The following is a 72,089-nucleotide window of genomic DNA, read 5'->3' on the forward strand; positions in this document are numbered from 1 at the left end:
GCTTCTTCACAACTGGTGGCTAGCAGTGTTCAAGTGGCTCACCATTTCATTGTTAAGTCAAATCAATGGTCCTCATATCGGATAACAGCCTCCTCTTCCTGTCTTAAGATCATGAAAGAGGCCATGATCAGATGGTCTCGACGTTTTCCTCTCTCAAGTCTGTTGTCGCTGCCTCACCACAACATTCCCCTGCTTGGATACCTCATCCTCAGTTGGCGACTTCAACACACAGTGTGGAAAAAGTTTGTGCACTCGCCTGCTGTGAGTACCCACAGCTGTCATCTGCTCATCCCCTCTTCTCCCCAGCCACATTAATAGTTGGGTTTTCCATCAAGAACATCCGTTTCTTGCAACACAGCCACACTGCTTCCCTGGAGCCATAGTCCCTGACATCATGGACAAGCTCCCATGGCTCCTGCACTCACTCCTGCCCTCTACCAAATAATGATAATAATAATATAATACTAAAATATATTTATATCGTACCTTTCTAAACAACTTTGCCTTACACAACAGGATAGAATAATTCATATAGTCACGATAAAACAACAAAATACAATAAAGGATATAGGACATAATGCCAGAGCCGTTCCACAGAACAAGATAAAACACGATCAGCATAAGGTCACGAGAACATAATAAAATCAAAGTGAGTAATAGTTCATAAGGGGACAAAGATGCAGCTCATCAGCAGTCTGAGCCAACCGAAAACGATTTTAATGACCTTTTTAACTTTTTAAGTAGTTGTGGAAAGTGTGTTTTAAGTTCCGGTCCTATTCCCACACTGGCCCGCGGAGCAGGGCATTTCAGCAGAATCCTCAGTCTCTGCACTTGGCTCCAGTCTGCCTGCAGGCTCACAGTATATGTTTTATTGACCATTTTAATCTGTGTTGGGATAATTTTTCGATCTTAATGACTGATGGAGTCCACCCCAATGGGCTGGGTAGCCAAATGCTAGCAGCTACCTTGCAGCACGCTGTACAGTCCTCTTCATGGACTCACTGTTTACAGTCCATACTCCCCCCCCCCCCCAGAACATCCATCTCTATCTAAGGTACCCCCTCAGAGTACTGTTCTCCCGCTGGCTACATCCGTCATTAACCCTCTCAACGGGCAATTTCCCCATACAGACTGTTATTAGGCTCCAGCGAGACTGCGCATCCGAAGTGGAGGGGTGAATTTCCTAAATGTTCGCCCACTGGTATGCTCGACAGTCACGGCAACTGGTCATTCGCTTTAAGGCAAAAATGGCCCTGGCTTACCCTCAGTCTGTGTCTGATAAGGCATTCGTTTGAGGAAGTGTAACCTCGGTAAACTGGTATGGGTTTGTGCACTATGGAAATGATTTCAGTCAGAGAATCCTTTGTTGTAGGAGGGATTGTTCATTACCAGAAACTGACTTTAATATACAGGTATTGCACATGTGTGTATGTGTAGTATGTATGTCCTCCATGCACACACCAGGGGTTATAGACAGTTCATATTATTGTCTCTCATGGACACGTGACGGTGAATCAACCAGATTTGGTAAACGGTGTCCAGCAAACTGTTTTCTTCTTTAGCATCCCTAGTTGGGTTGGCCGAGGGGGCGGAGTGGCTACAGTTTTCAAGAATAGGCTTAAATTACAGACGCTTCCCTCTGGGAGCTCTTCTACATTTGAATCACAGACTGTAAACATAGGATCTAACCCTTTATTCTGTGTCCTGGTCTGTGTTTTTTTTTTTTTCTGATCACATGCATGTTGTATTCAAGCCCACCTTATCTAGTCCTCTGTGTACTGCCAAAACCCCTGGTTACTATTTCCGTTAAATTATCTCATTCATTCATTATCCAAGCCGCTTATCCAATTAGAGCCGCAGGGGTGCTGGAGCCTATCCAGCACCCATTGGGTGGAAGGCGGGAGATACCCTGGACAGGTTGCCAGTCCATCACAGGGCCAACACACAGACAGACACATTCACACACACATGCAATTTTATGGCCGATTCAACTGGCCTCTGGCCTACATGACTTTGGACTGTAGGAGGAAACCCACGCGGACACGGGGAGAACATGCAAACTCCACACAAAGGACGACCCGGGATGACCCCCCCCCCCCCCCAAGGTTGGACAGCCCCGGGGTTCAAACCCAGGACCTTCTTGCTGTGAGGCGACCGTGCTATCCACTGCACCATCGTGCCGCCCTTAAATGATCTCACAGCAAAACAATTTGCTGAAGCCTATGAAAGAAGCACCATCACAATCTCTGTTTCTTCTGCAGCTGAGCTTATTTCGAGCCCAGAAAAACGAATTTCCCTATTTCATTCCTCCTGCTCAGCTATCCTAGACTCTGTAGCCCCCCCCCCCCCCCCCCCAAATGCAGACATCCCAAACGTAAGTCCCACCAGTGGTTGGACGAGTCAGCCCCCGTTCCCTTAGAAACTGTCGGAAAGCTGAGCGGAGATGGAAAAAGATCGCCTCTCAGTTTCATTTGAAATATTCAAAACGTCTTGCTAATTCCCAACCAGCAGCCAAAAATGCCAGGGGTAAATATTTCACCGAGATATACAGTGAACATTCTCACAGACCGAAAAAAATTTCAGCACTGTGAAGTCTCCTCAGTCCGCGTGTCTCTCATGGTGTTGAAACATCCACGGACATCTGTGAGAAGCTTTTTAAGTTTTTCACTGGTAGTGGTCGGGCCCCACTGCTTAGCGGAACCGACTACCTTTAATCAGTTCCATCCAGTTTCCATGTCTGGGTTGAGGAATATCATCATGCACCTGAAACCCACCGCCTCCCCCAGGATGTTGTGCTCTCCCACGTCATAAAGGATATTTTTGATGTAATTGGCCCCAGCATTCAAGTTATTATTAATTATTGCATAGCCTCCGGTACTGTCCCTGCCGATTTTAACCACGCACATTACCCATCTCTCACTTGGTCAATTAAGGTCAGTCAGCAAGTTAGTAAGACAACTGTCCACCCTGTCCACAACTCAGGACACTGCCACAATGTGTGTGTGTGTGTGTGTTCAGTGAGTATATCCGAGTGTCCACACTCTGCTAATCATAGTCTCCCTGTTCAGCAGTATGACACCAGAGTTAAAACCCACCTCTCCTCTGTCTCAGCATCGACCCTTACCTTCACTTCCATTCGTGTACGCACAGCTAGGTGGACTGACCAACTGACAGACGGATGGACAGACAGATGGAAAATAGGAATTAGAAGAGTATCGTTTGTAAGGTGGGCTTGACTTGGTGCTGTAGAAATCGTTGAGTGTGCGTTGAGATTTTGACAGACTTCAAGATGGCCGCCTTTGAACACAACCCACAGTTTGAATACAAGATTTCCATGATCACCTGCCTCCTCACTGTCTCTCAGTCTGTCTGCATTTCTGTCAGTCTGTCTGTTGGTCAGTCCATGTATCCGTCTGTATTTGTCTGTATGTCTGTTAGTCCGTCTGTCTTTGTCTGTCTGTCAGTTGGTCAGTATATCTGTTTGTCTGCCAATCGGTCAGTTTGTCTATCTGTCTGTCTTTCTGTCTGTCATTTGGTCAGTCTGTCTGTCTATCTGACTGTCAGTCAGTCTGTATGTCTATCTGTCAGTCTGTCTGCCAATCAGTCTGTATCAGTCGGTCAGTCTGTCTGTCAGTTGGTCAGTCTGTCTGTCAGTTGGTCAGTCTGTCTGTCTCTCTGTTTTCACCCCAATGTCTTTTTTCCTTCAACTTCAGGCTGTTCCATTTGCTCAGCTTTCCTTTGTTCATTATTTCTTTTTCTCTTGGTTTCTATGTTTCTTTCGTTTATGAATCAATACATTACTTGGCTGTTGATTTTCCACCCTTATCCCCCCCCCCCTCTCTCTCTCTGGAGGGTGGTACATGGGGCTGTGGCTACGAACAGACACGTGGCACACATTGATCCTAGGGCAGGGAGCCTCTGCTCCTTCTGTAATGATGAGGAAACCCTACAGCACTTATGGCTCAGATGTCCCAGGCTGGGCCCTCTTTTCTCTGTACTGCAGCAGTGGCTCAGAGGTTTAGGAGAGGTTCTTGCAGACAGCCTGTTTGTCTTTGGTCCGAGGTACATGGCAGCACAGTGCAGATGTGTCACCTTGGTTAATTTTTTTGATAGGTCAGGCAAAGGTGAGCATTTGGCTTAGCGGACGGAACAAAATGAAAGGCACAGGGTCCACAGACGCCATGCTCATGTTCAGGGGTCTAGTGGCTGCTCGGCTGAAAATTGAGTTCATGTTTTTCAAACTTAGTTCAAACTTGGAAGGATTTGTCTCTTTGGGGGACATGGGGATGTGCTGTGCACAGTGGAAGACCAAGTGCTTCTTCTTAATTTCTGACACAAGGAAAAAATACGGGGAAGGTCTGTATCCTTTTGTTTTTACTGTGTATGGCAATTGTTGTGTTTTTCCACTATGTATATGAGTATTTGTGTTATCTTCATGTGAATGAAGAATTGGACCATTAAAGGCTTGGTTAAAGGTCTCTCTCTTTCTCTGTCTATCTCTCTGTCTCTGCCCCCCCCCTCCGTCCTCGGTAGAAACAGCGGTCTTGTTGGGGGGGGGGGTGGAGGCATAGAGACAGCAGGGTGAGGACAGATAAAGCCCTAAGTCACCAAGGTGGAGAAGGCATGCTGTTACCGACACCATGGAAGCTCGTGTATCTCCCACCGCCAGGAGGAATTTCTGCTTTTAACTTCTGAATCCTGACGTTCCACATTGAGCGAGGCTCCAGTAATTCCCAAAAGTTCCCACAAACTCTTGGATAGAATGTCTTCCTGTTGCTGGGGGAGAAATGCTAGATTCCAGCCAATGAGCACAGCCCGCCTGGTCACCTCACACACGTGGATAAAACACACACAAGCATACACACATGCTTCTCACTGACCCGCTCACACAGTCATGAATACACACACGCACACACACACACGTTTCCTTTTTGACACTGCTTCTATCTCTCAAAGAAACCATCTTTTCCTCTCTCCTTCTCTTGCTCTCTCGCGCTCTCTCGTTCTCTCTCACTGTCGCTCTCTCGCTCTTTCTCTTTTATCGCTCTCTCCCACTTTCTCTCTCGCTCGCTCTCTCGCTCGCTCGTTCAGACACTAAGGGATCACATTTTAATAGCTCCTTGTGTTGTGTTTACTTTAGTCGAGCTAATGGACTGTTCCTATTGGTTAAAACCTTTGTGGTGTAATCTCCGGAGAGCCATCGGAGCTCAGTGCTGTCTGAGGACTGCCAGGCGGAGTGTACCAATGTTCTCTGGTCGGTCCACTGGGAAGGTAGCCGGAATGGGAATCCAGCCTTTGTGTGTATTTACACTGGAGCAAAAATGGTGTTCTTTTGTGTGTGCACACACACACACACACACACACACACACACACACACACACACACACACACACACACACACATACATATATATATATATAATCCAGTGAGTCAAATAAATTCTTTATGAGACAGTACAAGCCTGTTTCATCCCATAATCAATCATCAGCTGTCAATACAGAAAGACATAGCTACAGAAAGACATATATATATATATGCACACACACACACACACACACACACACACACACACACATATTTATATACATACACACACACACACACACACACATACATATATAGAAAGACAGACAGACACGTAGGTCGAGTCGATGGATAGATTTATATGGATAGATGGATAGATAGAGTGATGAATGATAGATGGAGAGATTGATTGATGATTGACTGATTGTGTTTTCAGATGCAGGCTGATAACCTGCCAAAGTATGTATGTATGTATGTACCTATCCACCTACCTAACGTACAAACATATACATACATATCTAAGCTGAGTATTTGTAGGAGTTGGACCAACATTGACCAGATGTTGCTGAGTGACTCATGGATCTTGTCATCCTGAATGTGGCGTACACCATATTCATAGTGACCCACAGCAAACCACTCCCTATACCCGTCTGCTACAGGGCATTAGTGGGGTGGGCTGGTAATGGAGAGAGATGAGGGAGACGGCAGGGACCGTCACTGGTTCATCTCTCTATTCAGACTGTTGTTACAGAAAAGCTCCCACCCCCAGTGAGACATTCTGCTCTGCATGGCCCATCAGACTTCAGTACCTGCACCTTTTGGCTCAGACCACTGCTGTTCATATGAACAATTTATTCATTTCAAAAGGCTTGGATTTCCTTTTTTGACCGAGTCTTGGCAGAGGGTCATGGAATACGGCCCCCTAATCGAACTATGCCTGCAGGATTGTACTTTTATCAGCACTCCCAGGACCTTGGGCCGGGGTGGAGGACTTGCCGTGGTCCTCAGGAACTGCTTTTCAACTCGGATGGTGAGCACTGGGGTTTTTTCCTAATCTGAACTGCAGATGACTTCCTGTTTAGATCCATTTTACTGTATTCTAATTTATTCAATTTGAATTTGCGCTTTTGTATTTTGATTTTTTTTCTTAAATCACCCCTCAGGTGGGAAGTTTTTTGCAGCTTTTGACCCAAGCGCAATGTTGTTGGCCAACAGCCATACCAACATGTACCTTGGCTCTGCTGAATGACAGAAGCTAAGCAGGTATGGGTTTGGCTAGTACTTGGATGGGAGACCTCCCCGGAAAACCATGTTGCTGCTGGAAGTGGTGTTGGTGGGCCAATAGTGGGTAGTCTTCCCTCTGGTTTTAATGAAACAACAACAAAAAAAATCCCAGTGCACTTACAGGGACGGACACTGTGCTGTAGGAGATGCCGTCCTTCCAATGAGACGTTAAACCGAGGTCCTGACTCAGTGATGTCATTAAAGATCCAATGGCACTTATCTCAAAGAGTAAGGGGTCCCCGGTGTCCTGGCATAATTCCTAACCTGGCTCTCTCCATCTGGCCACCTAATCATCCCCCTCATGTAACTGGCTCAATGATGTCTCCCTCTTCACTTCATGCGGATGTGTGGTGAGCGTTCTGGTGCAAAATGGCTGCAGCCTAAACCTTTTTCTTTTTTTCTTTTTTTTTTCGAGCTATAGAAATCTTTAAGTTGGGTTTTTGTTATGTTCAGAAGTATCTACCTCCTTTTTTTCATGTGTTTATGTATAAACATATGAATTTTGCATATGCAGAAGGACAATTAAAACCTCTTAAATTTCAATCTGGCTTCCGTCAAAAGCATCCCACTGAAACGGCTCTTCTCAAAGTCTCCAGTGACATAATGAAGTGTTTGGATGTGGGTGAATACACTGTTTTTGTGCTGCTGGATCTTAGCACAGCTTTTGATACTGTAGATCACAGCATCCTGACTGAAAAGCTTGGGCAGTGGGTGGGTGTCTCTGGGAGCACCTTGGACTTGTTCACCTTCTATCTCTCAGGTAGGAGTTTTTCTTGTGTCCCTTGGTCCGTACTTCTCTGAAACTGCTGCTCTTTCCTGTGGTGAGCCTCAGGGTTCTGTCTTGGGTCCTATATTATTTGCTTTGTATATGCTTCCTTTAGGTAATATTATTAACAAATATAAAGGTATCTCACACCACTGTTACGCTGATAATATTCAGCTGTATGTCTCTTCTAAGCCTGATAAGACTGACAAACTTTATGATTTACACAATTGTCTGATTGCCATTAAGGACTGGATGGCCAACAACTTTTTACAGCTAAACGCAAATAAGACTGAGGTCCTAATTATTGCTTCAGATAGTATAGCTTCCGAGGTTGCTCAGTGTATTGGGTCCCTTTCTTCAGCTGTACAGTCTAATCTAATAAATCTTGGTGTTATATTTGATCAGGCTGTCTACTCCAATCAACATGTTAAATCATTGACCCATGCATGTTTCTTTCAATTAAGAAACGTTACCAAACTCAGGTCTGTTGTATCACAACCTGAGCTAGAGATGATTATTCATGTTCTTATATCATCCCGGCTACACTACTGCAATTCCCTTTTCACCTGCCTCAGCAAGTCATCCCCGGACAGTGTACAAATGGTCCAGAATAGTGCTGCAAGGATGTTGACCAAATCCAGCAAGATGAGTCACGTTAGACCCATTTTATATTTTTTTACATTGGCTTCCCATCAAGTTTAGGATTAATGTTAAGGTTCTTGTTTTCACATATAGAGCCCTGCATGGTAAGGCACCTGTGTACATCCGTGACCGTCTCCATCCCCATATCACCAGTAGAGCACTTAGGTCTTCTGACCAGGGCTTATGGGTTGTCCCTCGCCTTTGACTGAAAACAAAAGGTGATCGTGCCTTTGACTTTGTGGCGCCGACACTGGAACGCTCTACCTTTAGATGCACGATCTGCAGTCCCTGTTGACGCCTTTAAAAAGCAGCTGAAGATCCGTTCATTCAAACTGGCCTTTGTCTCGCCTTGTGCTGTGTAGTGTTTGTAGTTTTGTGTTTTTACGGTCTTTTGTTGCTTATATTTTATTGTTTGTTTTTAACAATTTTACTCTTCTGAAGCACTTGGTGACCTCGTTCAGTGAAAGGTGCTATACTAAATAATTTGTACTCACTTACTGATGTTTAGATGGTTAGCACCCCATCACACCCAATCCTCAACCCAACACGTCTAAAAAAATCTCTAAAAATCTCCCTCTCTGTCTCTCTCTGTCTCTGTCTCTGTCTCTCTGTCATTTACCTCGGCGAAGATAGGATGATATGGAGATGTTTGTGAATGTCATCATGTGATGTTGACTTGCAGTTCCCCTACCAGTTCTGTCTGTCACAATTCATTTGATCTATTTTCTCTCTCTCTCTCTCTCTCTCTCTCTCTCTCTCTCTCTCTCTCTCTCTCTCTCTCTCTCTCTCTCTCTCTCTCTCTCTCTCTCTCTCTCTCATTATTCATGTCTATTAATGGGAGATGGAGATGCTGTATCAGGATGAGATGTTGATTGCCCTCCTCCCAGCATTCCTGTCACTCATAATATCCCACTGGTTGTTGAAGCGCTCCCATCACCTCTCTCTGTCATGTGATCCCCTGGACCAATTTCACACAGAATGAGGATGGAGATTTGATGGAAGCATCCTCCTCCATCTCTCTACCCCTCCCGCCATCCTCTTTCACTCATATCTCCTTCCGTGTATCTCCTGTCTCCTTTCATCCATCTGCATACTTCCAACCTCTCCAACCTCTTGCATTCTTTTCCCTCCTCTTGTGTATGTTTTTTTTCCCTCCTCACTTCAGTTTATATTTGTTTTTCCGAACTATCATAAATAGGTGTTTGGATGAGATGTAAATTGACCAAGAAGGAATGACAGTGACGATTCTCTGTAGAAAAGACACTAATGTAACAATACCACCACAATCAAAAGATAAGGAGACATTCTTTCTTAAATTTATTTCTGATTTTTCCCTTTTTCTCCCATTATAGTGGCCAGTTGCTCCCTATGCTAGTTCAAACACCCACCCTCGTACTGCATGCATTCGTCAACTGCATCTCTCCGGCCAGCAGTCTCGAAGGAAACACCTCGCCACTTTCGTGACAAAGCGACTCCAGGACGAATCACTGCTTTTTCCCACACACACACATTCATGTGACGGACACAAGCCGACTCCGCCCCCCTCCCAAAGACAGCGTTGCCAATTATTGTCGCTTCATCGAATCCAGCCATAGTCGGATCTGACGAGACCGGGGCACGAACCCCGGTCCCCAGTGGGCAACTGCATCGACACAAAGCTGATGCTTAGACCGCTACACCACTGCGGACCCTAAGGAGAAGTTCTCTCTCTCACTCTCTCTCTCCCTCTCCCTCTCCTCTATCTATCTATGTATCTTTTGATCTATTGAGCTTGATCTATCTATCTAACAATATCTATCTATCTATCGATCTCGATCTATTTATCAATCGATCTATCTGTTGATCTATCGATCTCGATCTATGTATTGATCTATTGATCTCGATCTATCTAGCTATCTAGCTATCGACTGATCTATACTGACCTCTCTATCAATCTAGTAATTGTGAGATCGGAGACTGTGTCAAATGTTTTTAAACTCTTGTCAGCAGGTGTGTGGATGAGCAGCAGGGGCTCAGGAGGTAGAGCAGGTCCTCTCTCCCTCCAACAACCCGACCGCTTCCACCTTCGACTCCTCCTCCGAAAATGTGGAGGTGTCCCCGAGCAAGACAGCAAACCCCTAACTGCACCCGATGAGCTGGTTGTTAGCTTGTGTGGTTCGCATCACCATCGGTGTGTGTGTGTGTGTGAGGCATTAATTGCTTGCAAAGTGCTCTGAGTGGCTGTTGCAGCTAGAGAAGTGTTTAATGAACGGCCCATTTGGGAGTGAAAGGGGTTGTTGGCTGTGAGGGCGAGACAGTGAGGGGGGGACATGCAGTCAGAATTGCCAAAATGAAACTTGGAAAATGGTGGGGAAGTTTGACTGTTCCCTTTATAGTTTTTTTTTAATTTATTTTCTTGGCTGGGTGTCCTGATGAGTCAGAAAATCAGCATTACTTGCATTACTGACGGGCCCAAGTAATGTTTGGTAATTGCATCCAACTCTAGTTTTGTTCATATTTCTCCATTCATCTTCTTTCACTTAGGTTTTTAAGTCAGAGAATGATCAAGGGTCAAAGGTCACATCAGACAGCCAACAGAGCTTATTAGCTTGCACTTTAAAGCAGTCGGCGGTCTCATCTAGGAAATCTGAGCAGTGGAAACCCTCTGCACTGGAAACCAAGTATTTTTAAAGCCTTTTGCTTTTTTCAATGACACAGTGAGCAAGCGACAGGACGAGCTGAGAGGGGACAACCTGTCTCACAGGTCAGAGGTCAGATATGAACCCAGGACACCACAATCATGTCTGTGATGCCAAGTCATGACGGCTGTATGAGCCATCGTGATTCAAAAAGGTCTTCTGCATTACACACACACACACACAGACACACACAGACCTGGTGCCATCTGTTGATCTAGATTAGCCTGCTGGTAGGGGCATCCACCATTTTTCATCTCTTGCTCTCTCTCTCTCTCTCTCTCTCTCTCTCTCTCTCTCTCTCTCTCTCTCTCTCTCCCCACCACACACACACACGCTGCGATGTGCCAGTTTCTTGAGGCAGAACATGACAAGGTGTCAAAACCTTCCTCCCTGCCTGCCAAGTCTCTCTCTCCATCTATCCACTCTTCCTTCCACCACTTTGTGTCCCTCCCTCCTTTTTCTCTCTCTACCGTCTGCTTTCCTCTTCCTCCGTCCCAGTGTCCCTCTCGCCCTCCTCCTCCCGTCCTTCCTCTGTCTGAGCCTGTCTCTCTCTCTGTCTGTCTCTCAGTCTCACGGTAGATGCTCTGCTGCTTTCAGTGCAGTGTGTGTGGTGCTGATGCAGCTTTGTCACAAGACTTCAACTTGTAAGAAAGGAATTTTTCTCATCTGCAGTTTCTCTTTTCCAGGAAATTGTCATTTATTCAGTCATGTTATATCTCCAGAGATGATATTATTATTATTATTATTATTATTCCTTACTGAAATTCCCTATCATTCATAACTGGGAAAGGATTGAGCTGGACCTGTCTGAGAAAGACAAATGACGTCCTGAGAAGACTCTTTCTTTCTGTCTAGCTGTCTGATTGTGTTTCATCCACACAAACACACGTACAAACATATAAGTATACATCCACACAATCACACACACGCTTGCTTGCTGGTAGTCCATTGAGTTGGATGATGACATCCCTCCTCGTTAACGGTGCGTTCATTGATGACTGTAGAGTCCAATTCTTGAGCCACAAGGTTTATTGCATGTTGGGTATATGAAGTGTGAGTTAGTGGGGGCAGCCATGGTTGTGTGTCTCCTTAGTCTTTTCTGTTGTTGTTTCACATTCCTCTCCATTTCCAGCTGTTCTACACCTCTGTGGCAGGTCTCCTGCCAGTTGGAACGGTTGATGGCAGCTTGCTCCAGTCTCAAGGGGTCGATACAACACTTCTTCAGCGGTGTCTTTAGCTGGTCTTTGTAGCCCCTCTTCTGACCACCTGCGGACTGGCAGCCCAGATGAAGCTGTCCGTACAGGACTTGACGTGGCAGGCATTCTTGAGACAGCCTGATGACATGCCCAAGCCAACGCAGTTGGTGTTCAGTGATCATGGCTTCTTGTCCTAGCAAGAATCTCAGCATGGGGAACACGGTCACGCCACGTGATCCCCAGGATTCGCTGCAGACACCTTATGTGGAACCACTCCAGCAACCTTAGGTGGTGGCTGTATGTGACCCAGGCTTCACAGCTCTACAGGAGAGTTGTGATACACACAGCTTTGTAAACAGCAATTTTGGTGTGCAGGTGGAGGTGTTCATTTTGGAAGACCTTACGTCGGCGTTTGCTGAAGGCTACAGAGGCTTGTTTGATTCTATTATGAGTTTCGTGATCAGTGTTGCAGCCCTCAGAAAGGGTGCTGCCCAGGTTTTTGAAGGATGGAACAACTGAGAGTGGTTGGTGTTGTATAGTGAAGACAGGCATAGTGGGTTGGGGGCTGGACCTCCATTGGCATAACACCTCAGTCTTGGTGGTGTTGACTGATAGACCCAGCCTACTGTAGGCATTCACAACTGTGGCAAGGATGTTTTGTAGGTCTTCTGGTGTGTGAGCTACAAGAACGCAGACATCAGCATACTGCAGCTCAAGCACCTGCACTACAGACAACTTGGTGGTTGCCTGGAACCTTCAAATGTTAAAGAGCTTTCCATCTAGCCTACAGTTTATTGTGATCCCACTACTGCCTTCCAGATCTTTATGAAAAAGATTTGTGACACATAGGAGGAAAATGTTGAAGAGTACCAGTGCCAGCTGTTGAAAAGTACCGGTGCCAGCACACACCCCTGCCTCACTCCAGTGCATACATTAAAGGGCACCGATTCTTGCCCTCCTATGGCCACCCATGCCACCCTCCCAACATGGAACTGTGACAGAATGTTCACAAATTTACTCAGACAGCCAAACTTTCTTAGGATTTTCCAAAGTAGCTCTCGAGTCACAGTGTCAAAAGCTTTGGAGAGGTCAACAAAAGCCATGAAAAGGTCCTGATATTGTTCATGGCACTTCTCTTGTAGGTGGCTTACTGTGAAAATCATATCCATGGTACTCCTGTTCTCCCTGAAACTGCACTGTGACCCTGACAGCAGATGTTCTGTCAAGTGCTTCGCCATCCTGCATAGCATAACCTTTGCTAGGACCTTGCCTGCAGCAGCTAGCAGGGATATGTCGTGACTGTTGGTGCAGATGGACTTGTTACCCCAGTTTTTGTACAGGGTGACAATTTTAGCATCCCTCCATTGTTGAGGGACACTCTCCTGATCCCAGACCTGCAGGATGTACTGATAGATCATTCTGGTGTGCGCACAAGTATCCTCCTTGTTTCAGGAGTTCTGCTGCAATACCATCACTGCCATGGGACTTATGAGGGAGTTGATGGCTGCAAGTACTTCTTGAAAAGTTGGCAAGTGGTTGAGGTCTGGGATGGGCGGGCTAATTGGCAGCTCTTCCAGGATGGATGGGTCGGTTGGTGAGTGCTGGTTAAGTAGGGCTTCAAAATGTTTAGCCCACCTTGCCAGGATTTGCTTTTGGTCTTTTGGGGTTGTCAGTCTGTCCGCTGATTTTCAGGGTGTGATAGAGCAGTTCCTATGGGCATATATAGTCTTTATAGAGTTGTAGAAGTTGTGCATATAATTTCTATCAGCATATGCTTGAATCTCGTGAGCTTTGTTCATCCACCATGTATTTTGCAGAGTGCACAAGGTTATTTGTACCTCCTTATGTGCTGTTTGCCACTGCTGCCAAAAGATGGCAGATGCCAGGCAGTTGTGAGTAACCCTGTGTGCCCTACGCCTGGTTTCCTGCAGGGATGTGATGGTGTCACAGTTCTCGTCAAACCAGTCCTGATGTTTTCTGGATCTGTAGCCTATAGAGTCGATTGCAGCTTAATGTAGCAATGAGGTTAGGAAGGTCCATTTCTGATCCATGGAATTGTTAGAACTCAGAATGGCCTTAAACTCTTGTGCTATCATGCCAACAGAGCAATGGAACTCATTCCGTGCTGGGGCTGACTTCAGTTTATCACAGTTCAATTCAATTTTTGGGGGGTTTCTTGAGACGCTGTGGGGGGGGGGGGCGCATTTTGATGTGGAGTTTGGTCATGATCAGGTGGTGATCCATCCAGTATTCTGCACCTCTCATGTCCCGGGTCAGCAAGACATCACTTGTGTCAGTTCATCTTCTTATGATATAGTAAATCACGTGCTGGTGTTTAGATCGTGGTTGCATCGAGGACATTTTGTATTTGGTCTTTTGCTGAAACACTGTGTTCGTAATGGTGAGGTCATGCTCTGCACAAAGTGTTAGCAGCCATTTGCATTAACCTGACCAACCCCATGCCTACCCAGTACTTCAATCCATATACCATTGTTCTTTCTTACCATAGCATTAAAGTCTCCCAGAAGAAGGATCTTGTCCTTTTTTGGGATATGATGAAGGGCCTCATCTAGATGCTGGTAGAAGCTGTCCTTCACACCATTGTCAAATGGTGGTGTTGGCGCATATGCACTTAACAGAGCGGCACACCGTGTCTGGTCTCACACACACACACACACACACTAACATATATATACGTAGACACATTCTCACACAGATACAATAGCAGCCCTTTCCTCTGAGGGATGGAGACAAACATTGTGTGGAAAGCAGAAAGAGTAAAAGAGGGAAGAAAGAGAGATAGAGGAGAACAAGAGAGTGGGGGGGGGGTAGAGAGAGATGGGCACAGCCAAATATACAAAAGGCAAGACCATTGTTTGTGTTTCATTGAAACAGGTTGATGAAAAGGAAGAGAGAAACCGAGAGGCAGGAGAGAGAACATAACTGATAGAAAGAAATACAATGAGTCTTTATTAGGTATTCATGTATTAGACAGCAAGTATCACAGTGGTGACAGACAGAGAGAGACAGAGAGAGAAGTGTTGGGTGATGGTACCACAGAGACTCGGGCTATTCATTTTAGAAAATGGGATATTGGAAATGCTGACAAAGAGAGGAGAATAATGAGAGGAGTGAATGTAAAGATTTGGGGAGGAAACTCTGTGTGATATAACGGTTGAACTTTTCAGCCTGTCTGTCTGTGTGTGTGTCTGACTGTGTCGGTCTGTGTGTCTACTATGACGTGTCTCGACCAAGTCTCTACCAGACAGGTTGGTTGACAGAAGTGTTGTGTGAGCTATATAACATTATCATCATGATGGTTATATTACACAATATTGACATGTACCACAACATCTTCCTATATATGCAAAAATACCACATTTAAGAATCCAGCTGAATGTCATCAAATTATACATTACATTCGTAAAGTGTGATTAAAAAAACAAGCAAATAAGTAAAGCGTGATATCAAGTAGAAGTGGTATACAAATAATATTCCCTCAAATATTTCAGACCTCGTTTTATGAAAAAAAAATGGATAATGGAATCTTGTCATTAATTTAGATAACAAAATTGTGTATCATGATATCACGATATCATGAAACAATCTACTAATGAAATATGGTAAACGTTAATATGGCATTATTGCCCGGCCCTGTTGAGGGAGTTGGGAATCCTGAGCGGTCAAACTAAAGCAAAACAAACCTCCTTCCTCCTCTTTGGGAAGGAGCAAAGCATCAACATTATCTCAGGGGGATGCCTTACCGCTCTATGCTAGCCAAACTGTCTGTTAGCTGTATGCTAGCAAAACTGTATGTTAGCTGTATGATAGCCAAACTGTATGCTAGCCAAACTGTATGTTAGCTGTATGCTAGCCAAACTATGCTAGCCAAACTATATGTTAACTGTATGTCAGCAAAACTGTATGTTAGCTGTATGATAGCTAAACTGTATGTTACCTGTATGCTAGTCAAACTGTATGATAGCCAAATTTCCCCATTACCATAGTTACCATACAGTCACCAGCAGCCGAGGTCAAATGAAAAGGAAATGAAGTCAGACACCCGTGTATCTTTCGGGGCTCCCAGAGGGAGCTGCATGCACTGCAAACAATGTTAACCAATACATCGATCCAGTCATACCCTGGAATCAGCTACAGCTGATGTTAAAGACATACACACACACACACACACACACACACACACACACACACACACACACACACCAATACTATCTTTATCTTTCACAATATTGTATCTTTTTTTCAAAAACTATAATTTCTCTAGCTAAAACACAAAGAGACATAGCGGCATCGCAACATCATTGTGCAGTTCTCATCTCTGACCACTAGGTGGAATGTGTAATATTCCAACAGGGCTTCACTGACCTACAACACTAGCCACTGTCAGTGTCACAATAGCTATGACTCTAATTACTCTGATTCGGTGCATATTTCAGGTGTTTTCTTAATGACATTTTTACATTTTTTTTACATTTTCATACAGTTAGTTTCAGTTGTTATCCACTGTATACCTGCAGAGTGTACTTTCAGAATATGGAGTGATCATAGGTGGTTATAAGATAAGCAATCTTAGATTTGCAGATGACATGGTACTAGCAGCTGATGGACAGCAAGATCCAAATGAAATGTTGAGTCGAGTGAATGAGGCAGGGAAAAAGAGGTTGCTCAGTTTGAATGTGAAAAAGACAAAGAGCGTGAAAGAGGGTGAATGAGATGTTGCAATCTCAGTAGATGGACAAGATGTAGAACACCTAGAGAGTCTTCAAATACTTGGGTTCGGTTAAGAAAAATGGCGGTGATTGTACAGATGACATAAAAATCAGAATTACCCTAGCAAAGAAAAGAAGGATGGAGATGGTACAAATATGGAAAGAGGGGAATAAGAAAAGAAGTGAAAGTCAGTCTACTTAAAGCACTTGTCTGGCCAGTGTTGTCATACGGAGCTGAAAGTTGGACACTAAAGAAAGTGATAGTGGACAGGATGGAGGCTGCAGAGATGTGGCTTTACTGTAGGATGCTTGGAATAAGTTGGACAGAGAAATGAACGAATGCCAGCATCCTTAATGAATTAGGAACAAAAAGAGGACTAATGGCACCTATAATGAAAAGAAATCTATCATTATTTGGGCATACCTGTCGTTCAGGTGGAAGTAAATGAACGAGGACAGCAATTTTGGGAACTACCCCAGCAAAGTGCAAGAGAGGCCGACCAAAAAGACAGTATCATGATGACGTCAAAGAATGGCTTAGTCTGAAAATATTGGAGGCAACAAGATCAGCTCAGGACAAAAAGAACTGGAGGAGACTTGTTTGACATCATCCTGATGGTGCTGGCAACCCTCACTAACGAGGAAGCCTTGAAGAAGAAGAAGAAGAAGAAGAAGAAGAAGAAGATACCTGCAGTCAGGTGAGACAGAAGAGGCCACTTAGATGAGTGGTGAAACGTTTCTCTCAATAAAGGTTGTGTCCAGATGAACTGGTCCACCTTTCTTTGAGTTCCCCCCCAAACTTATTCTACAGGGTTTCCAGACACGACCTGCTCTGCTGCTTGCTTCGTCTCCACTAGTGTTGATGAAGAGGTGCTGGATCCCTTCTCAATGTAACACGCCACCACCCATTAGCTGTTTTAATGGTTCACATCGACACCCTGAAAACCAATGGCTAGTTTTAGTATGTTTACACACACACACACACACACACACAGTCCATCCTCCCTTGTGAATGTTGACAAGCTCTCCATTAGGGAGAGTGTTTGCATGTGCATTCTTTCCTACAGGCTGCAGTGTGTGTGTGTGTGTGTGTGTCTGTGTGTGTGTGTGTGTACGCGCACGCACATGCATGACAGTGTTGTTTTGTTTGTGTAAGCATGCATGTGTGCAAAGGTGTGTGTGTGTGCGCGCGCACATGTGCATGTTTGTGTGTGTGGAGGGAGTAGCCATCTGTTCAAACATTCAGTGGGATGAAGATTATTCCCACTACTTTCTATCCATTGTCTCCCTGCCTTCCTGACTCTCTCTTGCTCTCTCTTTCTCTCTCTCTAAACCTGATCTCTCTCTCAAACTCTCTCTCTCTATCTCAAACTGTCTCTCTCTAACTCTTGCTCTCTCTCACAAACTCTCTCTCGTGCTCTCTCTATCTCAAACTCTCTCTCACAAGCGCTCTCTCGTGCGCTCTCTCTCTCAAACTCTCTCTTTCTGTCTGTCAAATTTCAAATGTTCAAATTTCAAATTTGCTTTTATTAGCATGACAAATATACATTTGTATTGCAAAGCATTTTCACATAAAGGACAATAACAGTGCCCGAAAACAGAACATAGCCTCGCTCTCTCTCTCGCTCTCTCTCTGTCTGTCTATAGACAGGCAGTTAGAAAGGCAGACATATTTATCTGTCTGTCTGTCTGTCTATATCTGAACTCAGAATCGGAATTTTTGTTATTGCCATGTACAATAACATGCACTAGAAATGTAGCTTGGCGTTGTTGGTACAATTGCGAGTGCAAGAAAATGCTGTCACAGATGAGATGAAAACAATTATTTATATATGAAACAGATCTAGCAAGGAATAAACAGCAAAAAGTAAGTAAACGTACAGTTTTATGCAGGTTGGCAGGGATGGGTTTCTCCTGAAGTCCACCACCATCTCCACTGTCTTTTGGGGGGGGGGGGGGTTAGATCCAGGTTGGTCTGGCAGCACCAGGAAGCCAGGTGGTCCAGCTCCCGTCTGTAAGTGGGCTCATCACGGTCAGATGTGAGTCTGATGATGGTGGTGTCATCCGCAAACGTCAGGTGAACTCACCAAAGATTAAACTTTGCCTACGTTATAGGTTATTTTCTAACACGCCAGTGTCTTAAAACGTCAATGTTGTATTACACTGTACAGCGTCATCTGTTTGTCTCTCTGCCTGTCTATGTACCTGTCTACCTGCCTGTCTATCTGACTGTCTGTCTGCCTGTCTATCTCTATCTGTCTGTTTGTCTGAATGGTTATCCACAATCTACCCAATCTAAAAACCCTTTCTTGGTTTATCCTTTCCTCTCTTCCTAATAGCTTTCCCTCCCTTCTGTTTTGCACATACCTCTCTTTCTCTTTCTCTCTCTCTCTCTCTCTCTCTCTCTCTCTCTCTCTCTCTCTCTCTCTCTCTCTCTCTCTCTCTCTCTCTCTCTCTCTCTCTCTCTCTCTGTCTCCTATCATTGTTTGGGACTCTCCAGTCATCCACATCTCTGTTGTTGCTGATTAAGCTCTACCAAACAGCCAGCCTTGAATATTAAAGTATGGTGTCATCAGCATACAATTGTCCGACACATCTGGGACAAAATGTCACACAACACAGTGAGTGTGAGGTGTGTTGTACTGTGCAGCTTAGATCAGACTGTTGTACCAATTTGTCTCACAAAGCAAAGCCAATACCAAAAAACAAAAATGTGTTATTGTGTAAATACAATTTGGGTTCAGTGCTCACAATATAGCATACACGTATGTGTGTGCCCAGCTGGCTCCCTGTTGTTTTGCATGTGTGCATTTCCAGCAGTCTCATTTCTTTGCCCATTGGATTTCTTAGTGAAATATTTTCTGTAGGCGGCACGGTGGCGCAGTGGTTAGCGTGGTTGCCTCACAGCAAGAAGGTCCTGGGTTTGAGCCCCGGGGTAGTCCAGCCTTGGTGGAACATCCCGGGTCGTCCTCTGTGTGGAGTTTGCATGTTCTCCCCGTGTCTGCGTGGGTTTCCTCTGGGGGCTCCGGTTTCCTCCCACAGTCCAAAGACATGTAGGTCAGGTGAATTAGCCGTACTGAATTGTCCCTAGGTATGAATGTGTGTGTGTGTGTGTGTGTGTGTGTGTGTGTGTGTGTGTGTGTGTGTGTGTGTGTGTGTGTGTAGGCCCTGTGATGGTCTGGCAGCCTGTCCAGGGTGTCTCCCCGCCTGCTGCCCAATGACTGCTGGAATAGGCTCCAGCATCCCCGCGACCCTGAGAGCAGGATAAGCGGTCAGGATAATGGATGGATGGATGGATGGATGGATGGATGGATGGATGAAAGGAGGACTTGTTCTGTAACACAAAGAAAAAAAAAGAAAATTCATTCTTAGAATGGTGGCTCACAAAGTAAGAGAGACAAGATTGAGATGGTTTGGACATGTGTGGAGGAGAGAGATGCTGGGTACATTGGGAGAAGGATGCTGAATATGGAGTTGCCAGGGAAGAGGAGAAGAGGAGGGCCAAAGAGGACATGCAGGTGGATGGCATGACGGAGGAAGATGCAGAGGACAGGAAGAGATGGAAACAGATGATCCGCTGTGGTGACCCCTAACGGGAGCAGCTGACAGTAGTAGTAGTAGTAGTAGTAGTAGTAGCAGTACTAGCAGTAGTAGTAGCAGTAGTATTCTTAGAATGATGGCATGTGTGCGCTGTGGAAACAGCAGGTTTGTGGCTTTGTACCTCACACAAACCGTACTGTACTCTGAATGAGACAAGGAGAGCTAATTCATGTAAATGCCATTGCATACATCCCAGCTATCCCGGAAATTCCAGAATTTTCCCACGATTTGATGTTTGCTCCTTGACACCCGCGAGTGAGGTCAAATCTCCCATATCTGCAGGATCCGGTTGCACTGCACTCTTGTATGAGGCACTAAACCGGACAAAAACCAAGCAAGAACTGTGAGAGGGAAACACATGCATGTGAGAGACATTGAAGGACTGTTAAGATGCACGACAGAGAACGAGTTACTGTGCGAGAGAGACTGAGTTATTATTGTGTGCAAGAAAGGATGTTACTGTTTGAGAAAGGATGAGTCCCACCATGTGACAGAGACCACTTTTTCCAAAGTGACTCACACTCAACGATGAAGTATTAGTACAAATAAATACTTTTACATCTCCGTCCATCCATCCATTATCTAAACCGCTTATCCTGCTCTCAGGGTGGCGGGGATGCTGGAGCCTATCCCAGCAGTCACTGGGCAGCAGGCGGGGAGACACCCTGGACAGGCCGCCAGGCCGTCACAGGGCCCACACACACACATTCACTCCTAGGGACGGTTTAGTACTGCCAATCCACCTGACCTACATGTCTTGGGACTGTGGGAGGAAACCGGAGCACCCGGAGGAAACCCATGCAGACGCATGCAAATTCCACACAGAGGACGACCCGGGACGACCCCCACGGTTGGACAAGCCCGGTGGTCGGACCCAGGACCTTCTTGCTATGAGGCCACCGTGCCAACCACTGCGCCACCGTGCCACCCCTCGTACATCTCTGACATTATATACAAAGAACAAGCCTGTTTAGAAACGTGGTAGGCATGTGTTCTGTTTATTTCTGATTAGACGGAGACTGATAAAGAGTACTCACCATGCTCTGAGATTCCCAACCGACAAAATGCGCTCTGAATAAAGCAAGACGCAGTGTGGATTACTGCAAGTAGGCCTGCTACCATCCCAGTAAAATAATATCAATGGAGCAGCACTGTTCCCGCCAGCAAGGTCTGGGCCTGATGTACAGCTCTGCACAGTCTGGATGGAGTCTGCGGATCAAATCATCTGCAGTGTTGGTATAGTCTTCACGCTTCGCCAAGTAAACCTCTCTCGTGCAGTAACTCCTCCTTTCTCGTGCATGGATCCCCATTTCCTCTCACAGGGTTTGCTCAGCGTTTGTCCGGTTTGGCGCCTCATACTCATGAGCAAGTTAAAGCCATACTCGTCGGACACCAACCCGGCCTTCTACCCGTCATGGTGAGGGTGAGGGTGCAGAGCGGTGCATGCTGGGTTCTGGACACTGCTGCACCGTGTGCTGCAGTGAGTTTTCTATGGCTCACTGTGGTATGTGTGATTGCGAGACATGTGGAGGTGAATTGGCAGGCGCCGTCCGTCCTCCAGCATCACTGAAATCCAGCTTCAGTGTCATATTTAAACTACCTGCTTCTTTTTCCTTGATGAGACCCGGGCCCCCCTGTAGACTTGTTTTAAAAACAATCATTTCAGTGTGTCATGGAGAGCCATGTGCATGCAGGTCTTCATTCCAGCCGGACTCCACACCAGGTGGTTTCACTGATTAGCAACCCTTCGGCCAAAGAGGAAGAATGTGTCGGTTAAATCACCTGGCGTGGAGTCGGGTTGGAATGAAAACCTGCATACACATGGCTCTCCGTTCCAGCCCACAGCACAACTGTATCATGTCCTCTACTACAGTCATGTCCTCTACTACATACTGTCTTCTTCTCTGACAACTTATTAACCCCTCACACGCCTCCGAGCAACTTCTCTTAAGACGGTTGTAGACTAGGCGAAGCTACTGTTACTAAAGAAGTTAACAGGTAGTGTTGTAGACTGAATAAATATATACTACATATGGTCTTTACTAAACAAATTAATGCAAATCTTTTATAAATGTATAGTTTTCTTTGTTTGATATTTTTTAAGGCTGCAAGAGTAGCATAACATAATAATAACAATAACAATAACAATAATAATGCAGCACAGTGGCCCAGTGGTTGGCGCAGTTGCCTCACAGGAAGAAGGTCCTGGGTTCAAGCCCTGGGGTAGTCCAACCTTGGGGGTCATCCCGGCTCGTCCTCTGTGTAGAGTTGGCATGTTCTGCGTGGGTTTCCTCCGGGGCTCCGGTTTCCTCCCACAGTCTAAAGACATGTAGGTCAGGTGAATTGGCCGTACTGAATTGTCCCTAGGTGTGTGTGTGTGTGTGATTGTGTGTGTGTGTGTGTGTGTGTGTGTGTGTGTGTGTGTGTGTGTGTGTGTGTGTGTGTGTGTGTGTGTGTGTGTGTGTGTGTGTGTGTGTGTGATTGTGTGTGTGTGTGTGTGTGTGTGTGTGTAAGCCCTGTGATGGACTGGCGGCCTGTCCAGGTTGTCTCCCCTCCTGCCCCCCAATAACTGCTGGGATAGGCTGCAGCATCCCCGCGACCCTGAATACGGATAAGTGGTTTGGATAATGAATGAATGAATGATTGAAAGAATGGATGAATAATAGTTCATCATATTTTCAGCAGTTTAGGTGGTGGCGGTGGGGGGGGGTATTGGTGGATAGAGGTAACCTCCCAGAAGTCGTTTTTTTTCAAGGATGGGATGTCTGTGATATAATTAGTTTGGTTTGAATCAGTATCACAGCTATCTGGTAGTTTTGCTCACTACATGTCCACACAGCAGTTGATGTACGGATCCAGAGTGCAGATGAAGCCCATCAGACGTGAAGACACTTAGCGATCACCTAGCGTTAGCGATCAGACAGAAAGCCGCAGTGATAATGACCGTGTACCCACCAAGAAGCTCCAAGACTGGAGAAAGAGATCTCATGTCACGTTCGGTTACAGCGAAGATAACTTGCAGGTTTTTTTAAGAGCATTTAGATGCTAAAATGTATAATTGATGCAAAAATGTACCTGTGGAATTCTCTTCTAGAAATTCTGTTCTAGAAGTAGTAACAGCAGTCACCATTAACACGGGAGGGTTCTTCAGAAGAGGGCAGGCCATCAGGGGAGGATCAGCGGAGGTGAAGGTAGAGATTGGTGTTTAAGAGCGATAAAGGCATTGCTGTATCTTTGTATCTCGCCACCATAATCTATTTTCCTTCCTCCTCCATGCCCTGTCCAGACCTCTCCCCTTCTCTCTCTGTCCCCCCCTGGCCTCCGCTCTCTCTCTCATTATCCTCCCCCACAGCGCTTGTCTTTGTCAGCATGTCGAGGAGTTCCCATTTCCTAAAATGAATAGCTTCAGTCTCTTTGCCACTCATTCTCTCTTGCTCTCTCTGTCTCTCTGTCTCTCTCTCTCGCTCTCTCTCCTTCCTCAGTGTCTCTCCCTTTGTCACTCTGCTGACACTCGCTATCTAATACACAAGTTCTTGAATGAAGGAATGAATGAATGTTTTCATTTTTGTTTTCTCCATCATTCTCAGTTAATGTCCTGTCTTTGTGTTTTCTCTCTCCAACCCCCCTCCCACTCTTCCTCTTTTTCCAATAGAGAAGGGTCTGACTATGTATTTCAATGTCAGTTATCCGTGAGTGTGCATTCGTGCGTGAGAGAGTTTACGTGCTAAGCTAAGCAGCACTCCCTTTAAAGTCCCCCCCCCCCCAAGAATCTTCCTGGCTAGTGTCCGATCACTAGCAAACAAAATGGATGACATAAAACTCAGGCTATCATCTCAGAGAAGGCTGGAGAACTGCTGTTTACTAATGTTATGGAGACCTGGCTCAGCAGCAACATCCCCAACTTGACTATCGAGCTAGTAGGCCACACAGCCTTCTGTGCCGACAGGACAGCAGACTACAGCAAGACCCGTGGAGGAAGTTTGTGTATTTATGTCAACAACTCCTGGTGCAATAGCACAGCTATTTTGAGCGACATTGCTCAGCAGACATTGAGCTCCTTATGGTTCAGTGTTGGCCTTTTTACCTGCCCAGGGAGTTCACAGCCATTGCTGCTTTGTACAGCCCCATATGTGCTAACACTAAGATAGCACTTAAGTAGCCACAGTGTGCTATCAGCAAAGAACAGAACAAACACCCAGACAATGCCTTTATCATAAGTGGAGATTTCAACCATACTAACCTCCGGACTGTATTACCTGTATTCCAGCAACATGTCTCCTGCTCCACTAGCAGACAAAATACCCTGGACCACCTTTACACAAATATTAAGGCTACTCGTACAATGCTACTTACTCCCTGTCCCCACCTCGGACAGTCTGACCCCATCTATCTGTTCCTGGCCCCAGCCTACAGACATGTAATAAAACGAGTCAAGCCAGCAATAAAGACAGTCACTGTCTGACTAGAAGGAGCAGTCTCTGAACCCCAGGGCTGTTTTGGTATCACAGACTGGGGTATTTTTATACATTCAACCACCCATGTTTCTCACATAGACATTAATGAATGTTCATCCACTGTGCTATCCTACATCAACTGTTGCACAAAGACCCTCACAACCAGAAAAAAATCTGCACCTTCCCCAACCGAAAACGTTGGATGACTGGTGAGGTTCACCAGCTGCTGAAAGCCCAAGATGTAGCTTTTAAATCCGGCGACAGTGAGGTCTATAGGACAGCAAGGGCCAGCCTCAATAAGGGCATCAGAATTGCCAAGCTCAGCTACACCACAATGATTGAGGACCACTTCTCCAGTAATGCCGACCCCTGACATATGTGGCAAGGTATTCGAACCATAAGCTGTAACAACTTCCCCCAGTCCATAACCCCTCCCTCCTCAATGAGCTCATCAATTTCTATGCTCGGTTAGACATTGATAACTTGGAGCCAGCCACCAAAACCCAGATTACTCCAGTAGACTAGGTGGTCACTCTGTCCACTGTCAAGGTCAAAGGATCACTATGCAGAGTGAGCACATGGAAGGCTGTTGACCCAGATGGTGTACCTGGTAGGGTTTTCTGGGAATGTGCTGACCAGCTGGCTGAGGTCTTCACCTTACTATTCAAACCTCCACCATCATCCTTGTCCCCAAACACTCCTCAGTTAAATGTCTAAGTGACTACCAGCCCATCGCACTCGCCCCCATTGCCATGAAATGCTTTGAAAGACTAGTCGTGGCTCGCATCAAGGATATTATCTCCCCTACACACACAACCACACTCTCAACCCACACCAGTTCTTCTAAAGATCCAAAAGTTCTGCAGTGGACACCATCTCCACTCCACTACACTTTGCCCTGACCCACCTGGACAATAAGACACTTACATCCGTATGCTGTTTGTAGACTTTAGTTCAGCATTTTAACACAATCCTCCCCTCCAAACTAGCCACCAAGCTCCACCCCTTGAGCCTTGGCACAGGCACCCCTCAGGGCTGTGTTCTGAGCCCCCTCTTCTATTCCTTTTTACCCATGACTGCCTGCCTATCTGCTCATCCAATACAAGTATTAAATGTGCAGATGACACAACAGTTATTGGCCAAATCACCAACAGTGAGGAGACAGTCTACAGGGATGAGGTGGATCATCTGACACAGTGGTGCTCCTCTAACAACCTCATCTTCAGTGTCCAAAAGACCAAGCTGATCATGGACTTCAGGATGATCAAAAGCTGCAGACTTTCCCTCATCTACATCAACAGATCCGAGGTGAAGCATGTCTCCAGTTTTAAATTCCTGTGAGTCTACATCTCTGAGGATCTCATCTGGACAATTAACACCTGCTTCCTGGTCAAAAAGGCTCAACAGTGCCTCTACTTCTTGAGGAGGCTGAGGGGGGCCCACCTGTCACCCAAGAGCCTTGTGAACTATTACCATAGCACCACTGAGAGCATCTTAATAAACTGCTTCTCAGTCTCATATAGCAGCTGTACAATAGCTGACGGGAATGCCCTGCAACAGGTGGTCAAGACTGCCCAGCACATCCTGGGCACCTAGCTCCTGGCCACACAGGACATCTACAGCAAACACTGTCTGTGCAGTGCATCAGCAGAAAACCTAACCACCCAAACCACAGACTGTTCTCCCCCGTGCTCTCTGGGAGGCGCTACAGGAGCCTCTGAGCCTGAAACACAATGCTCAAAAAGAGATTATTCCCTTTTACTCAGCTGAACCTGACCACTCGCTGATCGCACTTTGTGTCTCTGTTGCACTACTGTCTTTTTCTACATCAGAGACTATAGTTTACTTTGCTCCTCTCAGCAGGACATTGCACATCCCCCCACCTTAAATATATATATATATATATATATATATATATATATATATATATTTAATTATAGTTTGTACAATCATGTTTGATCCGTGTGGTATGTCTTATTCTTAATTGGTCTTATTCTTATTTTATGCATCTGTTTACATTGCTATGTTCCAAAGTATGCCCACCCCCCCCTTTTTTTGCACTGTTTCTGGTGAGGTCCAAGCCCCGTTTCATTACACATGTGCTCTGGCTATGTCTAATGACAATAAAATTGAATTGAATTGAATTAAATTGGGGGCGGCACGGTGGCACAGTGGTTAGCACGGTCACCTCACACCAAGAAGGTCCTGGGTTCGAGCCCCGGGGTAGTCCAACCTTTGGGGTCGTCCCGGGTCGTCCTTTGTGGAGTTTGCATGTTCTCCCCGTGTCTGCGTGGGTTTCCTCCGGGTGCTCCGGTTTCCTCCCACAGTCCAAAGACATGTAGGTCAGGTGACTCGGCCGTACTACATTGTCCCTCGGTGTGAATGTGTGTGTGTGTGTGTGTGTGTGTGTGTGTGTGTGTGTGTGTGTGTGTGTGTGTCGGCCCTGTGCGATAGTCTGGCGGCCTGTCCAGGGTGTCTCTCCGCCTGACTCCTGGGAGATAGGCTCCAGCATCCCCGCGACCCTGAGAGCAGGATAAGCGGTGCGGAAAATGGATGGATGGATGAATTAAATTGAATTAAATTAGCGTAACGCTCCTTAAAGCCCTAAAGGGAAACATCTCAAGAGCCATTTTGCATATTAAGTCTACATAGAGCTACAGTGCATACTTATACACATGGTATACAGCCAACAGTGCATCTAACAGACTAAGACAGTAGCACAGTACACAGAGCTAGAGGGTTGTATATTACATATGACACCACAGAGCAGGCAGTCGCTGTGTGCATTGGGACTCAGCAGTATGATTGTCTGTGCAGAGAGCGACGGTTTACGTCCTGAAGGTAGTAAACAAAGAAAAACCTCCGCAGTGATTTGAGCCGACACTTTCCTTCAGGTTCTCTGGAGGGAAACTTGTGCGGCCCGCGTAGTGTTTTGATAGTGAGCAGAAATAAACGTCTGCTTTGCTTGTCTGAGACGATATAAATATAATCATGCATCTTCTTCTTCTTCTTCTTCTTGTTACTATAGGGAGGCAATGTGATAGCGTGGCTCTCTGGTGGTAGCATTTCTACCCCAGTGTGAAATGGCTTAAATGATCCATGTGGAGTAGTTGTTGTTGGGGTTGGTGTTGGGGTTGCTGTTGGGGTTGTTTTGTTCTGAGTATGATCTGAGCAGATCTTTTCTGATTCTGATTATTTTTGTGCAGTTGCAGACAAAAGGAATTGTTTTACAACGAAATTTGATGTGTATATTTTTTGGTATTTTGTATTTAATAGCCATATATGTGTACCCAAAAAAACCCCTGAAATTCCAATAACCATTGGTCAGTGCGGGGATGAACTCGGGCGACTCTTCTCCGGTACGAATATACCTAATAGAAGGTGTAGGTTTTAACTTTGCCTCCCTATTGCTGTTTTCATTATTATTGTTTTGTCAGTGTTATTAACATATTGCTATGATCATTATTTTGTGTTGTTATCGTGCCACCTGGCCACCTTCCCAGGTTCAGTGGAAATCTGCATCGTTAGGTTCATGATTGCGGATGCAAGCTAGCCTGTCTCGCCCAGGGAGAGGGTGGTTTGGCATGCACTCCCTCGATGTGTGGAGGAGGAACCGAGGCAGGAAGTGGACTTGGAGGTGAAAACATGAAGGCAACATTTGTGAGGAGAAGCTCAGAAAAACAGGGAGTTTACTCTGAGTGTGTGTGCAACCCTGCTCTCCTCCTCCCACACGCTGCCCTTCACCATGGGCGTTTCCAGTATCAGACTCTCCCGGATTATTGATCGCTGCTTTTTCCTCTCCTCTCTCCTCTCCCTCCTCACTCCTCTTTACATCCCTCCATCTGGATCTGTTCTCTCATCTGGCTGTTCGTCCTCCCCTCCAACCCCGCCTCCTCTTCTCTCTTCCTCTCCCATGTCTGTCAGCCTCCCGCTTCTTCCCGTCTCCCATCATCTCACGTCGTTTCCCATTATCTCTTCTCCTGCCCTTGCCTCCTCCGTCCGCCCATCTTCACCCCCTTCCCTCCTCTCCCGTGCCTTCGTTGCTTCTCCGAATATTTGCTGTTACATTATCGTCTTTCCCTCCTTTGCACCCTCCTTTCAAATTTCTCTCGCTCCCCTTTCTTTTTCCAACTTGCTCTTCCACCTCATCTTACAACATCCTCTCATCACCCTCCTCCTCCTCCCCTCTGTCCTTTCTGCTGAGCCTGTCAATTAGTCACACCATCGCACCCTACATTGTGACTCAGCCTTTCCTCCAAACCTCCTTGTCTGCCCTTCATCCTCCTCTTTCCCCTCCAGCCAATCAGCATCTCTTTTAAGAAAGTGGGTTGGACCAACGCTCTGCACAAAATGGACGTATAAATGATCAGACTGTTGAAAGGGATGATCCAATTACTCCTGATATCAAACTTAATTGGACTGTGGAGCTTTTAAATCAATATCAAATACCTTGTTTCATTTAGAGCTAGTTTCATTAAGAATAATTAAAGTCAGACCAAAATTTAAACTCGATATTTTCTAACATGACTTCCTCTGATCATCACATATTTTGTACCGTTTCTTTCCTAAGAAAAAAGAGAAGAAGAAAAATAGCTCAGTTTTTAAATTTGCTCTGTACAAACGAGTTTCCTCTGGTTCAGCCTCTCAGCTGAGCTTTCATTTCTGATAGTCATGACGTCGTCAGACACGCCTTTACATCCAGCCAATCGGATCAAATCACCAAAAGATGAAACCCTGCCCGCCCTTGCCACCAACCCTTGCTTGAACTTGTCAGTCAATGATCAGCTCATGAATATTAATGAGGATTAGACCACGCCCTCTGTTATTTAGATAGTTGAGAACAGTTATGGAATAAGGTATAAAAAAATATTAATTGCTTTCTACCCAAACATTTTTGAATGTTTTATCATGACGTGTCCAAGGTTTTTAGAAATGAAAAATGGAATCGGATTACCAACTTTAAAATGTGTTTAAACTCATTTTCACTGGTTTAGTTTGCTTTGCAGTGCCGTTTATTTTAGTTTTCTTTATCTTATAGGCTAGTTTAGCGGCTCTGCCCAGGGAATTCAATTTAAGGCAATGAAAAGCGCCATTAACAAAAAACAATAGTCTGACTTCTGGATGAGTTTAGCTGGCATCACCTTTTATTTTGGCCATAATTGTGGGAGAGAAGAAAAAAAAGATAATAGCAGTTAAAAAAAAAAGAAGAAGAAGTAAAACAAACATTAACAGGAAAGCAAAGAAACAACAACCTGGAGTTCATGTTACTACGTATCCTCAGTGCCTCCTTCCTTGTTGCCTTGTCTTCCCAGACGAACCCCAAGTTGCAGTTTTAGACGATCCAAAACCACATTTTCCAAGAACAATGGAAAAGCCTTACACCAACCATCTTATGTCAAGCAAAGACAAAAAAACACGTATTCTTTCTTTACGGTTTCTGGATCCGTGTTAATATCAACAGCCCTTCTACTTTGGTTTTGTGTGGTTATGACTGGTTACTGTATCCTTGTAATGTAAGCCGTTCGGTTGAGGCGATGGGTTTCTATTCAACTCTATTGGTCGATGTGCCGCAGCCCATCTGCTCCGATCAGAGAGCAGGAACACGAAGATCCACAACACATCCACAGAGGATGTGTTGTGGATCTTTGTGTTCCTGCCAGATGTGCACATATTGTGTTCGTTGTATTTACTGCGGTTATGTGTTAATCAGGAACATCCATTTGTCATTTCGTATCATGTACGCAAGTGCATGAAATTAAATATTGCTTCCCCCAGCCCACAGCAGTGCAAAAACACATGTCCAAACTACAAAAAAAAAAAAAACGAAACTACAAAAAAAATATGCCCAACATATCAATAAATAAATAGAATTTCACTGTCCAAGACAGCGAACGCCAGGATGACTGTTGGAACTGCCGGTCTGCATGGGCTAGCAGTTAGCTTAGCCTGCCCCGCTTCCGTGTCCTGTCAGACTGCCCTCGGTGCTTCTTCTTTGGGCACAGCTCCAGCCAGGGCCATGGTCCCTGGGCCCACCAGACACAGCAGACCAGGCTCCCCCAGCCGATCCAACACCAGCTCTCCCAGCCAGACACCTAGGGTTGCCAACCGTTCCTTAAAGTAAGGAATTGTTCTTTATTTATATATATGTGTGTGTGTGTGTGTGTGTGTGTGTGTGTGTGTGTGTGTGTGTGTGTGTGTGTGTGTGTGTGTGTGTGTGTGTGTGTATAGTGTAAGGCACATTACATTTGTTATGTCTGCGCCGCCCCATCCATCCAACTCCCGTCCCTGTCTCCTGTTCCTTATTTCCATTTCAAGGAGTTGGCAACCCTACAGACACCCTTGACACACCTCCCCACACTCCACACGACGACACCAAACACACAGTCAATGCTAGGCGAGGCCGCTGCCAGACCGCCCTTGGTGTTATTGGAACTGCCGGTCTGCATGTGCTAGCAGTTAGCTTAGCCTGCCCCGTTTTCGTGTCCTGTCAGACCGCCCTCGGTGTTTCCTCTTTGTGTGCAGCTCCGGGCAGGGCCATGGTCCCTGGGCCCACGGGACGCAGCAGGCTGAGCTCTCAGCAGATCCAGCGCCAGCTCTCCCAGCCATCAAACTAAGACAAAACTTAAACGCAGACATGGACAAAGACACTGCATGGATGGTATTGGGTGATGCCACTGCAAACGTAAGTTTGCGCTGCCATCTTCCCACACTGGCACTGGGTGAGGCCGCTGCAAATGTGACTTTGTGCCGCCATCTTCCTGCACTGGAAGCGGAAATTAAAAACCTGTCTATAAATTAAACCCTGACGGTATACTCTTTCTCTCTCAGGTCAATTAAGCTACGTTGAGATTGAACTGTTTCCTGAACAGCAGGGTGACCTGTCCGCCCTGTCTTCATCAACTGATACACATACGTGTCAGCTGCCGCGTATGGAGCCTTTAGTGAGTGTGTATATTACACCTTTACATGTTCTCTGTGCAATGAGGCTCAAGTCTTAAGATACTTTAGTGAAATGTAAACTGAGTGCAGCTGTAGAAATAGGCTGACATCCGAGTTCACCACCATTACAACTATCCGAGAATGAAGAGGTCAAAGGTCAGATCCAAAGCACCCTGATAATCATCCTATGAACCTAAAATGATGGTGTAAGAGAAAACTAGAGCCCCAAGAGGTGAGGAGAGACAGACAGTATTTGTTGAAGTTACAGATAAGGGCACATTGTGTTCAGCGGAGGAGGAAATGAGAGACTGGATATGACTAGCTCGCACAACTCTCAAAGTAAATACTTCTAGATGAGGAGATTTAAGGACCACAGGGGCTAAAATGGTTCTTTATAATGTCTGTGTTTTCAATTTGGTCAGTTCTCTGGAGCAGTGCTGATCGCCGTTATTGATTATGTGTTCAGCATCCCACAGCAATGATCAGGATCAATAAGAACATGTCTCCATTCTGTTTATCTACTCCGCCAGTCCTCCAGAGGCCCATTAGGGCCAACAACACCCTCTGGACTTTGCTAAAACGTTCCTTTGGATTATTATCAATTGAATGGTTCATGAAAGAGTATCCAACCTAGTTTGGTTTTTTTTCTTCTCCAAACCAGCAAGCCACATATATTGATTATTTGATCTGCTTGGCATAGTTTTCGTTAGGAGTAATGCTGACATATGCTGATGAACCTGAACTAGCCCTGTCAAAGGCTGATGGACCTCCTCATTTTATTTTCACTGATTTTCGTCAGTTGCTTACACTTGTTAATGAGTGGACGTACCTGTATAGATGTAGATGCATGTCTATCATCCATAGTCTAATACTATGGATGTGTATAGTCTATTGTGTCCCTGTACACCATATTTAACATAATATTGTCCATATGCCAATCCTGATAACTGAACCAGATCCAGACAATTTCCAATATTTATAATATTATTTGAAGTGGCGGCACAGTGGTTAGAGCAGTCGCCTCACAGCAAGAAGGTCCTGGGTTCGAGCCCTGGGTTAATCCAACCGCGGGGGTCGTCCCGGGTCGTCCTCTATGTGGAGTTTGCATGTTCTCCCCGTGTCTGTGTGGGTTTCCTCCGGGGGCTCCGGTTTCCTCCCATAGTCCAAAGACATGTAGGTCAGGTGAATCGGCCGTACTACATTGTCCCTCGGTGTGAATGTGTCGACCCTGTGATGGACTGGCAGCCTGTCCAGGGTGTCTCCCCACCTGCAGCCCAATGACTGCTGAGATAGGCTCCAGCATCCCAGTGACCCTGAGAGCAGGATAAGCGGTTTGGATAAGGGATGGATGGATATTATTTGAAGTAAAATAATCCCATTTTTACACTAAATCCCACACTATGGAGGTGCCCTCTCGGTCAACATCAGCCGTAACATCGCTAAATAGGCTGCCAAACGCTGCAATATTTCAGTGTTGATCCCTCAGGGTTGTTTCCTCCACCACCTGCTGTGAAAATACCCAGCAGTCTTTTATTCTGTCCTGAGAAACACTTGGGTTGGTAAAACTCCAAGAAAGGGGCTGTTGAATATGAGAGTCCATGTTGGAGTGAAAAAGTCAGTTTCCTGAACTTCCTTTGGGAAACTGACCTTTGAAATCCAGAAGGAATGGAAGATGGCTGGGCAGACGGCACCAGGCCTTTAAGCCTCAAATGAATAATCATAAACAACCTTCAGATGTAGAGCTGAGGCTGTCCGTTTAATTGGAGCACATGGCGGCTAAACCGGAAGGTAGTATTGTTCATGTCTGGATGGCTGGCGGACTCACTTATTCATCACATTCTCTGATTGATCACAGCCATTATTGATATTGCCATTATCATCATCATTATTATTAATGATGATCCCCTCCAGACATGTCTCATGGTCATGATAATTTTCTTTTCTTCAGTCTGGTTTAGTGTCTTCCTGTCCGGCCCTGTGGTCATCTTACGGACAACCCCATGTGTCTGCAGAGGTCAGGCCCTCAGTGCATCTCGTCTTTCGGTGGCCGTGGACACGTTCTGAGAGTGAAGGGGCCCTGAGCTCACTTATTTCTATGTCCACAAGAGATATTAAATTTATTCTTATTCTGAGAACACCATATGAAAAATTAAGATAAACTAATTTTGGTGCGAAATAGCGTATAAAAAAAAAGAACTTTCTTACATAAATGTGTTGATAAAACAATTATAGGTAATACTTCCAGTGTTCAGCAGAAGCAGTATCACAGACTGGCATCAGATTTGGCTGGAGAAATGTTAGCTATTGCTGTTCGTGTTTAAAAAAAGATGATAAAAGTTGCTAACCTACATACAGAGCTCAGGGACAACATGTGCTGTTCGTGGTTGTACGTACAACCAGACAGAACTTAATGAGTGGCTTAAATGGGAGTGCTTCGATCATAAGCCTACTCAGCTCATTTACTTAAGTAAAAGTAGCAATACCACAGTATAAAAATACTCCGTTGCAAGTAAAAGTTCTGCATTCAGAATGCAAAAGTACAGAATTATCAGCAACAAAATGTACTTAAAGAGTCAAAAGTAAAAGTACTCAATAATGCATCGTGGCTACTGTCAGTTCTATTATATTATTGTTATTGAATCATATTGATGCATTAATTTGTAAGCAGTAGGCAACTTTAATGTTGTAGTTGGTTGAGGTGCTACTAAGTATAGTATAGTATAAAATGTAAATACTCGAGTAACGTACCTCAAAATTGTACTTCAGCACAGTACTAAACGTACATAGTTAGTTGTGAGATGAGGTTGTGTGCCACAACAACAACAACAACATCATATTAAGCAGTGAATTAACTGAAGTACAGTATTTATTTGCAAAAAAATTCACAATAAAATCACTTTTTCATGTCTTTTCATGTCATTACTTTACTGACCTTCTACAGAATTGCTGCCACATGAATATAAGAGCATTCTAGCTCTGCAATACATGAGCAACCCGCTGTCTGTGTGTCACCTGTCACTGATGCTAGCACCCAAAGCCTTATGATGAGGTACGTGCAGGCTCTGACTCAGCTCTATGTCTGCTTTTAGGTAGACAAGGTCGTTTCCAACACCCTTAAATAACACCCGGCCGACTTTATTATTTTGAAGATGTTGGTATGCCTCCAAGCTTTTTAAATTGCTCATTGCCTTACCAGCACATGCAACGGACTCAACAAAATAGCTAAAAATGCTACCGTACATGATACGAGGCCACTTCTTCATGTCATCTTCCCAGCCATCTATTACAGACGGCAAATGTATTCCTATTTCACCCTTTTTGAGCTCTGTAGTACTATAACTTATTTTGTCATTTACAACCTTCATTTTAAGCACTATCACTAATATTGATGTTCATATTCTAGTATTATTCTGCCCCTTTTTTATTTTATTTTAATCTTATATTCTTATTTTAATTTTATTTACATTCTACTGATTTTATTTATTTTATTATTTGCTTATTTGCCTCAAGGTTGTTGCCTATTCGGCACAATACCTTAATTTAGAAGGGCATGGTCGTAATCATTATTATATCTTATGTTACCATTACATCCTTCATTTCAAAGCACTATCACTATCATCGACATTTGACATTTGCCCCCTTTTTATTTACCTTCTACTTATATTGTTTTATTATTTATTTTTTAACTAATTAATTCTTGTTTTGTTTTTTTTTTGTTTTGTTTTAATGAGGTGCTGTCTCTAAAGTATGATGCTTGTATCTAGCGTAAGGTTAAGGGTCGCTTTCCCTCGGGGACATTCCTGTGGGGAGAGAGATTTTTTGTTTAGTGTGTTTTTCATACTTGTCTTGTTTTATATCTTAAGGACCTAGTAACAATAGTTGTACATAGTCTTTATTGGGAGAAGGCCACAGTTCTATTCTGTAAGGAAATTATATTCAGTTACCACGAACTAGATAATTCACTCAGCAGGTCATTATTTATGCATGATAATGGATAGAATATGTATCATAGGCAACAGCAGTAAGGATTTAGGATTTGGCACTTACGGTTCTAACAATGACTGCATCTGACATTAAGTTTTGTACTTGGAATGTGCAAGGAGTTCATCATCCAGTGAAAAGAAAGAACATTTTAACTCTCCTTAAAAAAGAGGATGTGAAAATTGCTCTGTTACAGGAAACCAACCTTAAAGATGAGGAACATCTTAAGTTAAAATGTGAATGGGTGGGTCGGTGTTTTATTTATTTATTTATTTTATCATTTACCTCAAACAGTAGAGGGGTTTTTATCTTAATTCATAAATCACTACCATTTAAGCTTGAAAAATGTGTCAGAGATAATAGTTGGAGGTATGTTATTGTGAGGGGATCACTGTTTGGGAAAAATATCTCTATTATGAATGTGTATTGCCCACGTGTCTGTGAATATTCTCATTCATCCAGGTCATGGTTATCCAAAGGGGTTGAATCAAGTGCAACTGGACTTGGTATATATCCATGAAGACGTTTCTCCTCTCATCCAAGAGGCTTCCTCAGTTCGTGCCTTTCTGACTAGACGAAGCTAGTCTGACTGGCTGGTGATGAGACTCAGAAAGGAGGAACCATTGATCGGATACAATACCACCGTCTCTACCCACAAGATAACATTCCATGCATATATGGACTCCCTAAGATCGATAAAGATGGAACCCCCCTCAGGCCCATTGTCAGCAGCATAAACTCGGTCATGTACAACATTGCCAAACATATAGCCAACATCTTGACCCCTTTAGTGGGCGAAACACCTCACCAAGGCGTAAAACTGGAACCGGATGAAACCATGGTATCCTACTACGTGACCTCGTTATTCACCTGCATCCCAACCTGGAGGCTTTGGAAACTGTGAGGCAACGTTTGCTACGGGACGACACCCTCCACGATAGGACCAACCTCAGCCCAGACCAGATTTGCCAACTACTGGACCTTTGCCTGAACACTACATATTTCCAATTCAGGGACCAGTTTTACAGACAGAAACACGGCTGTACAACGGACTCACCAGTATCGCCCATTGTGGCCAACTTATATATGGAAGAGGTAGAACACAGGGCCCTCAGCTCCTTCAGAGGAACACCTCCGAGCCACTGTTTCAGATATGTGGACGATACATGGGTCAAAATCCAAACGCAAGAGGTGCAAGCGTTTACCAAACACATCAACTCAGTGGTCAAGAACAATAAGTTCACAAGGGAAGACGTAAAGAACAACAGTTTGCCCTTCTTGGACTGTGACGTCCACATTGGGGAAGACAGGAGCCTCCACATTGGGGTTTTACAGGAAACCTAAACACACACAGACCAATATCTACTTTTCGACTCACACCACCCTCTGGAACACAAACTGGGTGTCATCAGAACTCTGCAACACAGAGCTGATAATGTGCCCAGCAGCACTCAGGCCCAATGAGAAGAACACAAACACCTGAGGGGAGCTTTAAAAACCTGGGGCTACCCCAGTTAGACCTTTGTGAAAACTGTAACACGTTCCAAAAAGACCAACCAGGTGAGCGACGAGGAGAAAAGGAACAGAAGGAAGAGCACAGTCATCCTGTATGTTTCTGGGGTCTCCGAGAAACTCAGGAGAATTTTCAACAAACATCGCATCCCGGTATATTTCAAACCCAGCAGCACACTCTTGACAAAGGCTGGTTCATCCCAAAGACCGTGTATCACACACCCAAAAAAGCAATCTGGTGTATGCTGTACAATGCAATGAGGATTGCACTGACCTATACATAGGAGAAACAAAACAACCACTACACAAACGGATGGCCCACCACAGAGAAGCCAAACTCCTCAGGACAAGACTCAGCAGTCTATCTACACCTAAAGGAGAAGACACACTCCTTCCAGGACAGCAATGTACACATTTTGGAAAGAGAAGATAGATGTTCTGAAAGAGGGGTGAAAGAAGCCATCTATGTGAAACTGGAAAAACCATCCCTCAACAGAGGAGGAGGTCTGCGACACCACCTATCTCCCACTTACAATGCCGTCCTTTCGTCTCTACCCAGGAGACTCAAGAAGCCTAGCCTCCAAGAACAACAGTCGGTCACTAACGGCTCCAACCACTCTCATGACCACTGAATAATGAAGTCGAAACTAACACCCCCAACAACCGTCGCTGCTAAACAAATGCAAATCTATAGCTCCGATGGCGACGGGCGCAGCTGGACATCGGAGCACAGGAGAGCCACGCATATCAATAGCTCCGATAACGACAGGCGCAGCCAAACATCGGTACACAAAAGAGCCAATCATATCTATGGCTCTGTTAGCGACGGGCGTTGGTAAACATCGCGACACAAAGAGCCATGGACATCTATAGCTCTGACAACGACTCCAAGAGGATAAATTCTGAGTCTCATCACCAGCCAGTCAGACTAGCTTGGTCTAGTCAGAAAGGCACGAACTGAGGAAGCCTCTTGGATGAGAGGTGAAACGTCTTCACGAGTATATACCAAGTCCAGTTGCACTTGTTTCAACTCCTTTGGGTATATTACCCACCCAACCATCTAACAGATTTGCTTTCTAAAGCTTTTTCAGAATTTGGTGAACTCTAATGTGAACAGTTAATAATAGGTGGAGATTTACATTGCCTGATGGATCCCCAGATTGCGGAGAAGCATCCCCCTACAAAAAGAGCCAGGCCAATAATGGAGTCATGTGACGAGATGGGATGCTTAGATGCCTGGGGAACGTTACACCCGGGAAAGAAAGAATTTTTTTTTCTAAAATGCCCACAAGAGTAGTTCAAGAATAGATTATTTTCTAGCCCCGAAGATGATGCTTCACTAATAAACTCATGCATTATTGAAATATCACCATATCTGATCATAGCCCAATGTTTCTACAACTTCTTCAAGAGGGGGATGTGTCCCGTATAGGGACTTGGAGATTTGATCCTCAGCTGCTCAGTGATCCATGTTTTATTTTATATTTTAATTCGGAATTCAAAAATCTCTATATAATAAATAAGATGCCTGACATTTCCTCCTCAATCTTATGGGAAACAAGCAGACGCCTACGCCAGAGGTTTAATAATACCATATGTAAAGAGTAAGTGACGGAAATCCCTTGAGGCTCAGCGGGAACTTGGAACTTTCAGAATTGGAGAAAGAATATATTAAAAATCCATCAGAGAATAACTGGAAGGCAATGTTGGCCACCAGAGCTTCACTAAAATCCTGACTTACACACAAAGCCGAACAAAATATTAGATTTGCAAAACAGAAGTTGTGTGAATTTGGCAACAAGCCCAGCAAGTACCTTGCCAGGTTAGTGAATGAAAGGCCTGATTGTCTTTCATCCATCAAAGACTCTAGTGGGCAGAGTAAAACCGATATATATATATATATATATATATATATATATATATATATATATATATATATATATATATATATATATATGTGTGTGTGTGTGTGTGTGTGTGTATATATATACATACATACAGTATCAATAAGGTTTTTGAACAATTTTGCAGTCAGTTATATACAAGTGAACAATCTACACATAATCAGACCTTATTAGATAACTTTTTCTCGGTGTTAAGTTTACCTAAGGCAACAGACTTGCAGAAGGAAGAATTAGATAAATGGATTACAGAGCAAGAGATTTTGGATGCTTTGAAAACTATGCAGTCAGGCAAGGCTCCAGGCCCTGACGGATTTAGGTGCGAGTTTTATAAGTCGTCCAAATCCTTACTTTTAGGACCTCTACTTGAAATTTTAAATGATTAATTAGAAAATGGCTCCCTCCCAAGATCACTTACAGATGCCAATATCAGCATTATCCTTAGAAAAGGGAAACCCGATGATGAATGCACTTCTTACAGGCACATAAGCTTGTTAAATGCAGACTTTAAGCTGCTCTCCAAAACCTTGGCCCTACGCTTGGAGAACGTCATGCCCTCTGTAAAGAACGACCAAACAGGTTTTATTATTGGTAGGACTTATTGTAGCAAAATGAGAAGGCTTCTCAATATTATTCAACTTTCCCAACTTCCTACATTGGATGGCATATTTGTCAGTTTGGATGCTGAGAAAGCCTTTGATCATATTGAGTGGCCCTATTTGTTTTCTGCACTTGACATATTTTGTCTGGGGGAGGGGTTTATCAGCTGGGTGAAGCTTATATATAATAATCCGTTAAATGCTGTGCTGACAAATGGCAAAAGTCCTCATACTTCTGCCTGGGTTGAGGATCAAGATAAAGTGGTTCCGTGTCTCCTTTATTATTTGCATTAGCTATCAAACCTCTGGCAGAAGCTATTAGATGATCCTCCTCTATCTCAGGTGTTTTGGTTGAGAACGGGAACCATAAAATTTCATTGTATGCGGACGATATCCTAGTATTTCTTACTAACCCAGATGTATCCATGCCTGCAGTCTTGAATGTGATAAGTAATTTTAGCAAGTTTACAGGCTTCCAAATTAATTTCACAAAGTCAGAGGCACTCCCCCTGGATGGTTTTAGAGCTTTACCTCCTCCCTTACCTTGTCCGTTTAAGTGGTCATCTCAGGGCTTCACTTACTTGAGGATATATATATATATATATATATATATATATATATATATATATATATATATATCACCTTCACTACAACAGCTGTATGGCTCTAACTTTGGACCCCTGTTAAAATGTATACATGAAGACCTGGAGAGATGGTCTTCCTTACTGCTTTTGATGTTGGGACGGATATTATTACTTAAAATGAACATTCTTCCGATGTTTCTCTACTTCTTTCAGATGATCCCAATTCCATTTAAAACTGAAGTGATTAAAGAGATAAATAGGCAATTTAGCACCGTTATTTGGAACAAGAAGAGGCCTCATATAAGGATAGCTAGACTGATGAGGCCACAGGAGCTGGGGGGCTTGTCTGTCCCTAACATCAGACTTTACCAACTGGCCTCGCAGTTACATTATATTGCTGAATGGGTAAAGAGTGATTCAGAATCTATATGGCTAGATCTAGGATCATCACAGATCAATAGATCATTGGTGGGTCTTCCGCTTGCTCTTGAATGGAAAAAATTAAAAGTATCACGGGGAATAATATTATTATAAACTCAACATTACAAGCTTGGGTAGCAATTAGAAAATTAGAAGGACAAGAAAGAATGCTACCCTCCCTCTCTCCAGTATGGGGTAATATTGACTTTTCTGCTGGAGTTACAGATGCTGGATTTGAGCTATGGCAACATAAAGGGATCATCACTATAGGTCATTTATATGGGAAAGACATAATGTTTTCATTTGCACAATTACGCCAGAAATATAACTTAGCCCTTAACTTACTCCCCAGCTTAGACATAAAATTGATCATAATAAGTCTGAGCTATGTATAAAGTGTAATACAGAGGTGGGGAGTTATATCCACTGTGTCTGGACATGTGTATATATTGATGAATATTGGAAGAATATTGTGGAATATTTTGGTGTTCAACTTGGAAAAGATCCTCTATGTCGACTTTTTGGTCTGACTAGCAAACTAGTTAAAAGCTCCTACTTCAAGCCTCCTAAAATAGCAGGTTGGCATAAGGTTATATTTGCTCTTATACATGTGGAATACGTGACTTACAGAGCCAAGTGTAAGGTAAATGTATTTTATAAGATATGGTCCCCTTTTCCAAACTACATCAGTCCAAGGTTGGCAGCTATTGTACTAAAGGGTTTAACAGGCTGTAAGAGAGACATTAAATACCATGGGTTGATGAATGTTTCGCATTGGATTTTGTACTATGGTGCACACGATTTCCTCTTCTTGTTTTTCCTCCTTTTATTGTTGCTGTTGCTCTAAATTCAAACGGTAACTGAATGTTGATATGTAGGGTTATAGTGTCCACCCCCCCTCCTTTTTTTCTTTTGCTTTCCTTATTAATTGGCCTTCTCTTCTCATTTGTTTGGTGGTGGTTTTTTTTTTACATGTATGTTCTAAAAGAAAAAGTAAATAAAGATACTGTTTAAAAAATACAGTTAGGAAGATAGATTTTGATGTGAATTAACAATTCATGTGAATGATTTAAAATAAAGAGCTGAGCCAACTCAGATCTGAAAGTCAATTTTAACCAGGATGTTCCCATCATGGAGGATTCCATGTAAACTATGTGAAGGTATCAGAGAAACCCCTCGGATGTCTTGTGTAAATTCTGATGTCACTTCAGCTCAGCACACGGCCAGTAAGACTGGGAGCACTGGGATGGAAGCTCATTACATCAGGTGTTTGTTAAAGGACACTGTTAGCCTGATTCATACTGGCCGCCTTCCGAGTCACTTTCCACCATCAGGTCTGTGGAAGTTGATTTGGGCTTTACGTGTTTTCTCTCTTCTGTATTGAAGAGTGACACCGGTGGAGCTTCTCAGCATTGAGTCTATGCAACGTCACACATTCCAGTAGACTGCATGGCGCCTCCTAGTGACGTTACAGCAGACATACAGAAACACTCACTATTTTATCACTAATGGACAAACAGGACGGAAACTTTTCTTACTGGCTGTCAATATAACAACAATATAACCAACCCATGTATGCGTTCATACACTTTTTTTAAACCCTTAATATTGAACTTCACCAACCCTGGAACATTCTCTGAAGGACTATTGGAAACTATATTAACCTTGCAGGTTTCAATGAGGTCTTTCTCCATAACAGCGAGCTCTGGCATTGAGCGGTTAAAGGGATAGTTCGCTTGGCAGGGTTTTTGTCATGTGTCCAACTTCCACAGAGTGAGACAAACTTGTGGATTACTTTTTATGTCTGCACATGCAGATGGAAGGTACGTTGGATGGTGAGCTTAGCCTAGCTTAGCTCAGTTGCTGATTTGTCAACTAGGATCATTAGCAGCTCCTCTCAAAAGAAGGAAAATACACCTGTCAATTACACCTGAGTGAATGCGTGAATGATTTGCATATGGTCCTTCATTAAAACTTGGATTTCTAACATGGTTGTTTTCTCAAACAGGTGTTATTAACACCACCTCTCCCACACCTGTTTATTTCCTCCTTGATTTTTACTCTTAACGATAACAGCCCCTTCCCGCCCTCATTTCTGCTTGTTTTCTGACTTTATTTCCCAGCGCTTATCTCAAAGGGATACGGTCAGTGATCCGAGGCTTTAACCTTAACCCCTTTACTGTTGGTTGCTCGTAACAAAGTTGAACTAATGAGTTGATCCCACTGCAATGTCTGAATAAATTCCACTGTGGAATAAACTAAACAAACACGTAAAGTAAGACTCTCGTTTTTGATGCAACCGGGAAATCAAAACAAATGAGAGGAAACCTGAACGCTATCCTTTGTGGCTGGATCTATATTCTCTGTCTTGTCTCCTCTGCTTTCCTGCTCTCTCACTCGCTTGCTTGCTCTCTCTCTCTCTCTCTCTCTCTCTCTCTCTCTCTCTCTCTCTCTCTCTCTCTCTCTCTCTCTCTCTCTCTCTCTCTCTCTCTCTCTCTCTCATCTTTATCTGCTCTGTTCCTCTCCTTCATCTCAGTGGAGTTTAACTGGGTTTGATTTACTGCCACACACTACAGACTGGACCTTCCCCTGTAATTCATCAACTCTCTCTCTCTCTCTCTCTCTCTCTCTCTCTCTCTCTGAGTGTCTGTATTGACCACCTATCCAGTAGAATATCAGTGGGAGGTTGATGGATGCCCGCTGGGTCGTTTTAAAGAGGAACACATCGTGACAGCAATGACCAGAGATTCACGGCTATCTTTCCATTTCTATTCTCTCGCTGTCTGCAGAGACAGGATGGGGATGCGATGAAAATAGAGACGTTTAGAACTACCTGTGCTACCCGTTAGTATGCAATGGACCTGTGTCCATTGCATACTAACGCAAAGGCTAATCTAATCTAAATGTGCTTTTGCAAAACATAATATACTAAACTAATTGAGCAGATCGAAAAATAACAGTCAAACATGCATTAGTGTGATTGCAAAAGTTCTTCGAAATTAAAGAAAAAGTTTTTTTTATATATATATATACTTTTTAAAGAGCTTAACCTCTGATCGGACCTGAGAGCAGCTGACAGGCAGTATTGTTATTATTATTATTATTATACAAATTTCTTTTAACTTCATGCCATCATACAACATAATAACCGGGCCCATTCCTTGGGCCTAGGGTTAGAATGCGGTAGAAGTCTATTTGATGGATAGTGCCTTTCTTAGGATGTGAGATGTTCCAAGTAGTGGGATCTTCTGTAGTTGGGTGTATTTCTCCATCCCTTTTTGAAGTCCCAGGGCTCCTATCACTACTGGTATTGTTGTGGTTTCCATTCCCCACATTCGTTCAATCTGGATTTCAAGGTCTTTATATTTCGACAGTTTTTCAGTTACTTTTACTGAGGTGCTCCTTTCAGTCGGGATGGACATGTCGATGAGTAGGCAGCTTTTTTTTTCTTTTTTTCATTGTTCTTGATGATGATGTCTGGTCTGTTGGCCTTTATCTCATGATCTGTCTGTATTGGCATGTCCCATAAGATTGTGGTGTCGTCTTTTTTTGTTACTGTTTGGGGCTCGTGCTCGTACCATTATTATTATTATTGTCATTATTATTATTACTTGGCCAATGACCCCACTCTCTGAGCCGTCCCGGTCGCTGCTCCACCCCCTCTGCCGATCCGGGGAGGGCTGCAGACTACCACATGCCTCCTTCGATACATGTGGAGTCGCCAGCCACTTCTTTTCACCTGACAGTGAGGAGTTTCACCAGGGGGGACGTAGCTCGTGGGAGGATCACGCAATTCCCCCCCGAGTCCCCCCCACCCCGAGCAGGCGCCCCGACCGACCAGAGGAGGCGCTAGTGAAGCGAGCAGGACACATACCCACATCCGGCTTCCCACCCCCAGAGATGGCCAATTATGTCTGTAGGGACGCCCGAGAAAGCCAGAGGTAACACGGGGATTCAAACCGGCAACCGGTCCTGATACCCTCATGTTTCCTACCAGCAAACCTTTTGTTTCACCCTTTACCACGTCTGCAGTTGGGTCCTCGATTCCTGCTCCTGCCGTGACACTGTCACTCTTCATCCCTCACTCTGTCATCCTGTCTACCTCTCTCTGTCTCAGCATCTCTCTCTCCCTCTCCATCTCTCAAAGCAGTGTGCTGCGTGAAGCGTTTACGCTCCTCTTTATCTGAACCATTATCTACTGTCAGCAGTAAAGGGATCTGACATGTTCACACCAGGTTGGCCAGGCCGCAGTCCGTCGCCACTCCGTGATGGAAACCTTTCAAAAAGAAAGTCCTGCAGACCAAACACCGAGACGCCATCAGATGCAGTTTAGTGTCTGGAAAGACCGTGCTGTGCGGGTTTTGCTCGCCATGATGCTCCTCGGCAAACTCCTGAGTGGCGACGGCTGTGAAAACAGGTTAGCCGGCGAGGAAACGAGCGCCCGATATGTTGTTTTCCGTGTATTCATGATGGGGTTTTGGAGCTTTTGTACACCACCGGCAAAACCGATTTGGACCACAAGCCAATATGGATGTGGAACCAAGCGAAAATAGTTCTGAGATTATTCCATTTGACAGTCTGGGGCAGAAGAACAGTCCAATTTATAGTAGCGTAACCGTAACATCATTGACCTACAACCATAACATCACTGACATATAGGAGAGCGAGAGAGAGAGAGAGAGAGAGACAGAAAGATAAACAGACAGACAGAGCGAGGCAGGGAGATATTGACTGAGAGAGAGAGAGAGAGAAAGAGAGGGAGGGAGGGAGACAGAGAGAGGGAGGGAGGGAGAGAGGTTTGATAAGTCAGAATAAAGAGCAAATAAAATCTGGGTGATGCAAAGGGAAGAATCATTGAGATGGAAGGAAAGAGAGAGAGAGGAATCGACTTCTATCGTGACAAGAGAAAAAGGAGAGGAGGAGGAAACGTGACATAAAACATGTGAGGGGGCAGAGAAGACTGAAATAGATATGGGGATTTAGAGAGGGAGAGGTTTAAGCAAAAGAGGGAGAGAGGAGTGATGAAAATAGAAATGGGGAAAAAATAAAGAATAACAGGTGATAAAAAGGAAAGGGAGAGAGAGTGGGGGATAAGCTACTCTATGATGAGAGAGATAGATGGAGAAAAGCAGAAGGAAAATAGAGGGAGGGAAATGTGAAACCTAGGGAGGTGGAGAAGATGAAGTGGTGCACTGACAGAGAGAGAGAGAGAGAGACCCAGCAGCTTGATCGCCCACTCAAACCACTTCAGTGAGACTTGAAAATATTTTCCTATCGAGCAGAACCAGGTCACCTCCACCTCCACCTCCACCGCTCACACCCGTCTGATTCAGTCCCATGAGTGTGACAAGTAGTTCTAGTGAGTCAACAAGAAACACACACTATCTGTGCAGACACCATGCGGGTCAATGGGTAGCGAATTCAAATGTAAAGCTGAAATCCGTGATTTCACCAGTCTGTCCCTCCCTCCGTCTGGGACTACAAACCAAGTGTTGCAGGACTACAAACCAGGTGTAGCAGGACTACAAACCAGGTGTTGCAGGACTACAAACCAGGTGTAGCAGGACTACAAACCAGGTGTAGCAGGACTACAAACCAGGTGTAGCAGGACTACAAACCAGGTGTTGCAGGACCACAAACCAGGTGTAGCAGGACTACAAACCAGGTGTAGCAGCCATTGTGGCTAGCGTACCATCAGCTCAGCAGGAAACAGTTCCCACCCTTGTAAACATTGATCTTGGGGCGTCCGGGTAGCGTGGCAGTCTATTTAATTGCCTACCAACATGGGGATCGCCGGTTCGAATCCCCGTGTTACCTCGGACTTGGTCTGGCATCCGTACAGACACAATTGGCCGTGTCTGCGGGTGGTAAGCCGGATGTGGGCATGTGTCGTAGTTGCTGCACCAGCTCCTCCTCTGGTCGGTCTCGTTGCCTGTTCGGGGAGGGGGGGGGGGGACTGGGGGGAATAGTGTGATCCTCCCACATGCTACATCCCCCTGGTGAAACTCCTCACTGTCGGGTGAAAAGAAGCGGCTGGTGACTCCACATGTATGGGAGGAGGCATGTGGTAGTCTGCAGCCCTCCTCGGATCGGCAGAGGGGGTGGAGCAGCAACCGGGACGGCTCCGGAGAGTGGGGTAATTGGTACAATTGGGGAGAAAAGGGGGGGGGGGGGACATGGATCCTGGGACCAAAGCGAACACAGACAGTGTGCTGTATTACAAACTACATCACACTATATGGGAACACTGTTGTACAGCCATGTTGGTTGTGTAATTTGTGTTAGTGTTCGTCCTACCTGGTCAGTCATGTTAGTTGTGTAATTTGTGTTAGTGTTGGTCCTACCTGGTCAGACATATTGGTTGTGTAATTTGTGTTAGTGTTCGTCCTACCTGGTCAGTCATGTTGGTTGTGTAATTTGTGTTAGTGTTCGTCCTACCTGGTCAGCCATGTTGGTTGTGTAATTTGTGTTAGTGTTGGTCCTACCTGGTCAGACATATTGGTTGTGTAATTTGTGTTAGTGTTCGTCCTACCTGATCAGAGCATTTCCACAGCGGTTTATGGAGAGTGTCTCCAACCATGGTTGAGATGCCTGGTAGCATTGTGGAACTGACTCCATCCTCCACATGGAGAAGATAACAATATATTGAAGTGTGAAAAACCTGGATTTATGCTTTAAAACACATTCAGCGCTATATTTTCAATATATATCTTACATTTCTAAAGGTCCGCGCTGCCTCCGCATGTGGCTTGTCTGTGTAGTTCTGGGTATGGACTCAGCCCTGTTGTTAATGCTGTTGATAGATTAGAGAGACATGGATGTATTGGCTATTGATAAATACATTTGAAAATTGTTTTGCTATTAAATACGAAGGTGGCCTGGGTCAATGTGACCAGCAACCACTACACACACACACACACACACACACACATTCACATCTAGGGACAATTTAGTACGGCGACTCCCAAGGTTGGACTACCCTGGGGCTCGAACCCAGGACCTTTTTCCTGTGAGGTGACTGCGCTAACCACAGTGCCACCGTGCTGCCGGACAATGATAATAATAATAACAATAATAATAATAGTAGAGGTTTCTTCTAAACTAATGTAATTTAAAACTAATGTCACATGAATAAGAGAGAAGAGGGCAGGGGAGCGACTAGCTAGCAGCTAGCAGACGTCTGCTGCAAACACACGTCTGTCAAATAACATTGAAATAGTTGTGTAGTATCTACTCAGCATCCCTGTACTGCAGTACATATCCACGCCATGCTTCCTGTGTGTGCTCGCTGCTCCCCATCCTATTGTGCCTTACTTCTTGGTTAACTTTTTTTTTTATTATAAATGTATTTCTAGTTTTTCCCCTTTCCCCACCCGATTAACCCAGTGGCATATGGCCGGAACTCTTGTGGAATAACTCCCCTGGCTCACGTGTCCACAGGAAGGAGATAGTCGTAACACCAGCTTCCTTCAAACTCGTGTCGGCTGCTCTCGCTAGTTTACACGCCGAAGCCTCCTCCCATACATGTGGAGTCACCAGCTGCTTCTTTTCACCTGACAGTGAGGAGTTTCACCAGGGGGACGTAGCGCGCGGGAGGATCACGCTGCCCCCCCCCCCCCCCAGTTCCCCCTCCCCCCCGAACAGGCGCCACGACCGACCAGAGGAGGCGCTAGTGCAGCGACCAGGACACACACCCACATCCGGCTTCCCACCCGCAGGCACGACCAATTGTGTCTGTAGGGACGCCCGACCAAGCCGGGGGCAACACGGGGATTCGAACCGGCGATGCTGGTGTTGGTAGGCAGCAGAACAGACTGCTATAAACCGCTGGTAATGTTAGTTGTACGACGATGGATGGATGGATGGATGAAGCAACATGTCACTGTGGGTAAAAGAGGAGAGCTGGATGGGGTAATGGGTGGGGTTAAGGGTTGTCACACATGTGGTGGTAGCTGTTGTGTGTGTGTGTGTGTGTGTGTGTGTGTGCGGCTGTAGGGTTTGTGTGTCTCATACGGCTGTGTGCAGGCCTTGTCTGGTGGTCTGTCATGTGTTGTAGGGAAGTCATGGCGTATCTTCCAGCCCTCCAGCCAGACTTTCTAACCCGTCCTCCGTCAGTGTTGTGGAGGCGGTGGAGTCCTCAGTTGACCCGTTTCCTTTCAGATATTTTCTTTGTGCGACGCCAAGGTTGGACGTGTGTGGACGCGGACGTGGACGTGTTTATCCCGTCCAGTTCTGCGCTGTAATGAGAGATGAAGATGGCTAGACCTTCGTCATCAGCGCCGTGCCACGCCTCAGCTCTCGGCATCGGCACGGCGGCGGCGGCGCTGCTCCACTGCTGCTCCGGCCTGGTAACAGAATCGTCACTCTGGGTGGCTGTGTGTCTGTCACAGTGTGAGGTGTGTGTATCTGTACGCCCGCAAGTGTGTTCTTGTCCTTCTGCTGTGTGTGTGTGTCCATGAGTGTGTGTGTCTGTGTGTGTGTGTGGTATATACAGCAGTTGTGTGTGCTAGAACAGTGTTGCGTTGGAGGTGCAGATCCAAGCAGGGGGATGAAGTGGAGATCTGCTCCCAACCACGAGACATTCTGGCTGAGATTAATTTAAGAGTCCCCCTTCTGGAGGGTGTGTGTGTGTGTCTGTGTGTGTCTGTGTGTGTGTGTGTGTGTGTGTGTGTGTGAGTGTGAGTTAGCGAGACAGCCAGAGAGAGAGAGAGAGAGAGAGAGGGGACCGAGGCCAGGGAATCACAGGGGAGAAATACTGAGCTCTGACCATCTGCCAGCCCGCATAGCCATGCCAACACACACACACACACACACACACACACACACACACACAATCATGTGTAAACACATGGGCTCCATACCCTCATCAGTGGTTTAGATGGAGAAATAGTATGGAAAATGAACAAAAATTAGCTTTATTAGGTTTGATATACACTTGGTTATTATGGTGTGTGTGTGTGTGTGTGTTGGCAGAGCAGAGGCTTGACCTTGCCCTTCTGTTTGTTTCATACTGAATTTCCTCTTCTCTTACAACGACCCCCCCCCCACCCATAGCCCTGCTCCAGTCCGTCCATCCATCTATGTATCCATCCATCCATTCATCCATCCATGTATCATCCATCATCTATGTATCCATCCATCCATGTATCATCCATCCATCTATGTATCCATCCATCCATTCATCCATCCATGTATCATCCATCATCTATGTATCCATCCATCATTGATCTATCCATCCATCATTGATCTATCCATCCATCCATGTATCATCCATCCATCTATGTATCCATCCATCATTGATCTATCCATCCACCCATCTATGTATTCATCCATGCATCTATGTATTCATCCATCTAACCACCCATCCATCATGTATGTATTCTTCCATCCATCCATCCATCCATCTATCCATGTATCCATCCATCCATACATGTATTCATCCATCCATCCATATATCCATCCATCTGTCCATGTGTCCATCCATCCATTGATATATTATGTATCCATCCATCCATCCATCCATCCATCCATCCATCCATCCATCCATCCACACACCCATCCATCCATCCATCCATCCATCCATCCATCCATACAGCCATCCATCCATGTATCCATCCATCTATCCATATATCCATCCATTCATTGATCTATGCATGTATTTATCTATACATCCATCCATCCTTTCATACATCCATCATCCATCATCTATACATCCATCATCCATCCATCCATCCGTCTTCACTGTCATTCATACAGAGTCCTGTATGATCCAGTCCCCTGTAAAGCCGGGTGCTAGAGAGCAGTAACAGGATGTGGACCTGTTCATAATACCCACTCTTGACAGAGGGACAAACAGCAGAGATGATGGATGGAGGAGGTTTCTCAACACCTCTCCCTCTCTCTTGTGCACTTTCACTGTCTTTCTTTCTCTATCTCCCACAAACATACACCCCGACAAACCCGGGCAAATACATACAGACAGAATCCAAGCTACACAAACAGACCGGAGTCAACACACACCCACACACACACACACACACACACACACACACACACACACACACAATTTTAATTTCATATATTCTGGGCCAAAGACATACGTTGGCAAAATGAGAGAGGGCTAAAGAGACACATAGACAGTCACGCAGACAGATGGGCACACAGACAGACAGGCATATAGACAGACAGGCACATAGACAGACAGGCATATAGACAGACAGGCATATAGACAGACATGCACAAAGACAGACAGGCATATAGACAGACAGGCATATAGACAGACATGCACAAAGACAGAAATGCACAAAGACGGACAGGCACATAGACAGACAGACACACATACAGACAGAAACAGGCACACAAACAGGCAAATAGACAGACAGGCACATAGACAGAAAGACAGACACACAGATAGACAGACAGAAGTTGATGTACCACTCTGTATATACCACATATTTACTGTTACTGTCCTTTAGAGAACCACTCTGTAAATACCACATATTTACTGTTACTGTCCTTTAGAGAACCACTCTGTATATACCACATATTTACTGTTACTGTCCTTTAGAGAACCACTCTGTAAATACCACATATTTACTGTTACTGTCCTTTAGAGAACCACTCTGTAAATACCACATATTTACTGTTACTGTCCTTTAGAGAACCACTCTGTAAATACCACATATTTACTGTTCCTGTCCTTTAGAGAACCACTCTGTAAATACCACATATTTACTGTTCCTGTCCTTTAGAGAACCACTCTGTAAATACCACATATTTACTGTTACTGTCCTTTAGAGAACCACTCTGTAAATACCCCATATTTACTGTTACTGTCCTTTAGAGAACCACTCTGTAAATACCACATATTTACTGTTACTGTCCTTTAGAGAACCACTCTGTAAATACCACATATTTACTGTTCCTGTCCTTTAGAGAACCACTCTGTAAATACCCCATATTTACTGTTACTGTCCTTTAGAGAACCACTCTGTAAATACCACATATTTACTGTTACTGTCCTTTAGAGAACCACTCTGTAAATACCACATATTTACTGTTACTGTCCTTTAGAGAACCACTCTGTAAATACCACATATTTACTATTACTGTCCTTTAGAGTACCACTCTGTAAATACCACATATTTACTGTTACTGTCCTTTAGAGGACCACTCTGTAAATACCACATATTTACTGTTACTGTCCTTTAGAGAACCACTCTGTAAATACCACATATTTACTGTTACTGTCCTTTAGAGAACCGCTGTGTATATACCACATATTTACTGTTACTATCCTTTAGAGAACCACTCTGTAAATACCACATATTTACTGTTACTGTCCTTTAGAGAACCACTCTGTAAATACCACATATTTACTGTTACTGTCCTTTAGAGAACCACTCTGTAAATACCACATATTTACTATTACTGTCCTTTAGAGAACCACTCTGTATATACCACATATTTACTGTTACTGTCCTTTAGAGAACCACTCTGTATATACCACATATTTACTGTTACTGTCCTTTAGAGAACCACTCTGTAAATACCACATATTTACTATTACTGTCCTTTAGAGAACCACTCTGTATATACCACATATTTACTGTTACTGTCCTTTAGAGAACCACTCTGTAAATACCACATATTTACTGTTACTGTCCTTTAGAGAACCACTCTGTAAATACCACATATTTACTGTTACTGTCCTTTAGAGAACCACTCTGTAAATACCACATATTTACTATTACTGTCCTTTAGAGTACCACTCTGTAAATACCACATATTTACTGTTACTGTCCTTTAGAGGACCACTCTGTAAATACCACATATTTACTGTTACTGTCCTTTAGAGAACCACTCTGTAAATACCACATATTTACTGTTACTGTCCTTTAGAGAACCGCTGTGTATATACCACATATTTACTGTTACTATCCTTTAGAGAACCACTCTGTAAATACCACATATTTACTGTTACTGTCCTTTAGAGAACCACTCTGTAAATACCACATATTTACTGTTACTGTCCTTTAGAGAACCACTCTGTAAATACCACATATTTACTGTTACTGTCCTTTAGAGAACCGCTGTGTATATACCACATATTTACTGTTACTATCCTTTAGAGAACCACTCTGTAAATACCACATATTTACTGTTACTGTCCTTTAGAGAACCACTCTGTAAATACCACATATTTACTGTTACTGTCCTTTAGAGAACCACTCTGTAAATACCACATATTTACTGTTACTGTCCTTTAGAGAACCACTCTGTAAATACCACATATTTACTGTTACTGTCCTTTTAGAGAACCACTCTGTAAATACCACATATTTACTGTTACTGTCCTTTTAGAGAACCACTCTGTAAATACCACATATTTACTGTTACTGTCCTTTAGAGAACCACTCTGTAAATACCACATATTTACTGTTACTGTCCTTTTAGAGAACCACTCTGTAAATACCACATATTTACTGTTACTGTCCTTTTAGAGAACCACTCTGTAAATACCACATATTTACTATTACTGTCCTTTAGAGAGCCACTCTGTAAATACCACATATTTACTGTTACTGTCCTTTAGAGAACCACTCTGTAAATACCACATATTTACTGTTACTGTCCTTTAGAGAACCACTCTGTAAATACCACATATTTACTGTTACTCTCCTTTAGAGAACCACTCTGTAAATACCACATATTTACTATTACTGTCCTTTAGAGAACCACTCTGTAAATACCACATATTTACTGTTACTGTCCTTTAGAGAACCACTCTGTAAATACCACATATTTACTGTTACTGTCCTTTAGAGAACCACTCTGTAAATACCACATATTTACTGTTACTGTCCTTTAGAGAACCACTCTGTAAATACCACATATTTACTGTTACTGTCCTTTAGAGAACCACTCTGTAAATACCACATATTTACTGTTACTGTCCTTTAGAGAACCACTCTGTAAATACCACATATTTACTGTTACTGTCCTTTAGAGAACCACTCTGTAAATACCACATATTTACTGTTACTGTCCTTTTAGAGAACCACTCTGTAAATACCACATATTTACTATTACTGTCCTTTAGAGAACCACCCTGTATATACCACATATTTACTGTTCCTGTCCTTTAGAGAACCACTCTGTAAATACCACATATTTACTGTTACTGTCCTTTACAGAACCTCTCTGTAAATACCCCATATTTACTGTTACTGTCCTTTAGAGAACCACTCTGTAAATACCACATATTTACTGTTACTGTCCTTTCGAGAACCACTCTGTAAATACCACATATTTACTTTTACTGTCCTTTAGAGAACCACTCTGTAAATACCACATATTTACTGTTACTGTCCTTTAGAGAACCACTCTGTAAATACCACATATTTACTATTACTGTCCTTTAGAGAACCACTCTGTAAATACCACATATTTACTATTACTGTCCTTTAGAGAACCACTCTGTAAATACCACATATTTACTGTTACTGTCCTTTAGAGAACCACTCTGTAAATACCACATATTTACTGTTACTGTCCTTTACAGAACTACTCTGTAAATACCCCATATTTACTATTACTGTCCTTTAGAGAACCACTCTGTAAATACCACATATTTACTGTTACTGTCCTTTTAGAGAACCACTCTGTAAATACCACATATTTACTGTTACTGTCCTTTAGAGAACCACTCTGTAAATACCACATATTTACTGTTCCTGTCCTTTAGAGAACCAATCTGTAAATACCACATATTTACTGTTACTCTCCTTTAGAGAACCACTCTGTAAATACCACATATTTACTATTACTGTCCTTTAGAGAACCACTCTGTATATACCACATATTTACTGTTACTGTCCTTTAGAGAACCACTCTGTAAATACCACATATTTACTGTTACTGTCCTTTTAGAGAACAGCTCTGTAAATACCACATATTTACTGTTACTGTCCTTTTAGAGAACCACTCTGTAAATACCACATATTTACTGTTACTGTCCTTTACAGAACCACTCTGTAAATACCCCATATTTACTGTTACTATCCTTTAGAGGACCACTCTGTAAATACCACATATTTACTGTTCCTGTCCTTTAGAGAACCACTCTGTAAATACCACATATTTACTGTTACTGTCCTTTTAGAGAACCACTCTGTAAATACCACATATTTACTGTTACTGTCCTTTACAGAACCACTCTGTAAATACCCCATATTTACTGTTACTGTCCTTTAGAGGACCACTCTGTATATACCACATATTTACTGTTCCTGTCCTTTAGAGAACCACTCTGTAAATACCACATATTTACTGTTACTGTCCTTTACAGAACCACTCTGTAAATACCCCATATTTACTGTTACTGTCCTTTAGAGAACCACTCTGTAAATACCACATATTTACTGTTACTGTCCTTTAGAGAACCACTCTGTAAATACCACATATTTACTGTTACTGTCCTTTAGAGAACCACTCTGTAAATACCACATATTTACTGTTACTGTCCTTTAGAGAACCACTCTGTAAATACCACATATTTACTGTTACTGTCCTTTAGAGAACCACTCTGTAAATACCACATATTTACTGTTACTGTCCTTTAGAGAACCACTCTGTAAATACCACATATTTACTATTACTGTCCTCTTACGGAGAGGGCGCTAAAGAGAGCAGTCGAATGACACATCACCCTCATACACACCATGTGTACCAGTATGTACTGTGCTACCACGTTAGCACTGTTAGAGGTACTGGTGTCTGTGTACAGTGTGTATTCAAGTAGTATTGTAGTGAGAAAACTAACGACAGAACTGGTTTCGTTGATACTCGTTGCGTGAAAGAATGACAGAATAAGAGGAAGAAGAGAAGAAGAGGAAGGAGAGAGTGGTATTTGGTCAACATTAGTAGCTTCCATTTGTGTCAGTTGGGTGGTGGATTTGCGTACAGACGAGCTTGCTGAAAGTGTCTATGTCCTGGAGACTTACAAGAAACGGACAGTCATATAACTGTCAGTCAGAGCATCCAGTCTACATGTAGGCTGATTTCACATCTGGCTGGATGGAGGTGTCAGTTCCATACTTACATGATAATCACTTCTAGGGACTTATGTACACTGATGAGGCCAGCCTGTGGATTTGAATGGGCCATGCTGGTGTGTTTTGTTATTGTTTGTTTGTTTTTTTCCCAGGATAAATGTAACTGTGATTACTGGGTCGTACGTTAATAATGTGTACCATAATTGCACAGAGGGCAATGATGGTGTTCCTGTTTCATTATATGATTTGATTATAAAGTTAAGCTGAGGCATTTGTTGTATTCAGAGTTGTTGACCTGATATTTCAGGCGGCACGGTGGTCCAGTGGTCAGCACTGTTGCCTCACAGCAAGAAGGTCCTGGGTTCGAATCCCAGGGTGTCTCAGGTCTTTTCTGTGTGGAGTTTGCATGTTCTCCCCGTGTCTGCGTGGGTTTCCTCCGGGTGCTCCGGTTTCCTCCCAACATCAAATAGGCATGCATGTTAGGGTTAATACTTCTGCCTGTGCCCCTGAGCAAGGCAGTGGAAAGAAGAACTGGAGTTGGTCCCCGGGTGCTGCAGCTGCCCACTGCTGCTATACAATAAGATGGTTTCCCACCCGCAGACATGGGCAATTGTGTCTATAGGGATGCCCGACCAAGCTGGAGGCAACACGGGGATTCGAACCAGCATCCCCGTGTTGGTAGGCAAGGGAATAGACCACCACACCACCCGGACGGCCGTAAAACCACAGTTAATGTAGCAGAAATGGTAATGTAATAAAAAGTTTAATTAATATACTATTTATAATGCAATAACTGCTGGTAAATGTATTAGTATGTGATGTAATATCTGTTGCCGGCTGATGAGTAGGTTGTTATACTAACTTGTTAAAGTTATTATATTAACTCGTGCTTATTACATTAAGTGGAGGTTGCAGTTACTTGGCTGAGTAATGCAATACTTCAGCTGTTAATGGAATAATGTGCCGTACTACTTCCGATATGTTTGTCTTTGTATGTAATTTTCTAACCAGTATCCTGCCTGTGCTGGCCAGCGAGGGTCCGGTGGGGGCTGGTCCCCCCATAAGACCCCTGACTTGTCAAATTGACAGCTTGAAAATAACTAACACCATGTCTGTAGAACACCGAGACAAGATGTTTCAAGTGGTCTGAACTCCATCATGCAGTGTGACCAAATAATTTCTATCTCAAGGTTTTTACTGAAATAACACGGTTATTTTATTTGCCAGCGTTTATGAAACGATAAAGGGAAAAGTTTTACATCAAGCATGTTTTAATGTGTTGACTGATGTGACAGGGTGTTGGCGTGCAAACAACCTCTGAAGGATGTCTACCTAGTGAGAGGATGGAGTTGGTGTTGCCACGTCGACCTGCCGGGGGCCCTGGTGCCAGAATGCATTATGGGCCGCTACCACCCCGAAGACTGTCCCCTCTCCATATATTGTGCATGTACAGCGACTGGATATGGGCCGTATCATGTCAGTTGATATTGTGTTTAAATCAGACCGAAGCCAGTCAGTAGTCCAGCCTTGGCCCTGCCTGGCTTCACTCCTCCAAGCTGATGACAGGCATTCACTTCCGGCCTAGTTTGGCGTCAGGGCAAACTTCAGCGAGTGTCAGAAATCTTTTCCGCACTTAAAAAAAAAAAGAAAAGTCAACTTGCATGAAGAAGACAGCAGAAATTACTAATGTGGATTTTTTTTCTTTTTAAAATGCTGCTCAGCAAGTTATTGATTGTATGGAATAATGCACTGAAGGCATGATTTACTGACTGTTACAGCAAGAAAGTAGTGACTGTGTAGAAATGACACAATGGCCGAAACCGTTGAGGGGTGACGAAGATGTGGATGGAGACGGTGTGCTCAGGAGTTTATTCGTTTAAAAGCCAGCGATCATGAAGACGGGCGCCATGGTGGCGCAGTGGTTAGCGCGGTCGCCTCACAGCAGGAAGGTCTTGCGCTCGAACCCTGGGGTTGTCCAGCCCTGGGGGTCGTCCCGGGTCGTCCTCTGTGTGGAGTTTGCATGTTCTCCCTGTGTCTGTGTGGGTTTCCTCCGGGGGCTCCGGTTTCCTCCCACAGTCCAAAGACCATGTAGGTCAGGTGAATCAGCCGTACTACATTGTCCCTTGGTGTGTGTGTGTGTGTGTGTGTGTGTGTGTGTGTTTGCCTTGTGATGGACTGGCAGCCTGTCCAGGGTGTCTCCCCGCCTTTGGCCCAGTGACTGCTGGGATAGGCTCCAGCATCCCCGCAACCTATCTTTGGAGCAACAGCCATTCATTATATTAGCATCTGTTATTCTTTATTGGCAGTGAGAATTCAAATGTAAGGACACCCACACATGAAGTGCATCGAGTCTGCCACAGGAGGTGGAGCAGGAAGAAGGAGGAGGAGGAGGCGTGTCGAAAGCAGAAGAGAACGTGATAGGAGCTACAATATGAAGCTAAACATGATGCAACAGTGAATGCGGTATAAATGTTTGGTACGGCTTGATAAGTTGTTCAGTATTAACGTTATGAATAACGTTGTGGATCAGTCCTCTTTTTCCAAACTACGCTGAAGTATCTTGCCGATATTACACCAAGATCTGCAACCACCGGATATTGCGACCTGCACCTAAACGCTTTCTGCATGGTCCAGATCCCAAGTGGAAGTCTGGGATTTGCAGTGTGAAAACAAACTATTGAAGAAATTAATGATAAGCACTTTGAGCAAATCACTTGGAAAGATAAAAATGAATATCGACTGTAACATGACTGGAACATGACTGTTACATGACTGTAATATGACTGGAACATGACTGTAATATGACTGGAACATGACTGGAACTTGACTGGTAACATGACTGTAACGTGACTGTAACTTTACTGTGACATGACTGTGACATGACTGGAACATGACTGTTACATGACTGGAACCTGACTGCAACATGACTGGGAGCACGACTGTATCTTGACTGTAACTTCACTGTAACATGACTGGAACTTGACTGTAACATGACTGGAACTTGACTGTGGCATGACTGGAACATGACTGGAGCATGACTGTGACATGACTGGAACATGACTGGAACGTGACTGTGACATGACTGGAACATGACTGTTACATGACTGGAACCTGACTGCAACATGACTGGGAGCACGACTGTATCTTGACTGTAACTTCACTGTAACATGACTGGAACTTGACTGTAACATGACTGGAACTTGACTGTGGCATGACTGGAACATGACTGGAGCATGACTGTGACATGACTGGAACATGACTGGAACGTGACTGTAACATGACTGTAACTTGACTGTGACATGACTGTGACATGACTGGAACATGACTGTTACATGACAGGGAGCATGACTGTATCTTGACTGTAACTTCACTATAACTTGACTGTAACATGACTAGAACTTGACTGTAACATGACTGGAACTTGACTGTGACATGACTGGAACATGATTGGAGCATGACTGTGACATGACTGGAACATGACTGTTACGTGACGGGAACATGACTGGAACTTGACTGTAACATGACTGCAACATGACTGGGAACATGACTGTATCTTGACTGTAACTTGACTGTAACATGACTGGAACAAGACTGGAACATGACTGTAACTTGACTGTAACATGACTCGAACATTACTGGAACACGACTGTAATTTGACTGTAACTTGACTGTAACATGACTGGAACATGACTTGAACTTGACTGTAACATGCCTGGAAAATGACTGTATCATGACGGTAACACGTGGTCTGGGCAGTTGGAAACATAGTTTATCTTCAGTTCACTGTCAAAAAGAAAAGAAAACCAGCGAAGTTCTGACGGAAGAATAGACAGATAGTCAGATGGCTGTTATCCCCGTGTTGTTGGCAACAGCCTGTTCTCCCAGCATGTTTTTGGACTCCTCTGGTGACCAACTCACACTGGCGCCATTTCTCAGGATTCCTTGGAAAGCAGCTCAGCCATAGCATGCAGATGAATGAACTGACATTACATTACATTACAGTCATTTCGCCGACGCTTTATCCAAAGCAACTTACAATAAGTGCATTTAACATAGGAAATCAGGTGAACTACTAGTTATCAGAGGTCATAAGTGCATCTTCTAAACAAGCATCTAAAAGCAAACCCAGTGCTAAAGTAAAAGCGCGAGAAAGATATATATATATATATATATATATACACACATATATATATTTTTTTTTTTTTTTTTACTGAGTCAATACAGTAAGTGCTATGAGCAAGTAACAGGGTAGTAGTTCTTGAAGAGGCGAGTTTTCAACCTGCGCTAAAGATGGGCAGTAACTCCACTGTCCTGACATCAGTGGGGAGTTCATTCCACCATTGTGGGGCCAGGACAGAAAAGAGCCGTGACCAGGTCAATCGGCAGCAGGGGCCTCTGAGCAACAGGGCAACCAGGCGTCCCGAGGCAGCAGAGCGAAGTGGTTGGACGGGGGTGTAGGGCTTGACCATGGCCTGGAGATAGGTAGGAGCTGTTCCTTTTACTGCCCTGTAGGCTAGCACCAGAGTCTTAAACTGGATGCAAGCAGCTACTGGGAGCCAGTGTAGGGACATGAGAAGGGGAGTTGTGTGGTAGAACTTAGGGCGGTTGAACACCAGACAAGCTGCAGCTTTCTGAACAAGCTCCAGAGATCTGATGGCTGATGCCGGGGCACCAGCAAGGAGGGACTTGCCATAGTCCAGCCGGGAGATGACCAGAGCCTGGGTGAGCACCTGTGCCATCTCGTCGGTGAGGAATGGGCGAATCCTCCTGATGTTATAGAGGAGAAATCTGCAGGAGCGAGCAACCGATGCAACATTTGCAGCAAACGACAGTTGGTCACCCAGAATCACACCCAGATTCCTCGCAGTCCGAGTTGGCATCACCACGGTGTTGTCAATTGTGATGGCCAGGTCTCGGTGTGGGCAACTTTTCCGCCGGAGGAACATCAGCTCTATCTTTTACAGATTGAGCTTCAGGTGCTGTGTCGCCATCCACTCCAAGATGCCAGTCAAGCACGCAGTAATGCGTGTCTCTACTTGTGTGTCAGAGGGAGGGAAGGACAAGATCAGCTGGATGTCATTGGTATAACAATGGTAAGAGAAGTAATGTGAGCGAATAACAGAACACAGGGATGTCGTGTACAGGGAGAACAGAAGAGGACCCAGAACTGAACCTTGTGGAACGCCTGTAGTCAGTCTGCGAGGCTCCGACACAGATCCCCTCCATGTGACCTAGTAGGAGCGACCCGTCAGGTAGGATGCAAACATTGAGAGTGCAGATCCTGAGACACCCAGCCCCTTGAAGGTAGAGAGGAGGATCTGGTGGTTCACTGTGCTGTGTCGAACGCAGCTGACAAGTCCAGGAGTATTAGGACAGAGGAGAGAGAGTTTGCTCTCGCAGAGTGCAGCGATTCTGTCACTGCAAGGAGGGCCGTCTCTGTTGAGTGACCCACCTTGAACCCAGACTGGTTGGGGTCCAGGAGGTTGTTCTGGTGGAGGTACAAAGAAAGTTTGTTAAAGACAGCACGTTGGAGAGTTTTGGATAGAAAGGGTAGAAGGGAAACCGGTCTGTAGTTTTTGACGTCAGAGGGGTTAAGTGATGGTTTCTTGAGAAGGGGGGTGACTCTAGCAGTCTTGAAGGCAGATAGAAAGCATCCTGCCTGGAGGGAGGTGTTGATGAGGTGGGTTAGAAAGGGAAGGAGTTCAGGTGCTATAGACTGAAGAAGAGGGGAGGGGACCGGGTCAAGGGAGCATGTGGTGGGGCGACTGGATGTGATGAGGTTGAGGACCTCATCGGAGGAGAGGGGAGCGAGGTGGGATAGGGAGGGTGCAGAGCGTGGGCTAGTGCAAGGAGTGCTAACCGGGTGGTGAGAAAAGGAGAATCTGATGTCGTTTACCTTCTTGTTAAAGAAGTTAGCGAAGTCATCAGGGAGGAGGGAGGAAGTAGGAGGAGGAGGAGGTGGGGGTTGAATAAGTGTAGAGAAGGTTTCAAAGAGTTTCTTAGGATTAGAGGCAGAAGATTGGATTTTTAAGCGATAGAAGGCAGCTTTATCAGCAGAAAGGGTGGAGGAGAAAGTGGTAAGAAGACATTGGAAGTTGAGAAGGTCCTCTGGGAGTTTGCCTTTTCTCCACTTGCGCTCTGCCACTCTTAGGCTCTGTCTGTCAGTATGTACTGAGTCGGACAGCCAACGGGCAGGTGGAGTTGGGCGTGCAGGCCTGGAGGGTTGGGGACAGAGGTTGACCAGAGAAGAGGAGAGGGTAGAGAAAAGAAGATCAGTAGCAGTGTCTGGGGGTAAGAGAGAGAAAGATTCAGATGTAGGGAGGATAGAGGTAACAGAGGAAGAAAGATCAGTGGCGGAGAGAGAGCGGAGGTGTCTATGGGTGGAAACCATGTGGGTAGGGGGAGAGGCTGAGGGGAGAAGAGAGGGAGAGAGAGTAGGACATGAAATAGTGGTCAGAGAGCTGGAGGGGAGTAACAGAGAGATTGGAAATAGGACAGTCTAGTCAAGATATGGTCCAGCTGGTTGCCAGCCTTTGGGTAGGAAGGGAGAGTGAGAGGTGAAGGTCAAAGGAGGAGAGGAAAGAGAGAAGAGGATCTAGCTTGTCAGTGTGGTTGGGATGTTGAAGTCACCAAGGATAAGTGCAGAGTCATCAACAGGAAAGTGCGAGACAAGTGTGTCAATCTCCTCCAGAAACTCACCAAGGGGGCCCGGTGGGCGGTACACAACCACAATGGTGAGTTTGACTGGATAAGATACAGTAACAGCATGAAATTCAAAAGAGGGCGGAGAAAATTGTGGAATGGAAACAAGAGAGTATTCCATTTCAGGGAGATTAGCAGGCCAGTACCACCACCTTGCCTCCCAGCTCTGGGAGTGTGAGAAAAAGAGTACACATCTGACAGAGCTGCAGGCGCGGTAGTGTTTTCTGACGTGATCCAGGTCTCAGTTAGACCAAGAAAGTTGAGGGAGAGCAATGATGAGATAAACTCAGCTTTCGGCACCGCGGACTGGCAATTCCAGAGCCCTCCCGTCACCACTTGCTCAACGTGAGTGGAGAGAGTGGGATAGATGAGATTGGTAGGGTCGCAGCACCGAGGAGTGACCCATGGTCTATGCCAGCTCCAGGAAGAAAAAAGGACAGGAATGTGAAGGAAACAAATAGTCTATATTAGGTACACAAGATACAGATGACTGATTGGATCTAAAAAGAGTAGTCCTTGCTTGACGAAATCTTGGCTTGAAAAAGTCACGCTTGCCTTTGTTCAATCTAACCTTCGTTCAGCCTAGACCTGTTTGCCCTCAGCTTTTTTGCCTGACGGCTAATGCTTCCAAGTAGCAGCAGTGATTTAAAGAACACTGATTGCTAATTGTCTGCCAGGAGTTCAGGTCACACCCTGGCCACTTAACATCCAATTGGCCAAAGAGCTAAAATGAAAGTAGGCCTATTGCCCAGAAACTGGTCACTTATGTAAAACTCTATCAAACCTCACACAAAACTATTAAAGCTGCAAAAAGCAAGTTACCAAGGAATATATTTATAAGCTTAAAGGATAACTAAGTCGAAACAGCTAGGCAACAAAAAATATTCAAGGACACACTAGGTGAAAAACAGCTACAGCTAAAATAAGACAGCTACAGCAAGAATAAGATCACACTAGTTTCCATTAGGAACCAGCAGCAGATCTATAGAGAAAAGGACTAATACTCATGCAGCTGGAATAAGACTAACAGCAACTTGTTAAGCAAGAAAGATGATACTTACTCTATTCTAGATGAGCCAGCAGTTCAGAATCCATCGAAAAGTTAAAATGCACACTGGATTGAAATTGAACCAGGCCAGACTTATAAATCCCTTTGATATTCTGGTCACACCTTGGCCACTTAACACCTAATTGGCCAAAGAGGTACACTGAAAAGAGGCCTATTGCCCAGAGACTGGTCACTTATGTAAAACTCTATCAAACCTCACACAAAACTATTAGAGCTGCAAACAGCAAGTTACCAAGGAATATGTTTATAAGCTAAAAGGATAACTAAGTCTAAACAGCTAGGCAACAAGAAATATTTAAGGACACACTAGGTGAAAAACAGCTACAGCTAGAATAAGACAGCTACAGCTAGACAGCACCTCTGCGTATGTTTTCTACTGCTAACAAGCGTCAGTCAATACTGATGCCATGTTTTAAATCCCTTCGTACAGTCTGCATCAGTCAATACTGATGCCATGTTTTAAATCCCTTCGTACAGTCTGCATCAGTCAATACTGACGCCATGTTTTAAATCCCTTCGTACAGTCTGCATCAGTCAATACTGACGCCATGTTTTAAATCCCTTCATAAAGTCTGCATCAGTCAATACTGACGCCATGTTTTAAATCCCTTTATACAGTCTGCATCAGTCAATACCGACGCCATGTTTTAAATCCCTTCATACAGTCTGCATCAGTCAATACTGACGTCTTGTTTTAAATCCCTTCATACAGTCTGCGTCAGTCAATACTGACGTCTTGTTTTAAATCCCTTCATACAGTCTGCATCAGTCAATACCGACGCCATGTTTTAAATCCCTTCATACAGTCTGCGTCAGTCAATACTGACGTCTTGTTTTAAATCCCTTCATACAGTCTGCGTCAGTCAATACCGACGCCATGTTTTAAATCCCTTCATACAGTCTGCATCAGTCAATACTGATGCCATGTTTTAAATCCCTTCATACAGTCTGCATCAGTCAATACAGACGCCATGTTTTAAATCCCTTCATACAGTCTGCATCAGTCAATACCGACGTCTTGTTTTAAATCCCTTCATACAGTCTGCGTCAGTCAATACTGACGTCTTGTTTTAAATCCCTTCATACAGTCTGCATCAGTCAATACTGACGTCTTGTTTTAAATCCCTTCATACAGTCTGCATCAGTCAATACCGACGCCATGTTTTAAATCCCTTCATACAGTCTGCATCAGTCAATACTGACGCCATGTTTTAAATCCCTTCATACAGTCTGCGTCAGTCAATACCGACGCCATGTTTTAAATCCCTTCATACAGTCTGCGTCAGTCAATACTGACGCCATGTTTTAAAACCCTTCATACAGTCTGCATCAGTCAATACTGACGTCTTGTTTTAAATCCCTTCATACAGTCTGCATCAGTCAATACTGACGTCTTGTTTTAAATCCCTTCATACAGTCTGCATCAGTCAATACTGATGCCATGTTTTAAATCCCTTCATACAGTCTGCATCGGTCAATACTGATGCCATGTTTTAAATCCCTTCATACAGTCTGCATCAGTCAATACGGACGCCATGTTTTAAAACCCTTCATACAGTCTGCATCAGTCAATACTGATGCCATGTTTTAAAACCCTTCATACGGTCTGCATCAGCAACATGCATGTTGGAAAACAGATAAACTCAGCTCCGAATCCCTCCATACATGTGTCAGAATAGACTTGTTGGACCAAAACACTGGAAACGGCTGTCAGAAAGCGTTCGTCACTCAGAACACGCCGGCCTGAAGACACCAACGACAGGGAGCATCACAGAGACGAACTTTTACGTTTGTGAACTTTTTTGTATTTTACCCAATAGTAAATTAATTTGGATGTGCAAAGTACAAACTGTCCATCCATCCATCCATCCATTATCCAAAGACAGACAGGGAGACACCCTGGACAAGCCGCCAGCCCATCACACAGGGCACAATGTGCTCATCGAATGCACTCTATGTAAAAGCAGTGAAACATTATTCACAGTTTGGTCCACATACACTTCTGTTTCGCTGATTGTGTGAAACTTTTTTTTTGATTCCCCCACCCCCCTTTTTTTCCCTTCCCAGTTGTTCTTGGCCAATTACCCCACTCTTCCGAGCCGTCCTGGTCGCTGCTCCCCCCCCCTCTGCCAATCCAGGGAGGGCGCCATACTACCACATGTCTCCTCCGATACATGTGGAGTCGCCAGCCGCTTCTTTTCACCTGACAGTGAGGAGTTTCACCAGGGGGACGTAGCACGGGGGGAGGGGGATCCCCCCCCCCCAAAAGGCACCCCAACCGACCAGAAGAGGCGATAGTGCGGCGATAGTGCGGCGACCAGGACACATAACCACATCCGGCTTCTCACCCTCAGACACGGCCAATTGTGTCTGTAGGGACGCCCGATCAAGCCGGAGGTCCACAGCAGGGATTCAAACCGGTGATCCCCGTGTTGGTAGGCAACGGAATAGACCGCCACACCACCTGGAGGCGCTGTGTGAAGCGTTTTGACAATGTGACTTCAGTTTTGACCAATGCAACTCGAACATCCCAGTGTCTACTGCACAGCAGAGCCATCAGGGTGTGTGTGTGTGTGTGTGTGTGTGTGTGAGAGAGTGTGTGTGTGTGTGAGTGTGTGTGTGTGTGTGAGTGTGATATGTGTTTGATTTTAAGCGTGCATGAGGGCTTCATCACTAATTTTTTCCTCATCTTCTCCATCTCAGCGTGTCTTTGAGGCAGGAAGCATGGCACACATTGCATAATACGAGAGAGAGTGTGTGTGTGTGTGTGTGTGTGTGTGTGTGTGTGTGTGTGTGTGTGTGTGTGTGTGTGTGTGTGTGTCAGAGAAAGTGTGGGGCGTTACACCTGCAGCAGGAGGCAGTTATAGGTCCTCTGCTCTCCTTGCAAGGTAATGATTTGGTTGAAAAGTGGGCATGAAATGTTTTAAATTATCCCTTTGGTGACTGGAGGGCGTTGTAACTACTCAATGTGTGTGTGTGTGTGTGTGTGTGTGTGTGTGTGTGTGTGTTTGCCTGCACATCAAATTATGAGTGTGTGTTTAACATTGTGTATAAATGTGAGCATACTCTCAATTGTTGACTTTGTGTGTTTCTGCATATTTGTAATCACTTTCTGTAAATGTGCTACACAGGATATGTGGTGTGTGTGTGTGTGTGTGTGTATGTGTGTGTGGGCACGGGTGTGTGGGTGGGTTTTTGTGTGTGTGTGGGGGGGGGTTGTGTGTCTGTGTGTGTGTGGGTAGGTGTGTGATCATTGTAAGTGTAGGCTACATGATCATAATGGTACTCACACTCATCAAGAGTGGCTTCATGGTGCAGCATCTGTTAATGTGTGTAAGTGTGTGTCCTCACACATGTAGTCATGTGTGTTAGTGATGGTGAAAGCTGATTTGTGAGTTTAACATTGTGCATGTGTGTGCATGTGTTGTGGTGTGGGATTGTGTTTGGGTGACAGTCTTGCATAATTTTGCATCATGCTGAAGTGAGGGTGAAGGCACGTCACAGCTCTGGTGTGTGTGGGCAGTGCAGACTATTGTGTATCTGCTGCACGCAGCTTTCCCACCGACAGGCATATGCTGCTGCACAGCGTCGAGGGTCGGAGCACAGGTGTTTGGTGTGTGTGTGTGTGTGTGTGTGTGTGTGTGTGTGTGTGTACGTGCATGGTTTGTGGGAATGTCAAGAAAGTGTTCTTATATATATATATATATATATATATATATATATATATATCTACATGGATTTGTCTTTGTGTGTGTGCTTGTGCGTTTGTGTGTGTGCCCATGTTTGTGAGTTAGTCTACTATATGTATGTGTATGAGCATCTGCATGCTTTTTAGATGTGTCAGTGTGCGTGTTTGTGTGTCTGTGTGTGTGTCCCCCCCACAAGTTTTGCATACCCATGATCATACTCTCGGAATAATTGTGCATTTGTGCGTTAGAGCGTGTGCATGAACCTTGTTTTTTTGCACTTAGTTATGTTGCCAGTTCTGGCAGCATGAGGAAGAGAGCCGAATTCTGCATACATTTACATATAAGCTGTATTATTCAAATGACAACACACACACACAACGCATGCACAAATACATGCAAGACAAGTCATCAGATAGAATGAGAGACAAGAGATAGTGTACTGAGTTTGTGTCTGTGTCTGTGTGTGTGTGTGTGTGTGTGTGTGTGTCTGTGTGTGTATGTGAGAGTCAGTGTGTTTGTGAGTGTCTGTGTGCGCACAACCTTGCCTGCAGGAGTGAATGTAGGAGAAAAGAGTTTTTTGTGTAATTGCACCTGTGCTCATCTATGTGTCTATATCTTTACCCGTGTGTGTGTGTGTGTGTGTGTGTGTGTGTGTGTGTGTGTGTGTGTGTGTGTATTTGTGTGTGTGTGTGTGTGTGTGTATTTGTGTGTGTGTGTGTGTTTGTATGCAGGGGTTGAATTGGGATTGGTGATGTGGGGGGAGGGGGGGGGGCTCAGTGGTTTCAGGGATGCCCTCTGGGTGCACGTGTGTGCCTAGGTTTCAATACGTGCTAGCTTGCCTGACAGTTGAACTGGAACCAGAGCTTGCCGGCTAGCTTTATGTAGCAGTTAGCTACCACAGTGTGGAGGCAACCTGCCGCAAACTGTCTTGCCTTAGTATCATTTTGGAACATCGAAACATCGTTGAAGCAGAATATCAAAGCCTTTTACATTCTGTTACAGTTTCTGCCGTCCACCTGTGCCCCATACAGCTTAACCGGATTAACAGGATGGTTCTTAATTCACAGCCACAGAACTAGCCTAGCAAAATGGCGCTAGCTGCTGATATTACTGCCATAGCTAGCTAGCTAAAATAAGCTACTTGGCTGTCCGGGAACAGGCGGCACAGTGGTGCGGTGGTTAGCGCAGTCGCCTCACAGCAAGAAGGTCCTGGGTTCAAGCCCCGGCATTGTCCAACCTTGGGGGTCATCCCGGGTCGTCCTCTGTGTGGAGTTTGCATGTTCTCCCCATGTCTCTGTGGGTTTCCTCCGGGTGCTCCGGTTTCCTCCCACAGTCCAAAGACATGTAGGTCAGGTGAATCGGCTGTACTAAATTGTCCCTAGGTGAGAACGCGTGTGTGTTTGTGTGTGTGTGTGTGTGTGTGTGTGTGTGTGTGTGTGTGGGCCCTGTGATGGACTGGCAGCCTCTGTGATGGACTGGCAGCCTGTCCAGAGTGTCTCCCCGCCTGCCGCCCCCTGAGTGCTGAGATAGACTCCAGCCTTGGATAATGGATGGATGGATGGAAGTCTGAATATATGATGAGTTTGCCTTGATTCAGAACTAAAAAAAACTTGATGATAATGAACGACCATGGCCGCTGGTTTGCAGTTAATTAAGTTGACGCCAGTTTGCTGAAAGGTCAGTGTTGATAGAGGACCCATTGTTGAGTGAGAATATCAGACGGTAGCGTGGTGTACCCACTCGTGCCGCGGTGAGGAAATGTTCCCTCCCGTTAATAAACTCATGATGACAATGCCGGTGTTCACCAGTATCTCATGCAACTTAAACAAATTCAGTAAAGTACACACACACACACACACACACACACACACAGTTTAGTACGGCCGATTCACCTGACCTACATGTCTTTGGACTGTGGGGGGAAACTGGAGCACCCGGAGGAAACCCACACAGACACAGGGAGAACATGCAAACTCCAGGCAGAGGACGACCCGGGACGACCCCCAAGGTTGGACTACCCCGGGGCTCGAACCCAGGACCTTATTGCTGTGAGGCAACCGCGCTAACCACTGTGCCACCGTGCCGCCCGTTCAACATCTTCAGGAATCGGGAACACTGTATTTGTTATTTCACTTCATGCACTGGCATACATGAAATTAAATGAAATGCCGTTTCCCCCAGCGCACAGCAGTACAACACAAAGACAAAAACACATCCAAAAACTACAACAACACATATCCAAACTAACACGTACCTCAGAACTGCACAAAAAAAAAAAACACTGTCCAAGGGAATGAACGCCAGTCAGGATGACTGTGGGAACCGCTGGTCTGCATGGGTTAGCAGTTAGCTTAGCCTGCCCCGCTCTCCCAGCCGATCAAGCACCAGCTGTCCCAGCCATCAAACAAGACAAAACTTAGACGCAGACATGGACAAAGACACTGCGTGGACGGTACTGGGTGAGGCCGCCGCAAATGTGAATTCGTGCAGCCATCTTCCCACACCCTCTAGCAGTTATTTCTTTCAAGTCTCCCAACGGTCGACTTGAAAAAGGCACACAATCTAGATTGGGAACAAACTCGTCAGTAGTTGTGAATGCGGCCATTGTGCTTAGTTCGCTCACAACCCGCCAAAGGCTCCAACTCAAAGTTGATGACGACACCGGGGCTGGCACCAACACGTCGCAGGGCCCCGGGGTGTTCTGTCACTACACATCCACATTTGATTGGCTGATGACACAGCCACACAAAGCTGTCATCAGTTTGCAGCTTCAGGCTTCAACGAAAGGCTCGCAGTACAAACTAGTGCTGGTCCAAGTAGTTGTGATGCGTTTAGGTGACGTAGGAGATCCCTGCTCAGCCCCAGGAGAAAGTAAGTCAATAAATTTGCATTCATTTCAGACACACTTCAGTTTAACTAGGAAAAACAAATTATTATCTGGATTTTGACAGGGCCAGCAGAGAAGGACCTCCACCTGAAAACTGTCTGGATAACTCTGATGATGCTTTGAAAGAATCCAGCATTTTGCCATACTTATATGAACTTGGGGTCAATTGTCCAAAGTAATGGGGAGTGCAGAAGAGAGGTGAAGAAGAGAGTGCAGGCAGGGTGGAGTGGGTGGAGAAGAGTGTCAGGAGTGATTTGCGACAGAAGGGTACCAGCAAGAGTTAAAGGGAATGCTTACAAGGTGGTTGTGAGACCAGCTATGTTGTATGGTTTGGAGACAGTGGCACTGATGAAAAGACAGGAGGTGGAGGTGGCAGAGGTGAAGATGCTAAGATTTTCATTGGGAGTGAAGAAGGAGGACAGGATTAGGAACGATTATATTAGAGGGACGGCTCAGGTTGGACGGTTTGGAGACAACGCAAGAGAGGCAAGATTGCGATGGCTTGGACATGTGTGGAGGAGAGACGCTGGGTATTTTGGGAGAAGGATCCTGAATATGGAGCTGCCAGGGAAGAGGGGAAGAGGAAGGCCAAAGAGGAGGTTTATGGATGTGGTGAGGGAGGACATGCAGGTGGCAGCAGGGAAGTCCCTGATGGCCCTGACAGCTCAACGATGGTTAAATATGTGTGAGTGAGTGAGTGAGTGAGTGAGTGGTGTTATCAGAACCGCCGTTCTGCATGGGCTAACAGTTAGCTTAGCCTGCCCCGCTTCCACGTCCTGTCAGACCGCCCTCGGTGTTTCCTCTTCATGCACAGCTCCAGTATGTATGTGTATATGTATGTACGTATCTGTGTTGGAGAATATTAGCTTTGTGTGTGTGTGTCTGTGTGTGTGTGTCTGTGTGTGTGTGTGTGACACCGAAGTAGGCCTGAGTGACGTTACAGAAAAGAGAGAATGACATAATTAGCAGTCAGACATGCCGATAATAAACAAGCGTATCTCTGCACATGTAAGAACACCGAGGGCAAGATTGTCCACAAAACGGTACGTCATTTATGATCACATGATCCATTTATGATCACATGATCCATTTATGATCACATGATCCATTTATGATCACATGATTCAGCCGGTGAAACTGACCGTCATGCTCACTGATGAAGCCCACAGGCGGAGACTCTCCCATGATCCTTTGCCCTGAAACGAGAGAGAGAGAGAGAGCGTCTTCCTTCCTCCACTGCACTAACAAGTATCCTGTCACTCTCGTACCGTGTGTGTCTGTGTGTGTGTGTGTGTGTGTGTGTGTGTGTGTGTGTGTGTGTGTGTGTGTGGGCCCTGTGATGGCCTGGCGGCCTGTCCAGGGTGTCTCCTCGCCTGCCGCCCAATGACTGCTGGGATAGGCTCCAGCATCCCCGCGACCCTGAGAGCAGGATAAGCCATTCGGATAATGGATGGATGGATGGATGGATGGATGAAGAGTGTGTACACGGGTGTTTGCGTTTACCTGCTTTACAAAACCTTGTGGGAAGTGTGAACCCATCTTACACCTGCGGGGGTAACAAAAAAAAAAAGAAAACGTATAATTTTCGTGTCCTGAAATACATGCACACTCACACACATGTGCACACACATTTTTAGCATCCAGCAATGATAACATTGATTTAGATACACTTCTGTTTTTTTTGGGGGGGGGGGTTTCACCCTTTTTCCTCCCCAGTTGTATCCGGCCAATCACCCCACTCTTCCGAGCCATCCCGGTCGCTACTCCACCCCCTCTGCCGAGCCGGGGAGGGCTGCAGACTACCACATGTCTCCTCCAATACATGCGGAGTCGCCAGCCGCTTCTTTTCACCTGACAGTGAGGAGTTTCACCAGGGGGACGTAGCGCGTGGGACGATCACGCTATTCCCCCCAGTTCTCCCTCCCTCCCCAAACAGACGCCCCAACCGACCAGAGGAGGCGCTAGTGTAGCGACCAGGACACATACTCACATCCGGCTTCCCGCCCGCAGACGCGGCCAATTGTGTCTGTAGAGACAGACGCCGGACCAAGCCGGAGGTAACACAGGGTTTCGACCCGGGATCCCCCGGGTGGCA

Source organism: Lampris incognitus, chromosome 7 (genome assembly GCF_029633865.1).
Source record: "Lampris incognitus isolate fLamInc1 chromosome 7, fLamInc1.hap2, whole genome shotgun sequence".
NCBI lineage: Eukaryota > Metazoa > Chordata > Actinopteri > Lampriformes > Lampridae > Lampris > Lampris incognitus.